Consider the following 72,089-nt stretch of genomic DNA (forward strand, 5'->3'; position numbering starts at 1 on the left):
TAATGAGCATACTTCAGAAAATTGTGTTTTCTTCAAGTGTACACTTAACTCTAAAACTAAAGACTGGGTTTATTCTGAGTTCATACTGATACTACTGAATCATCAAGTTGTCCTGAACACGCTGTGCAGAGGTTCTCCATGGGAGGGCTCCAAGCATGCTAAGCAACAATCCCTACGACCCTGTCATTAGACGATAGTGGCTGGGGAGGCGTCTGGAAAGTGTTAATGATGGGTCTACTGGGATGACCATCCTCCCCCACCCCCAGCATAATTTATTTCATATTAAAGGGGCCATCACAATATCTGGCTAATAAAACAAAGAGTTCAGATAGAGAATCATCTATGACTAATCATTTTCTTCCTTCATTAATTTTTGCTGGTGTCTTTCAGAAGATGTGAGTTGCACAGAAATGAACAGATAAGAGAGCTTTTGCCTACCTCTGTCACTTTCATTGGCTGCTCTTTTGGGACACTTGTATTTCTGTCCTCAGTTCCTTAAAGGCACCAAGCTCCTCCCAGCTCCCAGCCTTTAGACTCACGCATGGTTCCCTATGCCCACAGTTAATATCCCCAGTTTTTCTCTTGGGTTTCCTTGTGATTTATACTTATGATCATAGCAATGCTTTTCCTTAGCATTGCTTGCAGTGACTGATTTGTCTACCTCCTCATTTAACGTGTCTTTTCTACTAAACTAGAAGCAACCTGAGAGTAGAGATTTTGTTTTTGCACCATTGTATCCTTATCACGATTCACATTGTTTGGCCCCTAGTCGTGCAGTAACTATTCGTTGGGAAGTAGAGGGAACTCCTGAGGAACTGCTCATGCTCATGTCCTTTACAAGGGCTAGTGAAGAAAGCCTTATGCCTGTGGAGGCAATTAATGTGTTAAATATTTTTTAAGGCAAAAGTAGAATCTTTTGTAATAATAAACTGAGAATTGTCCAGGTGTGATTATGAAGAAATGAAATCCTAAATGAAATCCTAAATCCTTAATGAGAACATACTTATGACTTAGTGAATATTTGTCTTGGATAAAGTATTTATGAGCTATGATTTGCAAGGATTCGTGCACCAGTCTCAGGAGCAGGACTCTTGGCTTCCCCCTACATATATACTTTAGAATAGTAATAGTACTATGGGTAGCTAGTTTTAAACCACTTTTATAGGTCACTCAGAAATTGCATCTTGTAGAAAGTCATGATCTTTCAGAGTACTCTTAAATGTTTGGTTATCCACTGCTGTAGTTTGGAGTGTTCAGCATCATTTTAACATTCCTACAGTGTGTTAGCTGTTACCTCTGTTCATCCTGTTGACCACGGAAGTATTGCTGAATAGATTTCTGATATTTCAATAATAATAAGTGAAAAACAGAGTACTTTCATTTAACACTTTAATTTTTATTTATTTTTTACTTTCCAAGAGCTTAAGCTTATCACCCCAAAAGCTGCAGTACACTGGGATATAGGAGTAAAAAGCAACATCCAGGTAAGGTGTCACCATACAGTCTTCTCTTCACCAAGTAAATACTAAATTGCGGCTCAAACTATACTTAGAAGTACAGTTGGTCAAAAAATGTAATTTTTGAGAAAGTAGGTTCAAATTCTTCATCTAGGGATAGCCTGGAAATATGCTATGGATGGAACCTTTTATCAAGTTATGAGAATTAAGTGCCCAGGAGGAAATGTATTATTACTTCCTAAAAATGTCTGAATGAAAGCTATTGCTTTGAGTAATGCATTCTCCGCAGCTAATTGTTTAGATATTAGAAACTAGCTCTAGTAACAGACTTGTACTTACACATCTTTGTTTTACTCTCCTTTCTAAGGAAGACAAACTGGGAAAGAAATAAGATATTCCACCCCCCGAAGGCCAATAATCCTTAAAAAAAAATCCATTCTGCAAAAACTATTGTTATGGTTCCTGTGAACTTATGACAAGGAATATATCCAGGGACATGGCTTCAAAACATGGCTTCAAAATCTAAGCTATGTTCCACTGTTTGCAGTTACCTTGGATTTTAACTAGATGTACAAGTTGACTTCTGACCATGGGGAATCCTCTCATGCATGGATTTATGGGTTGTTGAGGCCATGGCAGATAACCAGTTCCACAGAAGCAACTTCATGTTCTTCTGAGGAAGATCCATAGCACTGTGGAACAAGGAATATAAATGAGCGATGCCACAAGAGACTGCGAATGGGGTTATCAAAATACAACCCTCAAAAATGAACTGTGAAGGTGGAGAATCTACAAGGAAAAATATTTTTCAATGGTTTCACTATTACGTTAAGAGCACTGATACACATTCACTAGCCATGGCCTGTGCTTCTTAAGCATGTAACAGTCAAAATATCTGTGGATTCCAAGCTCATTAAGTAGACAGATGAATAAATTTGTTACCAAAAAAATAAATAAATAAATAAATTCAGCATTGCCAGAATTAAAAAAAGAAAAAAAAAACCTCAAGTGTCTAGAGGGGAAAACACCAAATGAAACTCTTCAAACTGCAGTAATAAAATATTTGGCCTTTAATCATTTCCAATTAAATTATATTTGAAAGCTCCCCCTCCCCCACCCGTAGTCATGAAGAAACACACCAATTTTTAAACATTTTATAATGGCCAAAGAAGGGGTTTACATAGGTATGTTTATTAATGGAACTCACTTTTTAATTGGTTTTTTTTTTTAGTAAGTTGCTAATCTATTTTAGCCTCAAATCAGTTCCATCCCATTCTCAATCCCTTTCCTGAGGTCTAACAGTTAATGTCCTCTACCATGAGGAGAGCTTCCTGTGGCACTTTGGGAATTATCTGTTTGGGGCTTAAATAAGTACAGTTGATAAAGTTCTCTCTCTCCTCCTCAGCCCCCACTAAGAATGATAAAGGCATTTCCAGAGGTAAATGATTCTCTTCCTCTCTCTGCTCCTCTTCCTCCGCCCCCTCCTCTTCCTCTTCTGTATCCTCCTCTTCCCCTCCGTCCTCCTCCCCCTCCTCCACACAGTCAGCCTCTTCAACCTCCTCTTCATCTTCGGCCTCTGCCTCCTCATCCTCCTCCTCGCTCTCCTCCTCCTCCTTCCCGTCACACTCCTCGTCACACTCCTCCTCGTCACACTCCTCCTCCTCCTTCTTCTCGTCGTCGTCGTCCTCCTCCTCCCCGAGCTGTGCGGCTGGAGACTGGTCTTCCTCGTCGGGGTCGGGACCGAAGACCCAAGAGGGATTCTGCACGAAGCTGTACAGAGTTTCCGGCGGCTCCGCGTCTTCCGCGCCGCCGCTGGGGGGCGCGTCGTCCCCGGGGCAGCCCTCGGGGGAGGCCGCGCCGCGCGCCTGGGCCTGCTGCGCCCGCAGCGCCTCCTGCTGGCGCTCCAGCTTCTCTTGCTGCCGCATGTCCTCGTAGATCTGGTTCATGATGAACTGGGTGGTGTTCCGCGGCGCCCGCATGCCGGGGGCCCGCCACCCGTACAGGTTGACTGGCCGTAGCAGCGTGCTCAGATCCACGGGCGGGCTCCTCGGGAAGGAGCGGCGAGGGTGGCGGCGCAGGCCGCGGCCCCTGCGGCCCCAGCGCTTCTTCCTGCAGGGGGGCCTCGCCCAGCCGGGGTTCCAGGGCCCGCGCCAGCAGGAGCAGCAGCAGAGGCAGAGCGGGTGCAGACCAAACACCCGGATCACTTGCACTCGGCCAGGAGGCTTCCAGAATCCCGCTGGAGGTGGGCGCCAGGGCCCTCCCCAGCGCCCCCAGTTAGAGCACACGGCCCAATAGGGCCGTCGGGGTGGTTGGAACCAAGGGCCCGGACCGTGCTGTTGCTTCGGCTGTTTCCTGGGGGGCTCGTACTCAGACTTGGGACCATAGCGGTGGCGCCGCTTGTATATCGGAGCGCCCCTGCGCCTTCGGTGGCAGGTAGACCAGGTACGTAACGGGGCGGAGGACGCCCAGCCGCCGCCCAGGTTGAGAGGGTCCTCCCTTTTGTCGAGGGTCTGGGTCATCGTTCAGGGAGCTCCCAGAGGTCTAAATGGAAGCGTCCTAGAAGCTGTCGTCGGTTGGCCAGATCCGAAGCTCTGCAGAGCCTCGTCAGTCTGCGCAGCCCCACGTGCCTGCTGCCGGGATGGCGCCTTTCTCTCCAGGAGGAGCCCTCTTCTCCCTCTTCTCCCTCTTCTCCGCTTGCTCGATCGCTCTTCCTTCGTAATCTCTTGTCCTTCGCACCCAAGTTGTCTCGCCCAGGTGGGCTGGGCGGGACTGGGGCTGGGTAAGGATGGTGGGGGAGGAAGGTGTTGGTGGGCGACGCACGGTGCGACCCGCTCCCGGGTCCCACACACACCCGCCTCGGCGGAGGCGCGGGCTGGGAACCGGGGAGGCAGGGGTTGCGCGTTACCTTGCTGCTCCCTCCCAACCCAGGTGCTTCACCGTCGCCGTCCTGGCGGGACTGAGGTGGCGCGGGCAGCGGCAGCCTTTAAATACCGGCCGGAGCCCCCGCGTGCCCACCGCGTCCTTGGTTGCCCAGGGCGATAGCCAATTGGGGCCGAGGTCGTTCTCCCTGTGCGAGGAGGGGGTTCCGGGTGGAACGAGGTGCCCCGTGAATGTTCGCAGGGGGCTTGTGACGCAGTTTTTGAAAGAGGGAAAGCGGACCCTAGGCTGGGGTTGTGCTTCCCAACTCAGACAACGTTTGGGGCAGTTAATTTGAAACCTTTGTACCACCTGGAGGTGCGGGGATAAAGATGATGGACCTTTAGCTGAACCCCTTGGAAGGGGGGGAGAACTTGTATATTGGAAAACGTATATCCTACACCTTTGGAGGTCGAGGGGATAGAGGAAGAGGCCCTAGAGTCAGAAAACTGGGTTCCACTCCTTACCTTATGGCCTGTGCACACTCTTCAAACTCCTGGGGGTTGTAGTACATCATACGTGAAACACGACCACGAACATTTATTGCGTGTCCTTGCAGCAAGCATGGGCTCATGGCACGTAATCCTAACACCTATAGGCTCTGTGAGGTAGGCATTGTTACCACGCCTCACAGATGAGGAAATTGAGAGGTTAATATACCCAAGGTCGTGGGGACAAGGAACTTTGGGACTAGTATTTAAACCTAAGCCTCTTTGGCCCCCGAACCAAATTCTTCACCACGTGGCTGCACTATACTGCCCATCTACCTTAAGTAGGACTCTTGTGATGAGTACACGAAATCCTTTGGGAAAACACTTTGCTAACTGTAACATAGCGTGCAAATGTCCACTGATTAAATAAGTAGTACCAGGATGTATACAGTGGGCTTATTCTTGAGAATACAAATATGCCAATTATGTCTTTTGGTGGGTCGCTTTGTCTATCAGACAACACATACACTGGGAGTCTTTATAACATTACAGTTAAGAATATGGGCTTTGATTTAAATTAGCATGAACCTCCTCTGAGTGATACTGTAATGCTGGATATATGTCATTAGGCATTCATCCAAATCCGTAAAATGTACAACATCAAGCCTGAATCCCAATGTGAGCTGTAGACTTTGGGTGATGATGATATGTCAATGTAGGTTCATCTGTTGAAAGGAAAGTACCATTCTGGGGGGGCGGATGTTGGTAATGGGGGAAGCTCTGCGTGAGTGGGGAGAAGGACTACATGGAAAATCTCTCTATATGGGAAACCTACTCCATTTTAGTGTAAATCTAAAACTGCTCAAAAAAAATTGAAATCTGTTAATGAAAATGTGCTTCAACTTCAATTCAGCAATGATGAACCTCTGTAAATCTCAGGTTCCTAACCCACATCAAGAGTACAGTTACAATGCCTATTCCATAGAGTTACGTTAAAGGTTAAGTAAGGTACTTCATTAAAGCAGCCAGTGCGGGTACCCCACGAGCGCACAGTAGGTGTTAGCTATCATCATTGTCATACTTAAATACTTCAGGACTTTAAAAGAAGTTGGTACAGTGTATGTAAAGGTAACCAACCCTGTGCGTGATGCCAAAATCAGCATCCCTGCCCTTGTCCCCTTTTCTTGTCCCACTTATTAGAAACATCAAGGACGAGCTACCAGGCTCGATCCTAGAGAAAACCATCCCAGAGTATATCCTTTTATTGCTTTCCTGTGGTGAGTGGAATTGTGGAAAATGGAACATTGCCCACTGGGAAGCCGAGTCTATGCAGGCCTCCTGTACATGACAGAGAAGTAAATGTGGGAAAGCCCCGAAGCCTGCAAAGGTCATTTATGCCTTCCTGGTTGAAAATTGAGAACAGGGTGGGGGATCTTGGATCAGGACTCCAACCGTTGCCATGGGACCTGTAGACTCCACAGGCTTCATTCAATTTTGTTTGCTCTGTGGTTTGCTGGAGACAAGCCTGCTTAACTCAAAGTGCAGAACACTGACACTTTTAGCCCCCAGTGTCCCTTTCTGGATGTAGAATCACACATTTGGCGGTTACTCTCCCCTTACTCTGCTTAATTCAAATTGGAATGCTGATACTGCAGATTTATTTTTCTGAGGACATATGTGTTATACATACTGGGTTTTAATTGGGAACGTTAGAAATTGACCATGTTGCTGTAGTGGAATTCTCATCAATTTCTTCTTTGTTTTAAAGGGATTAACTCACAGATAATTAAAGACATTGTTTTGTACAATTTTTTTCCATGGTGACATACATTTCATATTAATTCTCCTTATTAAAGAACGTTAACAAGGTATTGTTCTTGCTCCATCCTTACTCTTCTTAAGAGAAGCAGAAAATTATGATTTATGATTTTTAGTTTTTTTTTTTTTCCGGTAGATTGACATTGTAATTCAAATTGGTCATGTACTGGCAAATCACCCAAGAAAATTACCACCATAGCATGTTAAACATAACTTTCAGAAATGCAATTAAGGAATTTTTAAAGACCTCTTTTAATTGGCCCATATTCTTTAAACACTGCAAAATGAAGTGTTTTAGTATGTAGTATTAGTTTTCTACTGCTGTGTAACAAATTCTCGCAAACTTACTTAAAATAACATGCATTTATTAGAGTTTTCAGGTGTTAGGGGGTCCAGGAATAGCTTAGTCAGGTCTTCTGCTCAGGGTCTCACCAGGCTAAGGTCAAGGCACCTGGCTGGCTTGGGTTCTCATCTGGGGTGCTCCATTTGGGAAAATGTTATGGGCTGAATTTATTTCCTTGTGGCTATATAAGTGAGGGCCCTGCCTTTTAGCTGTCTGTTGGCTGGGGGAATGCCTTTAGATTTGGAGGCCACCCACAGGTCCTGGGGGTCAACAGCCATTCTTAGAGACTGTTCTCACTTCCTTGCCATGGGCTTTCTCAGTAGGGCTGCTCATTCCATCAAGTCAGCAAAGCAGATCTCCTTAGTGCTTCGTAGCACAATGAAAATACACACACACACACACACACACACACACACACACACATGTGCGTATGTATCATAGTATGGGCTTGACATGGACATTTGTGACATCCACCATCTTTGTCCTATTCTACTGGTTAGAAGCAAGACCCAGGTCTTAGCAGCATTCAAGGGGAGAAGGTTACACAAAGACATGAATACCAAGAAGTAGGAAGTTCACTGGGGGATTACCTTAGAGTCTGTTCACCACACAGACCAACTTGAGTTCAATATGTCCTTCATAGTAACTAGTTATGACTTTATTTGGGAGATTTTAATGGCATGCAGCATTTTGAAATTCCATTAAATGCTGTATGACAGCATAGGTTATGCTATGCTTTATGTTACATAGGACATTAAACTGTTAAGTTGAAAACACACTACTATCTTGGTGTTATTTTTTTGTGCATTTGTGTGAATTGAAAAGGATGAATTCTAACACTTGATGGCAGTAGTAACTCATTCAAGATTCAGTCAGCAAGAGCACCCTATACAAAACAAACTATGAGAAGATAGGTACTTCATTTTTATATTTATCAAGAATGGCATATTTAAACTATTCCAGATTGCCAATGTTAATTACCCTTTATTCTGGTGCAGTGTAATTGGGTATATGTATTAGATTTAGCGTTTTTCAATTGGCTTTTGGAAAGCAAGGCTCAGCTAATTAAACTTATAAATAAAATTTTTTAGAGAGAAGTTGGATATACCTGAGAAATTGGTCAGATAAATAAAATTCAACAAATATTTTTTTAGATCCATCTTTGTAACCAGCTAAGTTCTATGGGATATGAAAAAATAAATAAACGGAATGCATTTTATACACTCTCAAAAACTTGCCTTTTGCAACTCTGAAGATAACCATGTACAGTCACTTGAAACCAAAAAGGTAGGCGCCATCTGTTGGTCATAGAAGCTAAATACAAGGTATTAAACCTTCCCAGCTTTTCAAAAAGTGAGATGAAATTAACTCATTTCTTTCTCTTGATAATCTGGGAAGTTGTGGGGTTAGTTGGAAAATTGGTGAGGCGTGTTGTGCATCAGGGAGTAACATTGTGACACTTCTCCATTAATGAATTCTCATGTCACTTAAGTAAATTATGAAGAGAAATCTAACCCTGTAAAGAGGTAACCACAAAGACAGTTTCTGCAGATTTAAGGAGGATGGGAATGTTGCACCCATAATAGTACTATGTGTAGGTATTATTCACTATCACCCTTTGAAAATATTATTAACCTTTTAATTACTCAGGATTTTCAGAGAATTAATCTAACATATTGTAGTCATGACGTTTGAAAAACGTGTCGTTAGTAATGATTAATTAGGAATTGTTAGCATGGAAATGTAATAAACATAAGTAATTTTAAAGTACACTATATTATGGGCAACAGAATGAAGTGCTTCCCCCCCCCCCGTGAAAAATGACCTGTAATATTTGAGAAAAATAAACATGTGTAACAATTGAATAAAGAAAAAAAAGTTACTAAAAAGTACAGCATTTAATCAGGGATCAGTTTTAGAATTAGAGCTTTCAATTAAGAATGTGAGGTGTTGGAAATGGCCCCGGAAATAGGATGCATTTAGAAGGAATACTAAAATGTTGTCATCACATTTTCAGGGCTATGGTAGCACTTTGTCCTTCTAGAAATCATGGTGAATTAAATCTGCAGAGAAGCCTTGTGAGTAGGAAGCCATAACGCCTGGGAACATGTCAGTTGGCCCTATATGTTCGCATAATAATGCCCTTTTTCCTCCCGTTATTTTAATTCACTTCACTTTTTGCTACAACCCCTCAATTTTGTAATAACAGTGTTCAGGGAAGGCTGTGAGGGCAGAGTGGTTTCCAGGCTATTGGCGGGGAGATCTAAGATCATCAGTGAGGTTCCTGTGGGTAAGGCCTCATTATGACTTTTTCATGAGCCCCTTCCTCCATAAAAAAATAAAAATAAAAATTCTATTTTATGACTTGTTGCAATAAGGGTAAATATAAACCAGGCTAGGTTCATTACTCCATATTTATTTTCATTATCATCATTATTATCATTATCTTGCTTTCTTTTATGTTAAAAGAAATGAAAACATTTTCATAGGTCTCTAAAATCATTATCGGCCCTTGGCACCTGTGGAATGCTAAGCTGAAAACCCAGTTGAATCACATGGGACTTTTGACCTTCGTAAACTGAGAGATAATAAGCTGCTGATTTTGTGCCAATTTTTTAAAGGCAACAATAGAAAACTCAGCAGTTGCAATGTTAGAATTCTACTTTTAGTCTGATTCAGGATACTGTATTTATGAGGGAGTATATCTAACAAGTCAAAATGAAAATTCCATATTTATCACTGGTTTATAATGATGGGTTGATGGTTATTCTTTTTTAAGTTTTATTAACTTTGAGAAACCAAAAAGGTAGGCGCCATCTGTTGGTCATAGAATATCCTACACCTTTGGAGGTATAGGATATTATGATTAATTATGATTAAATGATTAAATGAGTGCATGGTTAGTTTTCCCCATAGGTCTCAAGAAAATTAATAGATATTTTTCATTATGACAAACATATCAGTATTTGTATTTTAAACTGAAACAAGGAAATGAGTATGCATCTACTGTGGAGAAACATGAGAACAATTCTCTTCAATCACTGCACTACAGAAATTCGGGATTTAGCTCTAGTATCTACAAATAATGGCATCTGACAGATGATATGGAGTAATGAGAAAAACTCAGATAATATAGATGAAGAAATATATTTGCCTGAAAGAGATAGTTGAAAATAAAAATATATATTGTATGTTTTTAAAAATTAGAGGTGTGCAATTACCAATTGTCCCTTTTTTTACTTTAATAGATTAATTCAGAAATAGATTATGCAATGATGAAAAAGTTTGATACTAAACCATTTTAGTGATGTTGTAGAGAATCATGCACTCTCCCACCCTGTTGGTGAAAGTGTGAATGGGTATAACATCTTTGAAGGCCAATCTAGTAATATTTATTAAAATTTAAAATAATATGCTCTTTGACCCAGAATTCCACTTCTATGAATTTATCCATAGATGTACTCTCTCATGTACGCAAAGCTATTTATGTTTACACAAGGATAATCTTTGCAGTTTTAGTGTAAATAAAAAAAAATAAAATGCTCATTCGTGTAATGGGCTGATATGTGCTTTTCAGAATCAGTAGCACTGTATGTGCTGATATGGAAAAATCATCAAGAAATATTTTTAAGTGAAAGAAGCAAGATTTAGAAGAGTGATTATCTCTTGTATTTAAAAATCCATGTTGGTGATGTGTATGTGTGTAATACTTGCACATGTATATTTGTATAAAAAAGGGAAATTGTTTGGGGCACCCGGGTGGCTCAGTCAGTTAAGCGTCCGACTCTGGGTTTCTGGCTCAGGTCATGATCTCAGGGTCATGATCTCAGGGTCGTGGGATGGAGCCCTACACTGAGCCCCACGTTGAGCCCCGCTGAGCCCCGTAGGTTGGGTTGCATGCTCAGCACAGAGTCTGCTCCAGATTCTTTCCCCTCCTTCTCCCTCCTCCCCCTGCTTCTCTGCCTGCTCACACTCTTCCTTTCAACAGAAAACTTCCCATTTTCTTGCTCTCTCTCTAAAATAAATAAATCTTTAAAAAAAGGGAAATGGCTTATGTACAAGTTTTTGTTTCTCATGGAAACTTTCACAAAAGCATGCAAGAAACCATTGCCTAGTTATTTCTCGGGAGTAGAACTTGAGGTTTGCAGCTGGAAGGAATATCACCTTTCATTGTATGTTCCTTTGTCTTTTTTCAGTTTGTAACCATGTCCCTGTATGATGACCATACATTTTAGAAAGATCAACTTTCCTTAGCAGGCATTCCTTAGCTTCTTCCCTAGTGTGGTGATAATATCATCGTCTCTTTTCCATTTTCTAAATTTTGTTCTGTTCACAGGCACAGAAATATACCAATAGAATGATTTCATAGTTATCTAGTTGTGTTCGAGGGATGAGACAAGTGTAGGGTCCTCCTACAGCACCTCCATCTTATGAGATATACCAATAAATTGCCATTTAGGCAAGGGTCTAAAATGAGTTGTCAGATCTTTAAGGTGATAAAATATTATTCAAAAACTGAAGCTATGTGTTATATTGTTGGATATGATTATTTGCATGTTGTGATTATAATGAATATTTTCCCACAAGGCCATTGTAAATTTCAAATTCTTTTATTCTCTCCTTCATTCTCATTAATAAATTTGGAAACAGAAACATGCCTTAGTAAAAAAAAAAAAAAAGGAATAGAAAAGTTTAATTAAAAACACCTAACGTGTTCATTCTGTATTTTTCTTTATTAGACTTAACTTGAAATTATATGGGATATAAATCCTTAAAACTTGCAAGTTACATGTGATTTACAAGAGTACCTATGAAATACTTGTTATCATTTAGTTTTGCTCTTACTGTACACCATTTGGTTTTATTCCTGACTCACTTGGTGTTTGCTTAACTTGCTAAATTGTCATCATATCTTAAAACTTATAGTTGTATATCATTTTTTAGAACACAATTTGAAAGTATCATGCTGAGTTTCTGTTTTTGAAGAGAGGAGTAAGAATTGTTCCGTTATAGTGGGCGTCATAATGCTAACCATTATCTCAAATTAGACAAGACTTCCAATAGGCAAACGAGGTAGGCACATGTACGCTTGAGGAGTTTTGCTGAGATTGATAGGGTTTCCATCCAATCGAATGTCCTCTAGCGCCTTACGAATATAAGTCAAATTTTTAACATTGCAGAAAGTATCTTCATGCATCTCCAAAATGTTGTTATTCTAAAAGACATGAACAATAAATGATAAGGCAAAATATAACATATGCTTATTATTGATTAATAACACAGTCCATTTTGCTTCACCCCCATTTTAATTCTTTTGTTCCTTCTCTTATCCAAAGATGCATGTTACGGGATCATTATGCCTTGGGCACTTTCTAGGCTGTGGGGATTAAATCACTGAAGCACAAAGTAGATACAGGCTTGCCCTAAAGCAGCTCGCACTTCAGTAGTAGAAATGTAAGATATGGAGGTGAGAAAACAAATGTAAAGAAAAAGCTATTTCTAAAACTGATGGGTACTGCAAAGGAAGAGCGGTAACTGTGGAAAGTTATCTTAAAGAGAGAGCAGTGGAGCTGAGAATGGAATAACAACACACAGGCATGGAAAGAGCCAAGGTAAGAACATTGCAGGGAGAGAGAAGACCACGTTCAGTCTGAGTAATTACCTTGGAATGTTCAAAAATGGGAAAAGAGTCAACATGGCTGAAGTAGAGTGAGGGAGAAAGTGAGCAACTATCAGGAAGATAAGCAGGGCCCAGAAATACATATTTAAAAACAACTTTATTGAGTATATTTCACATACCATAAAATTCCTTCGTTTTAAGTATATGGTTCAGTGGTTTTTAAGATAGTCACAGAGTTGTACAACCATCACCATAGTTTAATTATTTTTTAATTTTTTTAATTAATATTTTTCACCATAATTTAATTTTAGAACATGTTAAACCCTGTAGATATTAGCAATTACTCCCACCTACCTCCATTTTCCCCTATCTTTAGCCCATGGTGACTTCTAATTTACTTCTGTTTTTATGGATTTTCCTATATTAGATATTTTATGTAAATGGAATCATAGATCATCTTCTGTGGCTGGGTTCTTTTACTTAGAATTGCATTTTCAAGGTTTATATATTTTGTACCATGTATCAGTACTTCTTTTTGTTTTATTGTCTGATAATATTCCATTGTGTGGATATATACCACATTTTTATCCTTTCATCAGTTAATAGAAATTTGGATTTTTTTTCTACTTTTGACTCTTATGAATAATGCTTCTATGAACATTTGCAAACAAGTTTTGTGTTGACATATGTTTTCAAATCTCCTGGGTATATACCTGCGAGTTGAATTGTGGGTTTATAGTAACTCTATGTTTAATATTTCAAGGAAGTGTCAAACTTTTCCAAAGTAGCTGCACCATTTTCGATTCCTGCCAGCAATATATGTGTTCCAATTTTCTCTGCATCCTAACCAACACTTGTAATTATCTGTCTATTTTATTTTAGCCAGCCAAGTGGATGTGAAGTGGTATCTCATTGTGGTTTAATTCATGGCTAGTGTATTGAATACAATTGATATTTTATATTGATTTTATGACCTGCCACATTGCTGAACTCATTTATTCGTTCAAATAGTTTAGTGGATTACTTGTGACTTTCTATATAAAAGATCTGTAGATCAATTTGGGGAGTATTTCCATCTCATTATTAAATCTTCCAAACCATGAATATGGACTATCTTTCCTTTATTTAGATCTGTTTCTCGCCAGATAAAATTATATATGTTTAAGGAGTACAGAATAATGTTATGATATATGTTTACATTGTGAAATGATTACCACAATCAAGCTAATTAACATTTCCATCACCTCCCACAGTTACCTTTTTTGTGTTTCTGGTAAGAACACTTAAGATCTACTCTCAACAAATTTCAAGTACACAATAAGATATTCTTAACTATGGTCTCCATGCTGTATTACATTTTATCTCCAGAACTTATTCATTCTGAATAACTAAAACTTTATATTCTTTGACTAACATGTTCCCATATCCCCCAGTCCCCAAGTCCTGGCATCATTCTACTCTCTGCTTCTTTGAGTTTGACTTTTTAGATTCCACATATAAGTGAGATCTTACAATATGTGTCCATCTGTGTCTGGCTTATTTCACTTAGCATAATATTCTCACCCATGTTGTTGCAAATAGCAGAATTTTCTCTTTTTTTAAAATTTTTTTTTCTTTTTTAAAGAATGAATAATATCCCATTGTATACATGAGATGCCACTTCACTGAATAGCTATTATCGAAAAGACCAAAGATAACAAGGTTGACAAGGTTGTGGAAAAAAAGGGAACCCTTGTGTACTATTGGTGGGAATGTAAGGGATATAGTCATTATAGGAAATGGTAAGGTAAATTCACCCTTGATAGACACATAGATTGCTTCCATATCTTGGCAATTGTGAATAATGCTGCAGTGAACATGACAGTGCAGATGTCTCTTTGAGATACCGATTTCATTTCCCTTGGATATATACTCAGAAGTGGGATTGCTCGATCATATGGTGGTTCTGTTGAACGTTTTGAAGAACCTCCATACCATTTCCTATAATGACTGTACCCCTTAACATTCCCACCAATAGCACGCAAGGGTTCCCTTTTTTTCCACAACCTTGTCAACCTTGTTATCTTTGATCTTTTTGATAATAGCTATTCAGTGAGGTGACATTTCATTGTGGTTTTGATTTGCATTTCCCTTATGATGAATGATGTTGAGCATCCTTTCATATACCTGTTGGCTATTTGTATGCTTTCTTTTAAGAAATGTCTACTTAGGTCCTTTGCCAATATTTTAATTGATTTTTTTATTGAGTTATTTGAGTTCTGTACATATTTCTGATATTAACCCCTTATCAAATGTATGGTTTGTAGATATCTTCTCCCATTTATAGGTTATCTCTTCTCTCTGTTGACTGTTTCTTTTGCTGTGCAGAAAGCTTTCAAAAATGTTGTAGCATTCAGTCTACAAATCTTGTACTTTTTTGATTAAAATTATTCTTAGGTGATTTATTATTTTGTGATTAGTATAAATAGAATTGTTTTCTTAATTTCATTTTCAGATTGTTCATTTCTAGTGTATACATATACAATTAATATTTGTATATCGATTTTGTTACCTACGGCATTGCTTAAATGATTTATTAGATTTCTTCTTTGACTCATTGCTTATTAGGGAAAGTGTTGTTTAATATCCTCATATTTGTGAATTTTCCAAATTTTCTTTGTTGTTGATTTCTATTTTAGTTCCATTGTAATCAGAAAAGTACTTTGCATGATTTCAGTTCTTTTCAATTTTTTGTGGCTAGTTTTGTGGCCTAGTATATGACCTATCCTGGAAAATGTTCATTGAACCCTTGAGAACCATGTATATTTTGCTGTTGTTGGGTGGAATGCTGTGTAGACGACTGTTAAGTCTAGTTAATTTTTAAGATGTTGTTAAGGTGTTCTTGAACTATTTCCTACTTGATCTTATGACTGGTTGTTCTATTATTGAAAATGGAGTATTGAAGATCCAACTTGTTGCTGAATTGTCTATTTTTCCTTTCAATTCTGATAGTTTATGCTTCACACATTTTTGAGACATATTGTTTATAATCATTATAATAATGTAATAATGATTAATAACAATAATATGAGTGTATAATTATATATGGTTAGGTGCATATATGTTTATAATCATTATATCTTTCTGATGGCTTGACCCTCTTCTCATTACAAAGGGTCCACAAGGAATAAAAGGTTTAGTGCCTAGGTGCTGTACTACTCCCTTTGATAGATAATAGGTACCTGCTGTTAATAATAACTGTGCCTTACATGTAAGTACTTATCATGTTCCAGTAACTACTATTCACTTCATAATCTAAAACTGTGGTGCAGGGAGGCTCAGATATTTTTTCCAATCTTTAGATAGTATTAGAAATAGAATTTCAGTCCAGAGAATCTGCTTTTGCCAGAGCCTTCATTCTTAATTACTATACTATATTTTGGCAAACATTTTGAAATGAATCAATATTGGGGATTTTTATATAAATATTAAAAATATAAATTGAAGACAATGTAAATTAAAAACAGCTATATACTGGATATTGGTGAGGTAGTCATGAGAAGGGAGATTTTTAAAGGGTGCACTTAATGCCTTTTAAATCTTAGAATAAGGAATATGAAGCCAATTACTTTTTTTTAAATGTCGTATTGTATACACAAGCCCACTGTGTTTGAATACAATATCAGAGACGCAGTTACTTTGTGGGGTCAATATTATCACAGACAATAGTAATAAAATTTAATTTAGAATTAGAAAACACATTGGAAACACATTTTCTTAATCCAGAGTGATGGAAGTCTGTCATCTCTCAGCAGATAGGAATGCCCTAGGATTGAATTTAATTCAATACATAAAACCTAAAATTAAAAGCTAAAATTGACATTTTTTTTCCCTCTCTTGAAAGCTAGAAATTAATTAGATTTTTCTTTCTCCCATTTTTGTTTTCCATTTCTAAGTCTTACACATTTCTTCAGCAGATGAAATTTTCGGTTTTTTTTTTTTCAAAAGTAATTTTGGGTGCCAGAAAGATGCATTATGATTTGACAAAGACTGAAAATCTTTAAAGACTAAGGTCAATCAGTAAATCAGTATAGACAGGCATGAATGTACAAAAACCTTGCACTCTGATCGAGAGAGTGAATGAGAGGAGAAAAAGAAGAAAAATGGTGACAGTGTGTCAACAGGTCATTTATAAACAGTTTTAGTGTCCTGACTTCCTCCTCTTTGCTTTTGTTTTCCATGGAGTTGTTGGGCATACTTTACTGGTGGAAGCCTACCTGAAGGTGAAGGGCCCGTAGATTTTCTGGGAGTGGCAGAGGGATGTGGTCCAAATTGTTATCGGTGAGGTAGAGGTGATGGAGATCATACATATCCTGTAAACATTCCAAATGTAGAGACTTAGTGGAAATTAGCAGCACCACAATTGTATTTTCCATTCCCTGTTCATGCAACTATTTGTAAAATAACACACGCCTGTCAAGGTCTCGTTTTGCAAAGATGAAGCAGATTGGTTCTCCAGGTCACTAGACAAGTCAAATGAGTTTTGGAAAAATTAACTGTAAGCGAATATTTCTTGATGAAAATGTAAAGTGCTTCTCAATCTCTACAAAGAACCTTGCTTTGCCCACTCTTAACTTTTTCTCTATAAGCAAGGCAGTGTCTTCACATAGAAGACATTCTGCATAGGATTTGGAGGATTTGGGTAAGGCAGAGGAAGAATGGCCTTCGTGTTACAGGGATGGAGAAAAAAGAATTTCTCTCCAACAAAATCCTGTTCTGTCTAGTACAAGTACCAGGAAAAGGGCAGCCTAGCAAGACCAAAAAAACCATTTAGACAATAACAGGCTTACTCTAGCCAACTACCATAGAACAAACTGTGACTCACCACCACCCATGCCAACAAAAGCTGAATGGGGAGACTGAACTTTGACCCTTGGCAGGCTACAATGAGGAGTCCTAGCTCCGTCGCCTACCAGGGTTATGGGAGAGCTGGTGGAGAAATAGGACTTCTGCCGTTGCTCAGTGCTAATTGGTCCACACAGCCCCCTGCACTCTCCCTGTGTCCCTTCAAACAGGATTTTAAATGTGTTTGTTTAACAGAGATTTAGAAAAACAGCTTGAATACAGTTAAGAGTGGGTAAGAAAGCTGGTTGGTGTGTGTTCTCATACTCTATGCTGTTACTCTAAGCAAGACCGTCTAGCCCCAAACTTGCTTTCTTCACTTAGAAAACAACATTTCTAAGATTAACCAAATCCATTCTTTTTACAAGGTAATTTAAAAGACTTCTACCTCAAGGCACCACCCACACCCTGCACAAGTTGTCATCCTTTAAGCCACATAGAATATTCGCCTTGAGTGGAGTTCTTGGAAAATGCAGTTTGTCTGGCTGACACCATTTCCAGGTGCTCCTTAGAGACTTGCACTCCAGGGAGCCCCTCACTCCTTATGCAAGCTCTGCTCTCTGTTCTTGATGTTCGACCAGCCTCAGAACTTACCAAAACGCAGTATTTCCCAAAAGCTTGATACATTAGTATTGTATAGTTTATTTTAGGAGGTAAAAATCTCATCAAATTGAATCTCCTTATGGAAATAAAAATGCTCGTCATTGACAGTAAATGGAGCGGAAGGATGAGAGTCTTCCATATCCAAACTTAAAACTCACTTTAAATGCTTCTTGTTTTATTCCTTTCCTTCCCAGCCTATTGTTGCTGATATCGATAAATGTCAAAGTATTTGGCAGTTCGGGGAGCTGCCTTATTTTATTGTCACGCAGGACAAGCTCCCGGAGGTGAGGTAGCTTTCTGAATGCATCCTCATCAATCTCAGATATTAGATTTGATGTCAGATCGATCCTTCTTAAATCATCTAGAAGGAAAAATGAAGGAAATAGTTAAATACTCTTGAATATGTTTTGCTCACATAAAAATATGAAGATAAATTTTCCCACGTAAAAGCAAATATAAATATGAAGTGAATTAGCAATAGGCAATTAATGAAATAATTATTTCTAACTACTCTATATAAAAATTTAATTGTTTCCACCTAACACTATACATATTTATGTACTTGTAAGAAAGCATAACTTTAACAAAGGTATTGACACATTATATTTAAAATAACTGGTCTTTTCCCTACATTCTTCATAAACTTTGTCTAGATTTTACTATTTAAAAGGTTTTCCTCAGTGATGACAGGTTGCTATATTTTCTAATAGTTATAGATACATTAGCATTAAAACACAAAGACATTAAAAATAAATTTTCAAATGATTAAAACACTTTATAAAGACAAGTACCAAAATTCTTCTAAGTTGGCAACCATTATAAAGTCAGAATATAGGCTTGTATGCATCAATCATAAAGCAATTGTGCTTTAATGGCAGCCTATTCAAACAACCCAAATCCCCGTAAATACATGACCATGACTTTTACTCAATGTCATGACATGATAATGAGTTCTAGTCTATAAAATACACATATTTATGATTCTATTTCTTGAAAATACAGTATTTGAAAATATCAACTATATAGTTTCATAATGAACTTTAACACTCAATCATTTTTTCACATAATTAAAGTAAACCTTCAAATATTTAAATAAGAAAAAATAGTTGATTTATGAGCCATATTTTCATATTCAAGTTTCATTTTATAGTGCAACAATTTTAGGAAAGTCTGTAAAGAAGACAAAGATATTAGTGCTGTCATCCATACTTAGGCTTGCAAAGTCATTTTTGTTGATCTTTTTAATTCTGTTGAAGCGGGAATAGAAATAAGCAGTGTTCTTGGGTAGCGCAGGAATAGCATCAAGGTCATGGTCATCACAGTATACGGTGGTACTTATACATGTACACAGAAGGCAGGTTGGAAAGTCTAAAAGGTAGAGGCAAATAATTATATGTAAGTAACAAATGCAATTTCTAAGAAATAATGTGATTAGATGTTTGTTAAATAAGTTTACGGTCTCATACAGGCCTTCCTGGTATATTTCATATTTTCTCATATAGTTTTCTGTAAATCAAAATTAAAGTCAAATGTACCAATTAAAGCAGCCACAATAATTAGTACATTCTTTGTACTGTCTTAAAATTTATTTTAAATTACCGAGTGGATACAGTGTGGTTGTTGCTTTTATACTTATTAGAAATTCTCTTTTCAAATGTAAATATTAAGACTGTGGTTTTTGTAAAGCTGCAGCATCACACATAATATTTTTATTAGGTCTTTGGTTCAATATTTAAACACACCACTGAAACAATCTGCTTCAAGAAAAAGATAGGGTAATAATCATTAATATGAATTCACTCAATATGTAATTACTGAATCCTTTCTAGGTAAATGGCACTGTGCTAGCTGGTGAAACAGCGAGGAGCACAAAGAGACACAATTCTATTTTATGATCTTCTATGTAAGATAAATGTGCATTGCACAAATAAAATGATGACTGTGCAAAATGTCATGATATGTATGAGCATAAAATAGGGGAATTCGACTCAGTCTGACAGTCATGGTTCTCTGAGAGGGTGATAACTGAGTTGAGATCTGCAAGAACAGAAGGAGTTGACCATGCGGGGGGGAGTGAAGAGTACACAGGCAGAGGAAGCGGCATGTGCCAAGGCCCTTCACTTTGGAGGGACTGAAAGATGGTCCACGCGACTATAGCACAGAGAGCACTGAAATGTGTGGGACATACCATACAGAAGCCTTATCGGCTGTATTATTGCAGGTTTTGTTCCTTATCCTAAGGATGGGCAGAGTATTGCATGATCAGATTTGCGTATAAAGAAATCATTTCGCTTGAAGGTGTGGTAGAAGACTGAGGGAGGGCAAGTGGACAGAGTGGAGATAAGTTGTTATCTAGATAAAAGATGATGGTTGCTTGGCTGGGGTCATGGTGACATGTTGAAGAAAAGGCAACAGATCCAAAAGGTATTTGTGAGGCTGGATTATATCTCAACATACTGGTCTGTCTCTCTCTATTGCATGCACGCGCACATATACGTACACCTCCTTCACGCTCTGTTTAGTGGTCCTGTAGGACAGTAAGCTTCTAAGGAAGACAGAAAAGCAATGACCAGAAGGAAAGGAAGAAAAGAGAATGGGGAAATGTTATGGAGGCCAGATGGAGAGAGAGAGAGTTTGACGGAAAAGGGAATAGAAAACATTCTAAGGCTGCTGAGATGTCAGGTAAGTTAAGGACTGAAAATATCTCTTGGATTAGTCCTTGTGGTGGTTATAGGCTACTTCAGTAAGAGCTGTGGAGTGATGGGGCTGGAAGCCAGATTAACAGCCAATTGAGGAGGGAGTTGGGGTACAGAGATAGTTACAGCAAATATAGACAATGCTATTGAGATGTTTGTGAAGGAGGAGAGAGAGATGGTGATAGGTATAAGCAGATATATATGTGGTGTGTAAATGGACTGAGGCAGGAGAAATTTGAAGAAAAAGATCCAAAGTAGGAGAAGTGGAATATCAAAAGGATCCTGAGAGGGCAGTAGGAAATGGGACCGGAAGCATAGCGGGAAGGATCACATCCTCCATGTGAGAGGACAGTTTGTTGTAATGGGGGGAGGGGGATAAGGCACACGCATGTCAATGTAGGTAAAGATTACATCTGAAAACAGAAAGACTGAAAAGCTGCTGACCAGAAGATTGCATTTTCTCTGTGGAGTAGGAGGCTCAGCTCTCTGATGAGCTTGAGGAGTCAAGGGAGGAGGAGAAGAAGGTTGGTAAGGTGTGAGATGAGCAGAGGATGTGAAAGAGCCGTGAAGGAAACTAGATGGAAGTGATGGAAGGACTTTCTTGCGATTGCTCAGTGTTCAGTTCATCCCAATTTCGCTGGGACTTTCCCGGGTTTAGCCTTGAAAATCCCCCATGGTAGGACCCCTCACTCTCAGGCAAACCAGGACACCTGGTTGCCTGAGTTGAAGGATCCATTTGTAGTTTGTGATCAAGAAACAGTAACGCACCTACTAAGGTCTTCTTGCTATCATTAAGTAGGAAAGTTATTTACAATAATAGCTTCAGAAATGAAAACTATATTATGACTGGAAATCTAGGAAAGACAATTTAAGGGGAAGCTATAAAATACTTAACACTTGCCAATTTTTCAAATCATTATAAATTAATATTGGCCACTTATAAAATTTTTAAAAAGTAAGGCATTTGAGTCTTCTATATATTCATGGCTTTGCTAATTTAGCAATAATGCTTAGAGTAATTTATATATATATATATATATTCACAAGAGTTATAATTTAATTCTCTTTTTTCCACTCATAACCCAAGTCTACTTTATATGGCTTCAGGATGTTGTTTTTAGAAATTTGTATTAATAGTAAAAAAAAATATGATATTTTGATAACTAATGCTCTAAATATTTCTTTCCAAGCTATTTAACTTTGATGAATATATAAGATTTAAATTTAGGGGCGTCTGAGTGGCTCAGTTAAGCATCTGCTTTTGGCTCAGGTTCCTGGAATTGAGCCCCACATCTGGCTCCCTGCTCCGTAGGGAGTCTGCTTCTCCCTCTCCCCCTGCTCATGCTCTCTCTCTCTCTTGCTTGCTCACTCTCTCTCTCTCAAGTGAATAAAGAAAATCTTTAAAAAAAAAGATTTAAATTTAAAAGTTTAGAATTTCTGGCGATGCTTTGTGGAAATGAAAATGTTAATTAAAGTTTTAACTTCATTACTCACCCTCAGACTACTTTGGAGATAGCTTTTTTTTCCTAAAGTCATAGATTTTTTATATGGTTTCAAAGCTGACATTCTTGAGCTATAATTTTGACTAAAGCTTTTGAAAAGATTGGGCATTATGTTTTTCTGTTGTGCCTTGGCTTGGCTAATAGACCTGAGTACAGGTAATGATGCCAGATTAGTCCACTTTTGACGGATCTGAAATTACTTAAAAGTTAATAATGTTCTAGATATATTTACTTTCCCTACTGGAAACTTTCTTCTGGGCACTTACATTTGCTTCTATTGTATGTGCATCTCCTTGGTTTTATTTGGAGAATGTTCTACTCCATAGAATGTTAACTATGTGGAAAGAATCCCTGATGTATCTATTGAGACACTGGCTTAGGGTTTAGTGGTCTCTATTTGCATTTCAGCACTGCTATGTACCACCTCCACGATCTTGGACAACCTTTACACTATGTTGGGGTTTTAGTTTTCCTATTTGTAAAGTGGAAATAACAATACCTAGTACGTAGTATCATTTTGACTCTTCAAAGAGTTCATATATGTAAAACACCTTAGTGGTTGGCATATACACAGCGTTTTACAGCAGACAACTCTTTACATAACCTATTGGTGAACAGTTAAAAACTGGTAGATGCAGAGTAGATTGATGGTTACCAGGGGCTGGGTGGGGAGTGATGGGGAGTTGCTGGTCAACAGCTATAAAGTTTCAGTTATGCAAAACGATTAAGTTCTGATCTGCTGTACAACATAATGCCTAGAGTTAACAAAACTGTATTGTACACCGAAACATTTGTTGAGAGTAAAAAAATAAACTTTTATCAATAATAGAGTCATGAGAATAACTAACATTTATTATGTTTACTATGGGTCAGGCACTAAATTCATTCATTTAATCCTTACAACAATTCTGTGAAGTAAGATCTATTATTTATTATCCCATATTTTAGACGAGGAAACTAAGGCAAAAAATATTGAATGCCTTGCTCCAGATTGTGTATCCAGCAAGTCCCAAAGCTGGCATTTTGTTCTCTCAGTATGTTCTGTACAGAGTTTTGTCGTATTATCTGGAACATATTATTGCCTCTACATTTGTTTGCATGTCTGTTTCCCTGTACTAGATAAAAAAAGTCCATGAGAACAGTAGTCATTTTAAGGATAAGTTTTGTATCTCCAGAGCTTAGAGTACAGAGACACTTCAACTCTGTACTCATAAACCTTTGCAATGGGAATTCTACTCATTTTTCTACACCCCCTCGCTATGCCATTCTCTGTGTGGGAAAGCCTTCTGGTGTGAGTCCATCTGAGTACCCCCAAGGATGACACTGACAAATTTTAAGAAGAAATATAGACAGATCATAGAATCATATTTAGCATCAGGAACTCTTTCTCATTAACTAAAAGGCTCTGGTTTAGATCACCATCCGGCTGTACAAGATGGAGTCCAGCGTTATGGAATGCCTTCCACTCGGCTGCTCCCGAGGACTGAATGAGAAGAAGTCTATGTTCCAATAAGTACACAGACAAGAAGCAGAACAGGCTCGCTTTAAACCCCGTGTGAAAAACTAACAGCTATGTGATCTCTGACAAGTTCCTACCATTTTTGAGCTAGTTTCCTCAGTAAGAAAGACCTAAGACCTTTACACGGAGGTTGTAGTAGTCGAATGAGAGAACGTGAGGTGGGCATTGTGACCCACAGATAGTCTGTGCCCAGTCAGTGTAAAATATTACCACTCTTGCTGTCATCAAAATCAGCCATCATTACCTTACCACCCTGAACTGCTGTGGCCGGCTCTCACAGACATAGATTCTCATCTTGCTAACAGCGTAGTGGATTCTTTGTTCTAGAAATGCATTCCACCACAGAGGTTTGGAGTAATGATGCTAGATAAATATTTTTGTCCCAAATCTTTGGTTATTTGATAATTTCCATCATGCCAAAGCTGAATATTAAAACTGCTTTATATTTGAATACAAAATACATGTATATCTCCTGCTTCAAAGATCCTATGACAAAACTCTCTCTGTGGGTCATGTGGGTTGCCTGTGGCATTGAGGTAGGACCAAGTGGACTTAATTCAAATCAGCCTTGATGGACCTGACCTTCGTTGGTGTGTGGGCCCAGAACCCCTGTGAATTCAGGCCCCTGTGGAGAAGAGCCATCGATCAGTCTGGGGGTGGACTCCTCCTCCTCCTCTTCTTCAGCTTCCTCTGGCGGTGGAGGTGGGGTAAGGAGCTCTCTGTTGCCAGAAGGCATCACTGTGGCTATTTCAATCTGAAAAAGAAACAGAATTTCATCAGGCAACCTTCTTAATCACCCATCCTATGAGGCAGGGACACAAATTTTAAAAGTATCAATTTTGGCCACAAGAGGTCGCTGGTGTTCTGAAGTGCAACACTGCAGGGCCCGCTTGCCTGGCTGAGCACATGGGGTTCGTTACTGTTATTGTTGCTTTTAATTAATTTTGCTTCTCAAATCTTAGTGATAATTTCCAATGCCCATGGTTTTTTGGTTTTTTTTTTTTTTGGTCATCTTGCTTTTTCAAACATTCTTACATGTTTATTCATTTTTTTAAAAACCTCATTTATTGTTTTGTAAATACATAGTTTGCAAGAATGCATTATTGTTGTGGAAGATTCAAATTAACCCAGCAGTGTGCAGAATAAAGTCCCAAAGGCCCTTTACCCTGAAGCTCTGATTCCATTCCCTTTGAAGATAACAACCATTAAGAAATTAAGGTGTATGTTCCTTTGAGTCCTTTTAATCCTTGGTTTCCTAGATTCAAATATTCTGGGTTGGTTGGTTTGTGTGTGTTTTTTGTTTTTGTGGGTTTTGTTTTTGTTTTTTACAATTTACACTTCTTCCAATTGTTTTACTGTAAAGCATCCTTTCTACCAAAAGAAAAATATATATGGAGATACGAAAACTATATGATTTGATTATGATGTGCCATTTCTCATATACTTTCAATATTATTTTGAGTAACAAGTATTACCAACAATATTTGGGCTTGTTAAATTGACCTTTTTGAAAGCTTTGACAGTAGAGGGAACTTATTAAAATTGAAAAAAATGCTCAAATATTTTTTCAGGGATTGTATCTTAGATTATATTTGGTTTTCTCTTCTTGCATATTTTAGGTAATGAGTAACTGCTCTTAAGAACACTGTTTGCATTTAGAATAACTCCTTCCTCTCAAATCCCTTCCCATGCCTCAATGTCTATTCCTCTGTATTATTTAATAAATGCCTACCTCCCTGACAACCTTGTCACCTTAGGCAGGAAATCTGCTCAAGACAGTTTGTTGGCAACATGCAGCGCCAACTTTTGGGGGCATACTTTCTTCATGACATCCCCAGAAATCCCAGATTCTCCTTTTACCACCCTGATAGGGCTGCTTGATCCTTCCCACACTTCATTTGCATTTATTAAACAGGCAAAAAACCCCACACAAATTACCTTCTAATTTATTTAATGTCAAAATGACATGCACAGTATTAATTTTATGTGTAAAATAAATACATAACTAGGCCAGATATTTTCTGAGTATTTTAGAGAGATGTTTTAGATAATCACAATATTTTAAGATATGTTTATTATTTAATATCATTTTTAAATAAATTTGAATACATTGCTTCACAAATGAAAATTATCCTTTTAAAGGATAAACTCTTTTGTCAGTTCACACTTTTGAATTGTGTCTCTATGTTTCTGTAGAGTCTCCCCATTTCCGCCCTTCCTACACTGTATTTTAATGACTCCATCAGTTTTCTGCCTATCCAAGCCCACTAGATGGTACACTCTATGTTACATGTTTTATATTTGTACCTCAAGGTTGTAGCATAATAGGTGATCAACAAATACTTATTAAATCAATTTTAAAACTACTTGTCCAAAATATATCTAATTCACAGCTTTATATTTAATTTCAGAGATTTTACTGATAAGAATTACTCATAAGAATCACTTAAAGCATGAAATCAAACCAAAAGCAACTCATACTGTATTTGGTGAATTAGGAAGCCATACATGAAGATTTTGTAAAACTTGGTCAGAAATCTCCACTTGAGAAGATTGGGCACACTTCCTTAAACAGGGAGACATACGGTTTCCATCTGCAGGATCAGAATTAAGCAGATTTAGAAGGAATAGACCTGCAGAGACCAAAAGGAGGCTCCAGGAAGAGCGGAAATGGAGACAGATGTTTCATGGAATGGAGGCAGCCTAAAGGGAGAAACACATTCCAGACACGTCGCCTTGAATCTTTAGCTTTGCAGGAAAAATGTTTGCACATACTTTCTACAGATAATTGTTTTTCCACTGATCTGACGTGAAGCTGTAAGATCTCACTTGTCATCCAATATAACGAGACAAAAACAGCTTTTGTGTTTATCAGAACCTGTTTTGTTCATGCTTACTTGCTAATAAAATGTGAATGTTGAATAGTTTTGAAGACGAAGGGAAAGGAATGCTTTTTCAGCTCAGCAAAATCCCAGAACTATAAACTCAAAGTGCTGTTCCTGGTAAGCTGTTTGCGTTGCAAACGCATTTATTCTCACTATTGGATAGAAATGGTTTAGGCTTCTGTCTTTTTTTTTTCCTTCTTCTAACAATTTCCATACTGTGATATGAAGTTGTGAGGCAATCCATACAAAGAGAGGAAGGCAGGGAAGCATGAGCACCTGGCTCTCCATGTGGCTGACTTTTATGCTTATGCTACAGAAACCTAAATTTGGGGATAAACACAAATGGCCAGAAAACAACTGGCAACCCTCAAATGCAAATATAACCGAGGCTCTGATATAAATATTCATTCTTCCTGAATTTTCCTCCGTTATTTTTCCTTTTACCTCCTTGTTTTACTCTGACCTGTTCCCCACTAAAATGTTTAAACCACTTTATTATATTTACCTGAATTTTGCAAACAGTAAATACAAAGGATCACTCCTGCCCATGGCTTTGGACTTAGGCATCCCTGTGCTTGCATATCTTCTCGACATGGGACCAGCAGGGCACATCTCTGAGTTGCCTGCTTTGTAGTAAGTTGTCAATTTCTATCCCCTTCCTACTGGGCTTTAGAGCTATAGATAGTTTATGTCATGGTGGACTGTATTTAGGAGTACATTCCATGCCTGTGAAAGAGTATGTCTGCATCAGAGATGACAAATGCATAGCCCAAAGACAGTGACCTGGGTAGAGGGAAGTGTCAGCAGATGTCAGGTTGGAGCGATAATAGTGCCAAGAAGAGTCATCAGGCCTACCTCAGCCTCTGCACCCCACACAGCCTTCAGTCCTTGTAAGTAACCTAGCACCCCAGTACAATCTCAGGGAAAAAGGGGTTGACATGACCCTCAGGTGTCTTAGATAAAGTTTTTGCTCCCTGGAGACATCAGGACACTCAGTAGAAAATGATTCAGTTACCTTTCTTGCACCAGATGATGTGACTGAGACTTTTACCATCAATATTTATATCATTTAAGAATACTGCAAAAGATTTGAGACTTCCATTCTCCAATAATCAGAAGAGTTATCCACGGAAAAGTCTTTCTATAAAAGTACACAGCACCATTTTAAGTGGTAACATTTGGTTATAAATAATTTTAATCAAATCCATTTGTCTTTTAGCAAAAAACACATCTAAATGACCCGTAGGACCATATTGCTACCATTGGGTCTACTTAATATGTTTGTCTTAATTTCAGAGTAAAAGTATGAAAAAATAGTGCGTTTGGAAACAACGGTCATACTTCTTGACTGCTTCCCTTTGCCAGGGAACCCTGTCAGTACTGACTTCTTCTTGAACATGCTCCTTATACCTGTTCAGGATGGTCACAAGGCATTTTCTGCTCCTAAGCATGTGTTTTGACTAATAAAACGTAATGTGTGTTTTTTTTCTAATATTTTGATATCTTTTGATCTCAGCACTTAATCTGCAGCTAAATTTCCAATAAGGAACTTAACAAAAATGTCACGTATGCAATAACAGAAAGAAAGCTATGAAAGAGTTCAGGATACTCAGATTTGATACCTACCTTCATGAATGAATGTAAAGATCACTGAATGAAAGAGTGAAATTGTAAATGATGGAAGGTTTGCTAGTCTTTATAATTATCTAATCAGCCAGAATGAATGCGCCAAGCCTCACACTTAAATTATGATCATTATGTCCACTTTACTTGTCAGTATTATTTTCAAACATCTATCAATACATTTTTTTTTTTCCTGTGTCCACCACCATCACCATAATCTAAGTCCTACCCTGTCTTGCTGGGAATACAACAATAGTTTACTTACAGGAAGTTGGCACCTCCTCCATTATATATTCACTCTGTAATGAGAATAAGCTCTTAAAAAGGCAAAGCTAATCATGTCAACCTCTTTAAAATCCTTAAATGGATTTTCATTCTTTTTAAAAAATATTTTAGTTATTTATTTGACAGAGAGAGAGCGCAAGCACAAGCAGGGGGAGCGGCAGAGGGAGAGGGAGAAGCCGGCTCCCCACAGAATAGGGAGCCCAATGTGGGGTTCGATCCCAGGACCCTGGGATCATGACTTGAGCTGAAGGCAGATGCTTAACCAACTGAGCCACCCAAGCACCCCTGGATTTTTATTCTTAATAGCCACCAGAACAGTGTCCTTGCAGAAACACAGAAACATATTAGTTAAGAGGAAGGATTCTGAGGAGGTGAGCTTGACTCTAGCCTACCTCTGAGACCTTGGGTGAGTTACTTTATCTCCTGAGCCTCAGTTTCTCGATCTGTAAAATCCTGGTATATCTAGTAAATGGTACAGCTGTGTTAGGATGAAAATGTCAAAACATATAGTAAGTGCCATGGAAATTTACTATTATTATTTGCTATTTATATTTTTGCTATTTTTATTTTATGTTTGCTATCATTATTAAAATAAATCCAAAACACTTTGACTTACAAGGTCTTGCATGGCTTGGCCCTTCTAGTGTCTCCTTCCTCCATATCATATCAATGGGCTCTTCTGCTGCACTGGCCATCTTTAATTTCTTATGCTCCTTGTTCTATAAGACATTTACATGTACGAGTTGTTCTGCTTGGAATTCCCTCCATTCCTCATCTTTTTTCCCCCAATCTTATTTTATTTTATTTTTTAACAGCTTTATTGACAATACAGTAAATCCATGAAGAAAAAGAAAGTAAAAGCATGTATACACTGAGATTCTTGTTGACTCATTGATATTCACTTAAAGATGAGGATATAATTGTCCCTATTAGCATACAAAAAATAATGCAGATTTTAGTATAAATATTAATAGGGTCTGGGATAGAGTCACAGTGAGGCCTCCATCCCAAGAAATTGAAGTGACTTCAGATTGTTCTCATGATATAAAACTGACCTTAAAAATGCACAGGAAAAAACCATTCCTCCCAAGTGTTTGGGAACAGCTTCCTGACTCTTGACTTACTAGTGATAATAGTACAGCTAAAGAAAGAAAAAATAAAATGAAGAGGGTGGCAGCCTAAAAAAAATCAAGTTCAGGAAAGAATGGTTTATTATTGTGGCCAGCATTGTTTGAAGGAGAGAAATATTAAATTTGTTGAATATACACAGAAGTCACTAAAGAGATCATCTCTGGTATCAAAAGAAGTTTTATTGGATCTCATCAGGGACTAGATGAAAATAACTAGCATGAATTGAATATTCACTATGTGAGAAACTGTTATGATCTTTCCATTGATTCACATGTTATTATCAGAATAACTCTTTGTAGAAGGTGCAGTAATTGTACACATTTAATAGATTTGTAAACTGAGACCCGGGATAGGAGGATCAAATAAATTGTCACAGGTTACATGATTTCTAAGTAGTAAGGCCAGGATTTGAATCTAATTAGTGCTGCCATAAGACTGCTTAATTTACCTAATTTTTATTCTGTACTCAGCCAAATAAATTTCTGCTGAATAATCTAGCTTCTTAGGTACTGCGTTCTGAGAAAGAGGGGTTCCAGTTCATGGAAGAGAGCCTCATCATCACGGGGAAAAGCCTTCACATTATAAATTCATAAATGGACTTTCTTGTACAAATTTTAAGCCTCATATAATTTTTGCTTGGCATCCTTCATCAACCTACAATCTGATTTGATCATCACTGATTATGTTAGTCAGTTGCTGATCCTGAAGGCTGAAGACCATACCAAGGCCATGTTACCCTGTGGGAGCACTTGACAGTCTTTCAGTCTTCCCCTGATATTGACAAATATGAAAAATATCACATAACATTGATGTAGATGGGTTGTAAAATTCAAGTAGCATTTATTATAATTCTCACTTTCATGAGAAATAAGTATTATGTCAGAATGAAACTTTAGTCTGGTTAAACATGATGGCTAAGACAATTCCATGTATTCACCACAGTTTCATTTTCCTCCTGGGCATTCAGCTCCGGTACATTTTCCACTTTCTTTGGCTCTGGCTTAGGTCATGTGGCTAGTTTTAGCCAACTGAATGGGAAAGGAAGTAATGCAGCACATCTGGTCCAAATTAGTGAGGAGCAAGGATCCTTTCTCAATCTGTCAACAGAAGATACCAGAGTGACCTTGAAGGTGAAGATGGTGAAGGTCTAGCATGAAAGAAGTTTGAATCCCTGAATAACTACTTGAAGGACTGTAAACCTATTGACCTGCATTGGACAGTCACGTCAGCAAGTTATAAATTTTTATTGTGCAAAGCCGTTGGGATTTTGGAATTGTTTGTTACAGCTGCTAATGTAACTTGCCCTATATAAATCTTTTCAATTTTTGTTTTCTTATCCATTTCTTATTCATACTGAGGGAACAATTTTTAATGCTTTTATGGGTTGATTTACCTAGCACATATCACTGACATTAGAACAAAAATAATAAATGCTTGTTTTTTTGTCACTCTATCCTCTCTGATTTCTTTTTTACAAACAACTGTTCTTTGGTCTTGCTTATTTGGTGGAGTACTTACTGAAATAATTCACATTTGAGTGAATTCACCATTATTTCAATTTATTTATTTTTAAAGCTGAGTATTTTATAAACTGGATTAAATCAGAGTTAACAAATCTATATAAATCAGAGTTAATAAATCTATATAATGAGTAAATGTCTGTAAGTCCAATATCAAAATTAGTTAATGGCTTTCTATTTACTTCCAAAGTCATAAAATCATAATATTTGATATTGACTTGCTAGGATGTATTTATGAAAACATGTGAATTCTTTCATGTTTTTAAAAATCTATCCTAATAGATGGTGATTCATCATAAATTCATAACTCTAAATGGTAATGCTTCTTTGTATTTAATGTAATGTTTAAGTGTGTGTCTCTTCTGGGACCACAGTATTTTGTTGTTCACATGTTTATTTTCTCATTTCCTTTCCTTTTTGTCAGAAAATGTGGCAATATTCCACTTTTAGTTGCCAGAAAAAAATTCTACTTCAGTTTTATCCCAGTTTATTGAGGTCTCCATTCACCATCATTCTGTTAGGCTCCAGAAACTTAATAGATTTTCAATATCCTGGTTCTCACAAAATGTATCATCTAGTTCTAATTGAATGTCTCCAAATAATATTGGTAGAGAATTTGGCAAAGGCTTTAGAAATATTATCTAATAACAAAGCCAGTTCACATTCCTTTTCCCCTTACTGCCTTTGCTCCCCAAGTAAGGATACCAGAAAGACAATTTAGTGAAGGCTGAAATCAGTAATCTCATGAGGATAGGGTTAGGGGGAGAGTCAATCACAATAATTGAAAACAAGAAGTTGGACTGAAAATCAAGAGATTTGGAACCTTATAATAGTTTTTTTTTTTTATGATGGAGTAATTTAGTTTTTTTTTTTAAGTTGAAACTTAAAAAGTTGAAATCTTTCCTATCCTAACACAAAGCAAATTGTTCCTTCTAATACAGACTTTATTGATTCACAAAGCATAATAAACCATGCCTTTTAATATGTAGAACTTCTTTGCATAAAATTGCTATTCACTCATGGTGATGATGATGATGATGTATATATTATCAGAGGGTAATAATAGACATTTTGAATAGGAAAATATGTGCATTTATAGAGGATGTCCCAGGGAGGACCAGCTAATAGCCAATTGCCTTTGAAAGAGATAATTAGTATGTTAATTTGTTTCTACTGTCCAATTTCAATGGTAAAGCCTTACAAAATTTTACAAATTTAGAAACTTTTATCTTTTAGGGGCAGAATTACTTTAAAGAAATCCAAAAACTGTACTAAACCAGAAAGCTAACCTGAATCCTCCTACTGCCACCAATATATTATCTGTAGTCTCCGCAGTATCACTTGGGAAGCTAATTATGATCAAAAGATTGTTGATAACCATAGAACCAGGACAAAGGACTCTAGGTAGGTCAGCTCTTTAATAGCTGAGGCAAAGGAAGAGCTGTTTTTCAAGGGATCAGAATCTTTAAATTTGTTGACAACCATAAGTTTTTGCTGTTATTACTAAGATTGAATGACCCTGCCAATAGAAGGCTGCTGAATAGTAGTTAATTGGCCTTGAAAATCCTTGATTTTATGATCTTCCTTTTTTCTCTCAGTACCAAAATGTACCAATTCCCTTCAACTTCTTTTATGTCTTTATATATGTTATCGATTCAATAGAGTTTTAGTGGAAGGATTTTTATCTTAAATGTCCTGAATTTGATTTCTTTCATATTTATCATATTTAATCAAAGTTTTGATATCATGACTCCAAAGAGAACACACTTCTGAGAAAATTCGATCCAACCTCAATATCTTTTATATATTTTTCTTTGTTCTTCTTCTCATATATGTTAAGTAATCAAGTTATAATATATATTTGCAACCATGCCCTCTACTTTAAAGCCCACATTGAATGTGAGCAGAGTCTGGCATGATGTCACTGTGATTATCCTTTAGAGTTCCTCTATCTGTATCTTATATTGTCCGCATTGACATCCAAAGCCAGTGATTGTACAACCTGTTGGGTGACAACATTACCAAGCAATAATCCTTGCACTATTTCCATGCCTGTGGGTATGGATGTTAACAAACACAGGGCAAGTCTGTTTATTCCTGGCAGACTCAAGACAAGGTTAACCAGAACTTGTCCTAGGAGTATTAAAATGATGAATTTGTGGAATTGGGGAAGATCCAGTGAAAGGCATATTAAAAGAGAGTTAGGTAGGAAAATAACAGGTCAATTTCAATCTTAGTTTAGGAGAACATGTCCAGGACAAGATTACTCAACTCGAAAATATGAAGAGTTCCAAAAATTTTTTGAACAATGTTACTTCTGGAAGATTTATAATTTACTAATCTTTTTTTAAAAAAAATTTAAGATTTTGTTTATTTATTTATTTTAGAGAGTGGGAGGGGCAGAAAGAGAGGGAGAGAGAGAATCCCAAGCAGACTCCATGCTGAGTGCAGAGGTTCAGTCCCAGGACCCTGAGATCATGACCTGAGCTGAAATTAAGAGTTGGATGCTTAATAGACTGAGCCACCCAGGTGCACTTAATTTACTAATTTTTTAAAAAGATTTATTTATTTATCTGAGAGAGAGTGAGTGTGAGTGGGGAGAGGGGCAGAGAGGGAGAATCTCAAGCAGACTCGCTGCTGAGCAAGGAGCCAACTTGGGCTTGATCTCATGACCCACGAGATCGTGACCTGAGCCAAAATCACGAGTCAGCCACTTAGCCAACTGAGCTACCCAGCTGCCCCCCCCCTTTTTTTTAAATCTGTCCCTATGTTAGATGCCACAAGACAAAATCTACAGGACTATGTTAGAAAAGCAAAAGTCTGGACCAGAAAGAAATGAGAAGGCATACATCTAGCACACAGTCCTAGGGCAGTATGGTGACCAAATTAAATGCAGATTAAAATAATTCAGAAAAAAAATAGCAACTGACACTAAAAGAAGAGCTGAGCGAAGTCAAACACCTAATCTGGGCCCATCCCGAGAGATTCTGATTTCAATAGTCTGAGGTGTGGCTGAGACATTAGGATTTCTAAAAACTCTAGCGGTGATTCAAATATGTGGCCAAAGTTGAGAACCACCATGCTAGAGAGGAAATGTACTCCACTGAATAGGATGTAGAAGACAGAAATGCTAATTAAGTCCTGGAACTTTAAAAGGTTAGTAAAGTCTTGATGAGAATGTGGTAGAAAGATTGTTTTACACTAGGCTCCCAGGGGCCAGAGTCTTTACAAACATTCATGACAGCTTCAGTTCAAGAATCTGCTGAGGTTGATGCTCCAGTTGGAAAAAAAAAAAAACGGGGAAAAGGGGAAAGCTCTCTGGGAGGTAAATTTCTTGGATTCCAGAGCAGGAAGCCAAGGAGAAGCCATGACATAGCTTTCAGGCTGAAGAATCCCACCGGCTGAAAATTCTTGCTTACAAGATCATCTGTCACCTGAGTGAATACACAAGGCAGCATCAGGTGCCAGAAACCCAGGGTTTAGCTGGAAAATAGACATTCAAAGGCTTTGAGTTGAGGAGGAAACTTCTGATTGACCTGGTGACTGGGCTGGCTGCCATCATATGTTTTTGAAAACATTCTGGAAATCAGGACTATCTCAAATGCTACACTGAGAAAAGAGCCATTATATTAGAGGATGTTTCCTAGTTCAGTGCTACTCAAACAACGGGTCCATCAGAATGGGAGGAGTTAAATCCCTGATCACTGACCCTCTAAAGCTTCTGATTCATTAGGTCTGGGGTGGGACCTGAGAATTTGCATTCCTGACCAGCTCCCAGATGGTGCTGATATTGTTTGTTCAGGAACTACATTTTGAGAATAGCTACTCTAAGAACAGTACAACAGTGCCATAATTTAACTCCTGATGGAAGATTCCTCCAAGTGTTTGAGCTCAAAATCTGCAAACTAGGGACAATAGACATAAGCTGACCAACATCTGGATGAGGCTAAACCAGGATTTTTTTTTCCATCTCCTAATTTTTCTTAGGTACCACCAAGTCTCTTCCTGAGTGTCTGCCCACAATATGTGCTGGTTTTAAGGAATATACTTTTGCTCAGAATAATTATTTTGGAGACTCAGGATTAACTTGTTCTTTAGGATCAGTTGCGGGGTGCCTGGGTGGCTCAGTCGTTAAGCGTCTGCCTTCGGCTCAGGTCATTGTCCCAGGGTCCTGGGATCGAGCCCCGCATCGGGCTCCCTGCTCCGCGGGAAGCCTGCTTCTCCCTCTCCCACTCCCCCTGCTTGTGTTCCCTCTCTGGCTGTGTCTCTCTCTGTCAAATAAATAAATAAAATCTTAAAAAAAAATAGGGTCAGTTTTGTGATAATACTGTGTGTGCACTTAACGCTCCATTCTTTTTATTTATTATTTATTATTTTTATTTTTATTTTTTAAAGATTTTATTTATTTATTTGACAGTGAGAGAGACAGCAAGAGAGGGAATACAAGTAGGGGGAATGGGAGAGGGAGAAGCAGGCTTCCCGCCGAGCAGGGAGTCCAATGCGGGGCTCGATCCCAGGATCCTGGGATCATGACCTGAGCCGAAGGCAGACACTTAACAAGTGAGCCACCCAGGCACCCCAATGCTCCATTCTTTTTAATATTAAGGTCATGGGACACTTGGTAATGAACTAATAACAAAGGATATGCCTCTGAAGGAACTACACGTGTACCTGGAAGAATCCACTCATATTGCCATTACTGAGAGTCCAGTTTGACCCAGGCAAGAGAAAGCAAAAGGAATTAGGAAAAGGAAGTTTTGGACTGTCTATTCTTTGGATTTTTAAATCAAAGTCAAGCAATTCTGATTTTGTACTGTAATCTCTTTGGATTTAAACAAGTTCAGACTTTAATGTGCAGGAGAGGTTAATCTGTAGTCTTTTATTTTTCCTCAAAAACTTCATAGAAGTAGGGGAAATATATACATATTTGTGTTTTCTTTATGTTTCTGGAGTTGTTTTTTTCAGAGTATATTTACTTAGCGCTTAATTTCATTTCAGAGTCTTTCCTAAGCTCTATTATTAATGTGGCTTGATATAATTTGAGGTAGAACATAGAACTAGGGGTAAAATGTCAATCTCAGGTACAGGAAGGCCTTTGAGATAAATTCATAGATGCTCTCGGATCTATTTTAGAGCTTCTGAGATTAAAATCTACATTCTGTCAGAGGACACCTGAGAGGTGGTTGGCATAGAGATATGGCTCATAAAGGCGGGAGCATGATTGTCCTAAAAATGGGGCATTTTCTGTTGAAGGGAAGAGCTATATTGAACTTAATAGTTAAGCTTAATGGCTTAAAGGCTGCCATCCTGGGGGGAGGGTGCATCCTCTGTTGGTCCCTTTACTCACTCTTCCTGAGGAAGAATGACTAGGCTAATTGTTGGGTGGGAGAAGATACTAGGCCTGAGTGGTTCACCCTCCCTTTTGGGGAAAATTTCCTCCCTGTCAAGAAATATAATTTTGTCCCTCCAAGCAGTAAAATTTACTGGATCAGGCACTCATCTGAGGACTGTGGTTAACCACCATTGCCTAAGACTGATGGCATATCTACTTCTGGAATTTTATATTAGGATGCTCATAATCACTTCATACCTAAGTTGTATATTTCAACCCAGGCCTTTATCAGTAGTAATGGAGATATTTTGAACCCTATTTGTCTCATTTCTGTTACTCAACTTGGTCTGAAGTTAGGCAGTGAGTTAGGAGGAGTTTTTATGGGGTCCCTTAAAATCTAACACCTATTGCCCAGAAAAAATTCAGTATTATATGTATCTATATGTGTTATAATACAAAATAATATGCATTTTTATATATGTACCTGACTCCTGGCTTCATATTATGTTTGCAACTCTTGTTTTTTTCTTTGCTTCACTTTCTTTATATTTTCCATGCCATAATGTAAAATAATACATAATTAATAATATATAATACAAGATGTGATATTATGGAGAGCATAACACAATATACACTGTATTATATAGTTTTAGAAATTATTTTATGAGATGATACTGCTGTATACAGATTCTATTTTATCTATATCTACATTTATATTTATTGTATATATATCTATATATCTATTGCTATACACATTATAGCTTTTATTCATGTAAGTAGCCTTAAATACTGTGGTGAATAAACACACAAGTAAAATAACATGTCTCAGATTTGCTGTCAGGTCTGCAACTGAGGACAGATTTGGGGACATAATTTCTCCGCATATATATTTTGTGACAGAATTCATAGAAGCCTTATGTGTCACTAGATAACTACAGATCTTATATATATATAAAATCTGTTTTCACTTCCTCTATTGTGTTGAAGTTGTATATTTTTAAGATGAGTAGACTGGGAGGTACTGAGGGACAGAGAAGAGCTGGTATGATCTACCTGCCACAATTCTTGGCTCTCAGCAAAAGATTGGAAGGCAGATATAAAGTGAACTCATGCCAGGTGCAGTTAGCCTTAATTACAGCTGAAATCCCATCCCTCTCATGAAGGCTTCCCTGACCACCGTGCGGTACATCAGCTTCAGTGGCTATTGATTGAATGAGTCATTTGATGATAAAGCTACTCACATTTATGAAACATTTACCATGTGCCAAGCTCTAAGTTAAGCAGTTAACAAGTGTATCTTACCTCATCCTCATAAGGTAGCTTATAACCAGGAGGCTGAAGCTCAGAAGGGTTGTCTTATTTTCCAAGGCTGTATAGTTGGTGTTCAGACCTGGGACTCAAACACAGGGAGTAGGAATCCAGGACCCAGTCACTCAACACTGTGACAAACTACTTCTTAAGGATGAAACAGGTGTATACATGAGAAACACCCACTGCCAGTGGTTTCTTTGATTATTCTTTGTAGTGTGTGGTTTAATAGTTTAAATGCCCAGGCAAAGTCAGGATGGGAAACAAATGTCCTCACCGATATATTCACTTGGATTAGGATGCTCACTCTGTCGGTCAGTTCCTAACCAGTAAGGCCAGGCCTTCAGCAGATAATATTTAAATTATAGGTCTGCTTCTCATTAAAAAAAAAGGAAATCCAGAATGTTATTTGGATTTTCACTCTAACACAGACTAAGGTGTTTGTTAAACAGAATGGAATTTTAAATTTATCTTTTTCCAAAATTGTCCCACACAGTTGATAATAAATCTTGAAGCTCTTCTTTATCGTTACCATTATGTCAACAGTTGGCTTCGAAAGATGTTAAAAGGCTCTGAGATATCAACCTGGTTACTAAAGATGTATTCTTAAGGGTTTCATAGACTGGCACGTGGATATCTTAAGTGCAATGGAATTCTTCTCTAAACATGAGCCTAGTGCTCCAATTGATTTAAGTGATCCATATTAATTATCTCAAAGAATGTGACCATGAAGACTGCCAATGAAAGCTGTATCTTATTTTCTATTTTATCTTGAAAATGGATGAGGAAGAAATGTGTTTGGTGCAGATTGCTCAAGCTCCACATTTTTCACAAAGTAGCTTTCAGTTCAGAAGGATTGTCTTACCTCTCTCTCCCTTAAATACTTTGACAGCTAAGACAGATGCTTAGATATTGTGTTAATTATAATCACTTGAAAATTCTTGTTTTTCTGATTCCTAACAATCAAATTACTTAATTTCAGAGGAAAGAAAGCTTAATATTGGACACAGCTAAAAGAAGGAAAGTTTAAAGAGAAGAAGAAGGAAAATAATGGAAGCTTTTAATGCCAAAGTCTCTCTGGTTTGGCATTAAAACAATCTGGTTTAAATATTACTCTGAAACTTAACTAGCTGAATAACCTTGGGCAAAATTCTGATCCTCAGTTGCTTTTAATAATAATAATAATAATAATAATAATAAATAATAATAATAGAATAATTTATCATTTCAAGGGACAGTTATGAGATTTAACTTATGTTTGTGGTCTCATAAATAAGGTCTAACACAAATACAAACAAGTCACTGACAAAGATAATCAGGGTTCTTTTGTTTCCTGAGGGGCTTATATAATTGTATATGTTTGTTGCTACATTTTTTAAAACTTTCCAATAGTTTTAAAATAACATTCAAATAGTTTAACACTGTTTTTAAAAGAAGCATATGGTAAGTCAATCAGACAACCATATTAAAAGCTCATCAGCAAAATTCTTCCCTCCCTTCTTCCAGAGTGTCTTTGGTGAAGAGAGAGAGTGAAGAGGAAGATTAGCTTTTATTTGTTGCCAAATTCTGAAAAGAACATTTAATTCAGGTTGAGTTTAAGTTACTTCTAACAATAAAAAGTGTTTTATATGCAAACCGTAAGTTTGAAACTTTATTTTTTTTAATTTTCTTTAAAGATTTTATTTATTTATTTGATAGAGAGACACAGTGAGGGGGGAACACAAGCTAGGGGTGGTGGGGTGGGAGAGGGAGAAGCAGGCTTCCAGCTGAGCAGGGAGCCTGATGCGGGGCTTGATCCCAGGACCCTGGGATCATGACCCCAAAGGCAGACGCTTAACGACTGAGCCACCCAGGTGCCCCAAGTTTGAAACTTTAAAATGTATTATATAAACTGGCCAAAGTGAGACATCGTTTCAAATATAAGGATAAAAGTATTCCATGCCTTCATCACCAGAGGAAGTAAATAGTAAAAATATTACTAATTTAATTACTTTTTGTCCAGAAAACACAGAGATGGTTTTTGAAATAAGCTAACTGTTAGCATTACCAAAGTTCTATACCAATTTATCATATTTAGATAACCTAATTAAAAATACTTTTTATATATCATTATGTATAGTGGACATTCATTCTGTAGGTAGCCCAAAATTAATTTGATTCTACTTAAGCAATTTCTGTGTTACAGGACATCAACATTTATTCTAAAATTATTTTCATGGCACCATATTACCATGATGGCAACTGAAAAGAAACCATTGTTCAACTGTTACTGGATACAACTGCCTTCACTGAGTTTTTGGTCCATTTCTACAACTCCACTAAATTTAATTTTCATTCCTTTGATGAATCTTACAGGTTCTGCATCTCTAAAAGCTATTTTTTTAAGCTTAATGAATTTGTTTAAATGGCAGTTTTCCTTATAAAGATGATTTTAAACAATTTAGCTACTTGTTCTCTTAATGAAAGAGAAAAAAAATGGGCTAATTTTAAGATCAATGGAGAGTATTAACAAGGAAAGCATCTCTCATTCAAAAAATTTCCTATTGGTCAATTATCACTGATATCCCTTTATTAGTCGTTATTGTTATTTATTTATGAAAGTATATGAGGCAGTTCTAAAAGCATGTGTGGCAGTCTTCAATCTATATGAGGACATTAGGATGATAAGAAAGTAAAGGTGAGGAAAGTAATATAAAATGAAGAGGGGCGCCTGGGTGGCTCAGTAACTTAAGCATCCTACTCTTGGTTTTGGCTCAGGTCATGATCTCATGAGTCCTGAGACAGAACCCCACCTTGGGCTCCTCGCTCAGTGGGGTGTCTTCTTGAAGATTCTCCCCCTCCACCCCTTCCCCTACTCATTCTCTCTCTCTCTCTCAAATAAATACATCTAAATAAATAAATAAGTAAAATGAGAAAAGAATAAAGCAAAAACTTAAGCCCCAGATTTTGAGCAAAATGACAAGCACAATTAGTTACAAGATGTAGAGCCCCCCAAAATAAGCAACTTCTTTAAAATTTACAATCCATTTGGACACTGAGGCCTGAGAGAAATTCCTACTCCATATCCTCCTGAAGAGCATTGTATGCTATCATTGTAAATGCCCTTCATACTTTCCCACATTAAATACAATCAAGTCTCCACGGGGCTCTGTACTACAACATTCATAGTGTCTACTGAAGATTAAGTAAAAGTAATTATATAAGGCTAAAGGAAGGTAGTATAGGGCAGGATCGGTCTGATTGGATGGAGCCGAGGAGAACTTACTGCAGGAATGGTAGTTCATATCCTCCATAAATATTAATACAGCCACTGAGTACTTTTCTGGGTAAAAGAAATAACTCATGATCAGGGCCAGTGTTTATCTTAGACCTAAGAGACATGAAAAATCAATCACCCCAAAACTATATTATGAAAATAGAAACACCAAATACTTACCTTAGTCAAAAACAGACTGAATTTAAATCAATCAGACAATATCAAATTTTGAACTTGTTCTGATGAAATCTTTAAGGCAAATAGCAAAATGTTTCCCTGCATTCCAAGCCACCAAATATGTATGATTTTTATATATCTATAGCTATATAAAGATTAGATAGATAGCTGGCTAGCCCATACCATAGATATAATACGTTGGAGAATGCCTATCTACAATTATTCTTTGAAGTAGTTAGACTTAAGCCATTCTTTCTTACAGTAAATAGGTAAGTCAACAGTCTATAAAGGTTACTTCTAGTTTACATTATTCACCCATAGAACAATGCTTTCTTTCTCTTTTAGCAAAGTGGGAGCACCAGCGTTCAGTTCAACTAAAACAAATATCAAGTTAAAAGGACAATTTGGAAAATGGTAGGAAACAGAGGGAGGATAATATAATTTTTTATTAACCTTCTGGAAGTTATTTTCTGATATGAGAAGATAATATCACTATAATTATATGTCATTAATAACTATAATCTTAGTTAAGTTACTTACCTGCTCTTTATCTCAATATTCTCATCTATTCAATGAAAATAACAATAGCACTTCCTAGTTTTGTTGTCAGAAATGAGATAATGCCTGTGATAGGCCTAGAATAATACGCAGCACAAAATCGCTCAATCGAGCTTAGCTAATATTCATCAGAAAGCAAAAAGTTCATATTTTGGTCTTAAGGCTTATATCCAATTCCTACTAATACCATTAAAGTAAAATAAAAGCTAAGTAAAAACCTGCAACAATTTTATATTATACCAGCAAATTTATCCATTATCCACTAGGTAACATAGAGCATCATGATGGAATTGTTGGGCCTCCTAACAGAATCCAGCAGATCCTGGATATTCTAAATCATCAGAAATCACGTAAGTCAGCAGTCAGGAGTACTGTTACTGCATAAGATTTTCAAAACCAGAAATTCTTTCATGACCCTTTCTAATCACTAGGGAGGTAATGAATATACTACCACCAGTAGAAATCAACAAAGCTCTATTGAGATTCTAACTCCGGGATTCAGGGCATGATTGGGCTCATTGCTAGATAAATCACTGGATTCATAAATGCAAGTTTTGCAGCAGTATAATTCAAATTTGGGTTTCAGGAAAAAATTTACATTATTACATATTGTTATTAGTTTTCTATGGCTGCATGACAAATTACCATACATTTATCAGCTTAAAACTATACTCATTTTTTAACTGACAGTTTCTGTGGGTCCAGGGATGACCTGACTGGGTTCTCTGCTCAGGGTCTCACAAGGCCAAAATCAAGGTTAATGGCTAGGGCTGTGATCTCACGTGGGGCTCTGAGTTCCTGGCATCTACAGTGCTGTGGTTTCTATATGCTCACTGGCTGTCACCTTCTCTCAAAATTTAGAAACTTCCTGCATTCCTTGCTACGTGGACCCATCCATTTTTAAAGCCAGCAACAGAGAGTTTCCCTTGCCTTGAATTTCTCTCATGCTTCAAAATTTGTCCCTGACCTCAAGACACTGTTTTAAAGTGAGCACAAGTGTAAGTCAAGCCAACCAAAATAACTTCCCTTTTTAAATTTCAGTTGTGCCATATAAAATAACCTAATTATAGGAGTGATATCCCAATATATCCATGATATTAAGAATTATAGAGGGCATGGACAGACCAGTGGATGGGTCAGTTAGGGGACATCTTAGAATTCTGCTTACTTCATAGTCAGAGACCTTAAGGATTAATCATTCAAAGTCTAGAGGGTCTACTATATTGGCTAGGATGCCAAGTCTTACAGTTTAGAGGAAAGAAACTGGCATATATTTCAGAAGCATTGTTCAGTTATTCTATAAACTTGCAATTTTAAAATATAATTTTTTATAGTAATTATAATATAAAATATTGCCTTTTCTATAGATGACAAATAAATTCTAAGCTAAGATAGACAGAACCATACTCTTGGCATTGAGGACAAAATCTAAAGAACCTGATCCCACCATTCTCCATGTGCTTTGTTTACTATGAATTTTTTCATCAACTGTCCCCTAGATGGATATGTTACCAGCGTTCATACAAAAAGTATCACAGAGGATCAAGAACATATAGAACAATTGCTCTTAATTTATAAAGATGAGACAAATAAGGTTATCAGGAGTTGCCAGAATCTGAATTTCCAAGACTAAATTCAAGAAACTCATATCATGAGTAACTGTATTCTAGAATCCACTCACATGACTAGATCTATTGGCTTTATTTCACATCTTTCTATAAGGAATTGTATATTCTTTGTCTGTAAACAAAGAATAATATTAACATTAATGTTTTGTTATGATCTAAGCTGAAGTTCTGAATTTTGTTCCTCATGTCATTTTATGTATTATGTCACATTGTTTTTGTATTTTTTTGTTTCATAGGTGGTGGGTGAGTGGGTTGGCTGATTGATTTTTGCTACTGGACCAACTTGGTAAAGTTAAAAAAATATGCATAGTTTGTTTTCAAATGTATTATGTTTTCATGATAGCACAGGTATATGTATATGTATATATGTATATCATGTATCTATAAACTGGTTTTCTGATGATGACTTCATCACAAAAGATTATTAAATCAGGGAGGACTTACCTATTTCAATCAGCAACAAGAGATTATTTAGTAGCTCTCTGGATCCCGCAGTTGTTAAGGATGCTAAGTTTGGCTAAGCCAGTGCGAAAATTAGGGATGCTTGAACGAGGTAAGAGGATACCATGCCACATTTTTGGTACCTTGTAAGAAGTTGCTCTTTCAGAATAAGCAAATACTGAGGAAGGGTTGTATACTAAATCATCTTTCTATAGATTCAATTTATTAGCTTAAATTTCTTGATGTCAGAAAGAACTTCAGAATCTCATGAGAATGTGCAGTAAAAAGGGGTTCTGACAGCAAGGAATGGCTTTAAAGAAGTCTACAGATAAAGCTCCTCTCCTTCACAATATTATCTAGGGCAGCCTTGAGCCCTCCCTAAAGTCTACTCCTCAGGCCTACTAAAAACAGAGGACTTACTTTTGGTACCCGCCAAACCTGTGAGTTTGATCCTTGATCCTATAAAATATTTTTTGGAGGCATGACAAGTAAATTTAAACTACAATATTTAGTTTGGTAGATAACTGCACAGACATATGCAGTCTTTTTTTTTCTTAAAATATTTATGCAAGATGGGAAAAGGAGCAGGGCAGATGAGTTAATCACTGAAAAGTTTTCTCCTTCTACTCTTCACTGATGCATTAGATTGGAGATGCAGAGATCACATACAACAAGACTGGTGTTAATGACCATAAACTCCACAGAAAATACCCTTAACATAATAGAAGACATACAGCCAAATGAATCAAACAGTGAATAAGGCCTTGGAAAATAGAGTTACAACTTTGCAGAAGAACAGTGGTCTTCTGATAACCCTAAAACTTTACTAAAAAGAAGGAAAGAGAAAAAGGGAGAAAGAAAAGGAGTGGGGCCTGGGGTGAGGGGAGACTGAAGCCAAAAGAGAGGGAGATGGAAAGGAAAATGGAGTTGGGGAGAAGATGTGAAAAGTATTGTGCAAATTTGATTCTTGAATTTCATCAGGCAACATAAACAATGATGAGAACGTTTATCCTCTTAATAAAGATATAGCTAAGTTCCATTTAAATATATGCTTTTGTCTGAATATTTTATTTCCCTAGTTATCAAAAGTAATTATTCTAAGAAGATTTGCACTTGAAAGACTGCCCAAAATATGTTATGATCCCGTATAGGTGATGTAATTTCTCTTTTGGTTGATTTCTTCTTAATTAGTTTTTGTCAATGTTGTACTTTAATTACACGCCAACATTTCAAGGTCTGTTTGTTTTCTGATTCAGAAAAATTAGTCTGTATCCTTTAGTTATGTAAAAAGTCTAACATTTAATTAGAAACATGTCATATCAGATTTATGTAATGGGCTGTAACCTTGCCAATGTCTACATTACTGCTGAGAGATAATCAGTCATTTCAGAAAGCACATCCACTCTTGGAATACAGTGGAGCTCCAAATCATTGTCTGTTCTTTGCATTCTTTTTATTTTCTTCCAGTTTATGTTAATCTCACATCTTTTTTCTTTGCCCCAAACTTCCCCAACTTCCTCATCATTGCATGTGTATTATTTCCACTCTTCCTTACTGACTGCTTTTTCCTTTAATCTTCTCTTGTCTTAACTTGATAGAAACTATTTTCGTTGTTGTGGCTTTAATTTTGTGAGAAGATATAAAGGAAATGAAGTGAACTGTGAGAAAGCAAAAGCGTGTCCTAATGTTAACCTCCAACGGATTGAATACATTCTGAGGGAAGGGTCATATGAAATTACTAAGATAGAACATCTCTATTTATACATAAACAAAAATCTATTTGAAAGGAACGCATCTCAGTAATTCCCCATACTCATGCTCTTAAAAGTCTCAAGAGTGAGGAATCAGTTACCTCAGCTTGACCAATAGGTATGTTTTCATAGTTGTATAAATTATCCAGGTCCTCCAAAGTGGCATCGTATGTTTCTGAGTCGTAGTTGATGGGTTCCAGAGTTGGAGCAGTCCCAGCAGCATTGAAGATGACAAGTCCCAGAACGAGTCTTGCCAACATTTTCATTTTTCAAGCTTTCCTAATCAAAAAAGGCCAAAATGTATAAATATTTAATTGATGATAACTTATGAATATTTTTCACTAAATAGGAATGATAAATAAATGTCAATGCTGTGGAACTCAAGCCGGTAGCTTTCTTTACACGGATCATTTATAAACATAACACAGGAAATTGTATGGATTCGGAAGACTCGTGATACCGATGCTCAAATTAATCACAAACCCATCCATGTTTTTACGTAGATAGTGTAATTGCGGTGAAAATAAGTTTACTTCATATAGAAACACAGAGAAAATAGGATGTGGAAATATTGTCATGCACTTATTCACAAAAGCTTGTGCATTAGAGTTTTACCTTTTACTAAGCATTAAGTTTCTTTCTTCAACTGGGAGTAGGAAGGAGGAGGAGGAGAACTATTTTACTGTTACTCCGTTTTTCAGATGAGGAAACCAAAACAGGGTTGGCTAGTGACCTAACTAGGACTCATAACTGTTTCTTGCACATTCAAGCCTATGGCTTTTTCCAGTCAAAATAATGAAGGTTTTTTGTTTTGTTTTTTTTTTTCCCCTTTTACTTCCTTCTTGCCTCTGGGTATCATTAATGCATACATAATTTAATATACATACACATTAATATTTCATGCGATACTTTTCAAAACTTATTCTTAACTGAATAGAACAGAAAAGAAAATTATTTCTCCTTTAGTCCTCAGTGTTTTCTTTCAATTCTTAATAGCCATCTAAGCTTTAAACTCAGAATCAAGAATCCATGTCTAAAAGATACTATTTGGCAAGATTTCCTTCAAGGAGGATTTCCACACACATAAGATTAAAAACTCTTTTGTTTTGTAATTCTTTGTTAAGCACAATTCTTATTTTCCATGATAACATCCTGCTTTTTGGGAGGATTCAATCAAAATCTTATAATTTTAATTATATTTATAATATATGTATGTTATATATGTATAAATATGTATATATGTATAATATATGTATAACATTTATAATTTTAATTATTTTAGTTCTGTATGTGCTCCTTTGAATACATTTTAGTTTAAGAAAACAAACTCTCATGTTTAATTTTAAACATTTAAGTTGGGCCTATCAAAAATGTTACCTGGTGGTCCTTTACTGAGGAAGCAAAGCATTTGTAAAACTTTTTATCAAGCATGTCTAATTTTAAAGGTTTTGTATTTTGGTTACACTTCTTAGGTTACTTCAAGAACAGAACCTCTGGTGTTTGTACCTATGCACACACGTAAAAGGGAATTCATGATAAATATTACTTTTAAACTTGAATGCACTGGCAGACAAAATAACCTTCAGTTACTTGAAAGAAAGTCTTTATTAAGCAGGTTTAGGCAGAGGGATATGAAATCCCTCTGAGAAAAAGAAGCAGTACAAGGAGTTCCTTTTTATTCCCTCCTATGCTTTCTTCGAATCATTTTTTTTATTCACACTGGATAAGCCAAGGCTCTATTTTACCCGCCTTTGCAGGGCTCTTTGCAGGATTGGGGATTTGGAACCGCTGTACACAGTCACCAACAAAGTCCTACTCAATCAACCGGTGTGATTTACAAATCTTCCAGGAACCATTCTTCCCTTTTCAAGTGGGAGGCATTCACAGGGGCCACCACTAACCTCGAAAAAATATTTTCCTTCTACATTTCTGGCAACTTTCATTGTTCAAAGTGATTATGCACTTGCTGATTATTTTTCTCACTTTATACTCTGTATTTGATTATAAGTGTCTACATTCTCAGAGTTTACTTGCATTGTGCATATCCTCTAGAGCTATCAGCAGTAAGAAAGTCTGTGCAAAGCCTGGAACTATGAAGAACACCTCTCTATGTTTAGCTTTAAAAGGATGTTTCTTCCTTCAAGTGACTATACTAGTATTTAATGTAGTGCCTTTGTTGAGACTTTGAATTTGTTGTGTACTTCACACCATGTCATGATATTTTGAGAATTATGCTTATATAAAGCTTTAAAATATAGACATTAAAAAGACATTCCAAATGCCTAATTCCCATAGGATCATCAGTATGTTTTTAAACACCTGAAATCTCCCCTTTTTCTTCTGTTGTGTAATATTTCAATCAATACTAATCAATAGTGCCTAGCTATCCTGGCAAGGAACATGGTCTATGTCAGGGCACTTGCTTTAAGAATATATTGGAAACTACTATAATTTTATTGGCATCTATCCTGACTATTAAGAGCAACTATTTTACTGGATGCTATTAATTCTTGGGCTAATTCAAAATTTTGGATTTTCCAAGAATAACATAAATATAAAATAGCGAACTTCAACCCAATCCATTGCATCCAAGTTCACCAAGAGATATTAAAACAAATTGAATTATTTTTTAAAAGGTTATTATAGGACGAAAAAAAGTCTCTGACCCAAGAAGAAAGCAAGTGTAAAAACTTACCTTTGGCTCCTACTTGGTGAAATGGCACGGAGTGACTGAGGACGCAGAGCTGGTAATATTTGCCCCTGACCAATGGTTGTGAATTCTGATCTGTGGGAGGTGGAGTTTATAACACTCAATTTTCTGTTTGGAAAAGCCAACCTTGAGAAATGCCTCTCAGTCTTTAGAAACCCCAAATTACTTTATAGTCACTCAAAATAAGCAGTAGAATCCAAATGACATAGTGTATAGAGCTCTTGAAATTATGTTAAAGGAGTTCTCATTGCCAATGTGTCCTCTTAAACATTTTAAATGGAAAAAGTTGGTTTTACTATATTTCATCTACAACAAGTTATAGATGTCAGATGTTAAGAAAACCAGTTAAGAAATGTCTAATTTTAGTTAAGAAAATGGATATACTTCTTAGGTTACTTCACTGATAACCAAGCTCAGGTTAAGAAAAAGTTAATGTGTACAGTGATACTACAGATGAATATTTTAGAATTGTGTTAATAAGAAGTAATTTTCCTTGCATGTCTTGAATTGCTCTCGTCACTTTTCATTAATGTTAACAGAAATTCAATAAAGGTTGCAAAAGCCTTACCTGTTTTAATGTTGGGTAAGTAAAAAAAAAAAATCCATATTATTTCAATTGCTTGGAATGCTCTGAGAGCAATGAAACAATAAACCCTCTGCATGCCCATTTAAAAAAAAAAAAGAAGTCCTGAAACTGCACAAATATGATCTGAGTGTTTTGAAAAAAAAAAAAAAGAAAGGCTGCTTTTTTCTCCCTTTTATCTATGAGAGCCAAACAAATCAAATTACATAAAAACATTTTCCCCCAGAATACAAGATCTGTTGTAGGCTCCTGGTACCTGGCATGGTTTGTGAGACTCAGCTTTATTTCAGATTTGGAGAGAAAATACGTTTATATTAAACTTCCATTCTTCGCCTCCATTCACACTGCAAAAGTTCTAGAGGAAGATGAAACTTGTGTCATGCATTCTGGCTTCTGGCATGCTTTCCATAAATCCAGGAGCCTGGTTCTAACCTGTGCATCAGGAATCCTTTTTCCTTGACCAGAAGCGAATAGCCGTATTGAATTTTGAAAGTGTATTAGGGCACAATGATGGAGGAGAGAGTCTGTCTTGAGGACTCCCACACCTCCTTCCCTGACGTCCTCCCTCCCCACTCCGACCTTCTTTGCTTATGGATTCAGGGCGCTGTCAGTCATTATCCTCATCACCCACACCTGCTTCCACATGTCTACATGATTTGTGCTCAGTGTGCATTATTTTTCTTGGGACCAGTTTAATTTGTAATGGAAGCAATGATTCTGGGTGAAGTACAGAAGCTACCAAGACCTCTCCAACAGCAGAGAGACCATCCTTGGTGTAGGGACGCCTTCCCTGCCTCCTTGCAGTGTCATATGATATGGAGGCTACTTTCAGAAGCACTTCTGGAAAGAGGACTGAATCCGAGTTCCCACGCTGGCTCTGTCACAGCAATGCCCCCCCCCCCCCCCACTGTGTGTTCGAGGAGTTTATATGTGGTTAACTCTCTCAACACTTTCTCCATCAGAGGAGTTCTCCATTCACAGATGGGTGACACTTAAACATTAAGTTATCCAGTGTCACATGGGACCCAAATAAAGAGAAAACCAAATTGGGTCAAGTTCCCAGATTACTGAGCTCATCTGAGGGATGCAGGTGAAGGTAAAAGGCAGTCGTGTCTCTCAGTTTCTTAGATCCTAAGGCTGTTTACCTGTCACTAGGTGTTGGGCTCTTGTAGGTGCTTTAGGATAAAAATAGATGAATAGGATATCCATGAAAATACCTAATATTTCATCTGCCTCCATTATTTAATCTAATACTCTGCAGACATCTGACATCTAAGTAGTCCCTTCTTTTCTGAAAGGCTCTGGCTGAACCTGTAAGATTCTATTTCCAGAAATAACATTTTCACACTATCCTTTAGTGACCTATTGGTTTAAGTGACATTGTTCTTAGGCTTCAGAACATTGTCTACTAATGCAATTGTTTCACAACAATTTAATAACTAAATTCCTTATCCTAATATAGGATTGGAGGCAGAAATGATCCCTCCTGAAGCTTTTCTTTTTTTCCAAATAGATAAGCCTTTCACTTTTCCTTATAAAATACAGATAATTTTTAAGTCCTTTCTCTTGGTCTTATTTGGACTCTCTCCAATATTTCAAAATCTATGTTGAACTGTGGGAGCTCAAATTTGTAACAATCTCATGAGGACCTAATTTCTATTTAATAGTGAGAAGGATTAATTACCAGGTCCAGCCTTTCTTATCCTTGGTAAATATCTTTTAGCTTCATGATAATTTTCTTAATAGAGCCTGAGCTTGGTTATCAGAAACCCTCAGGGGATCAGTTATTAAGACGAGGTGCATTATATAGTAACTGAGGCTTTCTAGCTTTATCTCTTTAAGCCCCAAAACAGTTTACAAATCCTTTTGACTACAATTCTTAACAAAATTAATTAAACGTCATCCTGCTTGCATAAATGGAATTAATTTTAAATAGAATGGTCTTCTTTCAATGATGCTCTTTGTTCTGTAGAGTGGTGAACAGAGAGGAGCCCTCTGAGGACCGCACACGGCTGTCCTTGTCCTCAGCCCCAAAAGGCCACATCAGTAAGAGCGACAAGAGGGTGTAGATATCCCACCCCACTGATTATAAGGCATAAAACCATTCCCTGAAATGATTAGCTACCTTCCTCTGAAGAATCCCCATGTTGCCTTAGAGACTTTGTACTCATCAGTAGGAATCCTGGAGTTTTGGACCATAAACCCTCCTCTGATCTGATCACCTCCTCCAGAATCTTTCAAGGCTAACCTGCCATCTGCAAACTCTCCTTTGCCCTCAGTTTCATTTTGGAAAATGTCCCTTTGCTTCTTTTATCTTAAAAGAATCTGGCTGGGGGCGCCTGGGTGGCTCAGATGGTTAAGCATCTGCCTTCGGCTCGGGTCATGAGTCAGGGTCCTGGGATCGAGCCCCACGTCCGGCTCCTGGCTCAGTGGGGAGCCTGCTTCTCCCTCTGCCTCTCCCTCTGCTCTCTCTCTCTCTGTATCTCTGTGTCTCGAATGAATAAATAAAATCTTAAAAAAAAAAAAAAAGAATCTGGCTGTCTCCCGAAAAAGTTTTCTGCTGCTGTGGCGGGTTTGATTTTTTTTGTTTTATCCTTCACTCATATAACTCAAAGATGGAGCAATTTTTCTGGTTTTACACTATTTCTTCCAAATGATTTGTCCTCTTTACTCTTTCAAAAATTTTGCCCATTCTGAAACTCATGGCATTTGGCTTCACTACCAGTCACCTCTCCCTGTCATCAACTGCTTGATCTAGCCAAACCTCTTGTTGTCAACTTTAGCTCGAGGCTCACTCTTACCCTCTACTCAGACCCTGTCATTATTTCCAGGGATGCCAACCTCCGTGTGCATGATCCATCTATCGTGGTGGCGTGATGGCTCCTTTAGCTTCACATGTGCAGTCAAGTTACCACGTTCCTACCCAGCTACTCACCATCACTGTCATGCCTTCTAGCTCGTCATCACCAAATAGTACGTAACCCTACAAATGGGGCACTATTATCATTTCTCTTTTTGCTTTCTTGCCATAGCCTCCACCACTTTTCCACAGTTCATTACATCTCTTATCTTTACATCTCTCCTTTCCTTTAGATTTGAAGCACCATTATCATATTTATACCTTCTCAAGCACTTTCTGCTTTCTTCTTTTTTTCTTTCTTTTTCCATCATACTTACCTGGAAAAACCTCAACTTTAGTTGAATACTACTCTCAACTTTCTTCTCTCCTGCATCTGAGGAGCTGTATATTACTAGTGAAAATCACACACAACAATGATTGGTATCACTTTAAATTCTTTAAATTGATCTTCAACCCTGGCCAACAGATCTACTATTCTAACATGTCTATTTTATAACATTTCTTCTCTCAAACTTCCCGTATTCCTTTTCTATTCACAGAAAGTCATTAGAGTGATGGTAGAAGTCATCAGAAAAATACTCTATAACTTTTGCCATCCAATCTACTTGCACGTATATGCATCCTGTGTTTTCTCCTTCTGTGACAGAACAAGACGTTAAAAGTAAATTCCCCAAATGTTGCCCAGGATCTTATTCTCTTTCCTCTTTTTAAGATCTGTGCTTCTCTAATTATCTCCTCCCTCCCAGCATCTCCCTTTCTGCTAGGTCAGTTCTACATACAGACACGTATACTCTGGGCAAAACTCAGGCAGGAATTCCCTCTAACACGAGTGAACTGAATGAAGGTAAAAAATGGTGGCTATAGAAGGGAGGGGGGTGGGGGAACAGGGTAACCAGGAGATGGGTATTAAGGAGGACACGTTTTGTTTTTTTGTTTTGTTTTGTTTTGTTTTGTTTTGTTTTTAAGGAGGACACGTTTTGTGATGAGCATTGGGTGTTATATACAACTAATACATCGTTGAACACTACATCAAAAACTGGTGATGTACTGTATGTTGGCTAACTGAACATAATAAAAAAGTAAATAAATGCAAAAAAAATATGGTGGCTACAGCAGTGTCTTTGAGAATACATGTGTAAGTCTAAAGACATTCAGAGTCAAATTATTTTAAAACACTGCGGAGTCCCAAAACTGTGTCTGCAGACTTGATTCACTCTACATCTGAAATTATGCCTCAACTTTATAAAATATATTTTCATCTTACTACTGTCCTATTTTTATGACCCTTTTTATAGAAAAAAAATTCCCAAACAAATGGTGTTCATTGCCTGTTTCCCCTTGCTCTGTTCCTATTCACTCTCCATTCCCCTGCAGTTTGGGCTCCGTATAGGTAATTTTCTGGCTTTGTCTTAACTGCTGTCCTAGCAGCCAACTTTGGTTTCACTGTGGTTTTCCTCTTACCCCACTGGCAATGCCTTGTCTGTTCCTTTGTCAGCCACCTCTTTAAATTTTGGAGTGCCTCTGGTTTTAGTCCAATGATTCATCTTTTCTCTATTTATCCTTTTCCCTTTTTTTTTTTTTTTTTAGATTTTATTTATTTATTTGAGAGAGAGAGGATGAGAGATAGAGAGCACGAGAGGGAAGAGGGTCAGAGGGAGAAGCAGACTCCCTGCTCAGCAGGGAGCCCGATGTGGGACTCGATCCCGGGACTCCAGGATCATGACCTGAGCCGAAGGCAGTTGCTTAACCAACTGAGCCACCCAGGCGCCCTATCCTTTTCCCTTGAGTGCCCTCCACTATTTCCATGCTACAATTACAACAAAACAAGAATAATGTCAATACTAACTAACATTTTGAATGCTCACAATGCACCTGGCATTGCTTATTATCCTCACTTACTGAGGTCGGGGGAGGTTAAGTGACTTCAACCAGTAAGAGGCAGAGCCCAAATCAAAGCTGAAGCAGTCTGGCAGCCAAGTCCAAGCTCTTAGCCACAACACTGAACCACCACCTTCTGTTTACATCCTCCAGCTTTACATCTCCCGTCCTCACCGTTCACTCTGAGCTGCAGATTCTTATATGCTATGGATTACCTTGGACTTGACATTTTCATTTGGATCCGTTATTGGGCCATCACATTGTGCTCTGGACCCACTTTGTTCTTTTGCTCTTGGTGTTTAATTAAATGATATCACGTCCCTCTCAGTTGGCTCCAGTCCAGAGCCTTAACATTATTGTAGATTTCTTCCATTTCCCTACTTGCCCTCCATCTAATCTATCAGAAGTTGGTTCTACTTCCTGTGTATCTCATTCCACCATCCTCTCTCATCTGGACGATCAAAAAAGCCCGTTACCAGGTCTCCTTGCTTCCCCTTTTGTGCTTCTACCATTTGGTCTCCAAACCCCGGCCAGGGGTCATCTAAAATGTAAATATGTAAAACTCCATATTTTTTCATTGAAACATTCAGTGGCTTCATATTTCTCTTTGAATAAAATTAAAACTCTTACACCATGTCCCCCAAAGCTCCCCATCAACTACAACCTACGGGCTTCTCAAGCTTAGATCAAGCACCACTCCCTCCGTCACTGGCTGCAGGCCTACTAATGGCCTTTCTGTTCTTGAATCACGCCTGGTTGTGCCGTCCTCAAAGCGTTGCACTTAGTGTTGTCACCCTTTATGTTAGAATGGTTGGCTAGCTTTTTAAACTGTTCATATTTTGCATAAATACCACCTCAAAGGAGCTTTCCTGCTTAACCCCCTCCCCATCAGAATGGACCGTCTTCCTTTCCATCACACTCTAATGCCTATGCTACAATTGTGGGTTTTTTTCATAGCACTTGGCACAACCCGTTATTATATTTTTCTGTTTTATATAGATAGATAGATAGATAGATAGATAGATAGATAGATAGATAGATAGATGATAGATAGATAGATAGATCTCCCCCAGGTGAATATAAGCACCATGATGCATAAAATTTACTGGTCATATTCACAATTGTATCCTTAGTGTCTAAAACAGTCATTGGCTCACAATTCATGCTCAGTGTTATTTGAATGAATCAATTAATGATTGACTGCATAAATCAAATGCATAGCAATTCAAAGTAATAAATAATTACTTAATAAACTATTATGAGGGTGCCTGGGTGGCTCAGTCTGTTAAGGGTCTGCCTTCGGCTTAGGTCATGATCCCAGAGTTCCAGGCTAGAGCTCCACATTGGGCTCCCTGCTCAGCAGGGAGTCTGCTTCTCCCTCTGCCCCTCATTCCACTCATGCCCGTGCTCTCTCTCTCTCTCAGATAAATAAATAAAATCTTTAAAAAAATAAATAAAAAAATAAACTACTATGATTTGCTTGGGCTATTCTAAAATATATAGGATTAGTTGCGTTTATGATAAATGGTTTTGGCTATTCTAATTTTTTTTTTTTTTTTTTGAATTGCATCTCTCTGTTTGGCTAACTAGCCAAGCTGTCTCTTAACACTTTCTAAGCCACTGCCCATGGGCTTTGTGGAGCAACTTTTGCATTTACTTTCTGCTAAGACTTTCTTGTGTCACATACAAAGATATATGGTACAGAATTTTGATGAGAATTTGAGAGTTTCATACCAGTTAGGACTCCTTCAAAATAGAAGTATAGAAAAACCCAAATCAAACTGACTTAGGAAACGGGATTTATTGACCCAAGTAACTGAAAAGTACAAGTTTCTCTCTTTTCGGAGAAGTTCTGTTTGTTGCCATCCTTCTCAGTGTGTCCAAACAAAGGAGGTGACTATGTCTGGTCCATATCTTACATCTTTCTGGGTTAAAATCCAGGTGGAAAGAGGGGAGTTCTTTGTTCTAGTAACCTAAGAAAATGTTACCTTTTGTGCTATTGATTCTGATCAAATTGCCTGCACATAATTAGTTATAATTATTAATTAATGACTTTTTAAAAACGATTTTATTTATTCATTTGAGAGAGAGACAGAGAGACAGAGAGAGCACAAGCAGAGGGAGAGGGAGAAGCAGACTCTCTGCTGAGCTGGGAGCCCGATGCGGGGCTGGATCCCAGGACCTGGGGATCATGACCTGAGCCAAAGGGAGACGCCCAACCAATTGAGCCACCCAAGAGCCCCAATTAATTAATCACTTTAAAAAATGGAGTTGAGGGAATTTAGTGTCTGTTCAGCTGAGTCCTCACCTCATTCAAGGCTCTGCTCAAATGTCACCTCTTCAGTCCCTGCTTTTCTGACCACTCCATCTAAAAGAGAACCAACTTCTTTATAACCCTTATATCTATTTGACATTCCTGCAGAGATTGTTACCTTCTTTATTTTCTTCACCAGAATGTGATCTTCACAAAAACATGATACATCTGTTTTGTTTATGGCTGCATTTCTAGTCCATAAGCATATAGAAAGCCGTCACTAAATATTTGTTGAATAAATTAAAGAACTAACTTAGATCTCTGGCCGAATGCTTTATCCCTGAGCCTGCAGTGAACTGGGTAAGGAGTGGTTTCCAGCAAGGACTAGTAAAAGAAGAGCAAATGAATCATGAGTGGTGAAAGTCTTTGAACTTTAGTGCAGGACTTTCTGAAACCTATTTTGTATGAGCTGAGGGGTTTTCCTAAATTTATTATTTTTATCTGTCTTCTCAAAGAATTGACATAACGTGTCAACAAGTCATTGACAAAAAAGATGTTATAGTAGTACCATTAAATCTCTGATTCATGTATAGCTTATGGAATACTATGTTTTTGTATAATGTTCACATTACTCATGCTTAATCAATAATAATTATAATAATATTTATAGACACTGTTAATGCTTTTTAATCATAATTTGGACTCTGAATTATTACATTGTATTTGCCTTTTTTATGTTGCATCTTTTTAAAAAGCTTATCATTTTGGCATTAATTATACATTTTTGTCATTATAAAAATTCAAGTACTAAATACATGTTGAGAAAAAGGGAAAATAACTATCCAAATGCTCACCACCCAAAATGTTATCTCTGTGTATCTACAGATAACAATGCTTTTAGCTCTGTTTCCAGATTTTTTTTTCCCCAAAAACATTTCATATGTGCCAAATTCCCTGAGACCTTGCATGTTTAAAAAATGTCTGTGAACTTTTTAGTCTGAGGACAAATTGTTTGGTAGGATATTCTTAGGTCACATTTTTCTTAGGACACTGAGACATTGCTTCATTGTATTCTGGCTCTAAAGGTTTGCAGTGGAAAAGTCTGAAGCCAGACCAATTATTTTCCACTGTTTAGGTCATTTTCTTTTTTCCTCTGGAGACTGATAAGATGTTTTCTACACCTTGAGCCTTGGTAACATCATCAAATGATGGCTTGACAATTATGCTTCTGTATCAGTCTTTCCAAGAGAAGAATGCGTTTTCACTTGCAGATTAGTTACTATTCTTAATTTCAGCACAAATCTCTTCTAGCTTGCCTTTGAATTTTGATTTCCATTTAATTCATTGTAATCCTTTTTCCTAAAATAACAATTACATCATATTGAAACTCATTTTGTTTTTTTTCTATCACCATCTCTTTTCACCCTAGTCAATGTTATTATTTTTCTATTTCCTGTATATGTCCTTAAACTGGCCACTCTTCTATTGTTTTTAGTAAATATTTTGAAGTATGCCCAAAGGAATATTAACAAAGGCCTGTTCTCCATGGGAAGCTACTCTACCAGAGGCCCCTCTGGCTTGACAGAAGGACAATCAGTCAGCTCTAGCTCCTGCTAGCCTCTTTGTCCCACATAAAGAGAAAGAGAAAAAAAGCACTAAGGCATAATTCCCAGGGACTAAAGTCTACTAAAAATCTCTGAGATTTAACTATAGAAATACAAAATGCGTACCCCCCCCCCATATCTTATTGGCACATTAACAGGGCTTCGACATAAAAACAACAGGTTAGAACTGAGAAACTTCAAGACACAGACTCTACTTAAGAAAGAGTTCTTAGGGGAAACCCAAAGGCAACAGGGGCTGGGGAAAACATCCAATGAGGAAACTAGAGAAAACTAAAGCTTCTGGCACCTACAGCCATGGAAAACACTGAACACAACCCAACTCTTGACCAGATTAACAGAAAACCTCACAATAAAAGCCTAATTACTAATCAGTGCCTATTACCCCATACATCATGCCCAACTTTCAACCAAAAATTACAAGGTATGCTAAAAGACAAGAAAAACACAGTCTGAAGAGACAAAGCAAGTATCAGAACATGACTCAGATATGACATAGATTTTGAAATGATCAGATGGAGAATCTCAAATAAATATAGTTAATATGTTAAGGACTCAATTGGAAGAAGTAGACAATGTGCATGGACAATGGATAATGTAGTGTAGGGACAAGAAAAATGAATGATAGCAATGCTGAAAAGGATGGGAGGAAGGAGCTGGGAGCACTATGTTTATAGCAGTTTCATTCATACTCTCCAAAAACTGGAGGCATTCAAAATATCCTTCAAAGGTGAGTGGATAAACTGTGGTACACCCATGCAATGGAATATTATTGAAATATTTTTTTTTTAAAAAAATGAGTTATCAAGCCATAACAAGACTTGGATTAAAATTGAATATGCTAAATGAAAGAAGCCAATCTTTAAAGTCGACATATTGTATGACTCCAACCATATGACATTCTGGGAAAGGCAAAACTACAAAAACAGTAAAAAGGTCAGTGGTTGCCAGGTGTTTAGAGGGCATGTGTAGGGGTGAGTAGGTGAAGCACAGGGGGTTTTTTGGGCAGGGAAACTATTCTGTATACTATAGTGATTGATACATGACATTATGCATTTGTCAAAACCCATAGAACTGTACAGCACCAATAGTGAACCTTAATGTCAACTTTGGACTTTAGTTAATAACAAGTGTATTGATATTGGTTCATTAATTATAATGAATGTCCCATACTAATGTAAGATATTATAATAAAGGAGTACAAGGTTGATAATCTGGGAATCTCTGCTCCATCTGTTCAATTTTCCTGTAAGTCTAAAACTGTTCTTCAAAAATTCAGTCTTTTAAACAAAATCCAGCCTTTTCATTTCACATACACAAAAAAAGATTAATATATTAATTTCCTCACTAATTTCCCTTATTTTTGGAGTACCTACTACAGACATACCTCATACATATTGCAGGGTTGGCTCCAGACCACTGCAATAAAGCACGGCAAACTAATTTTTTTTGTTTCCCAACGCATGTGAAAGTTATGTTTCCACTGTACTGTAGTCTACCAAGTGTGCAATAGCATTAGGTTTAAAAAACAATGTGCATACCTTAATCAAAAAAACACTTCACTGCTAAAAACTGCTAACCATCATCTGAGCTTTCAGTGACTAGTCATTGCTGATCACAGATCACCATAACAAATACAATAATGAACAAGTTTGAAATATTGTGAGAATTAGCAAAATGTGACACAGAGACAGTAAGTGAGAAAATATGCTGCTGGAAAAAAACGGTGCCAATAGAGTTACTCAATGCAGGGTGGCCACAGACCTTTAATTTGAGGGGAAAAAAAACAAACAGTATCTGTGAAGCTCAATAAAGCAAAGGGCAATAAAATGAGGTGTGCCTGTGGATCCCAGGCACTGTACTTGGGGCATACACATTTATGGAATTCTCCTGGTGTAGTGAGAACCTAAATGAAAAATACAGTATCATACTGGATTAAGGATAGACCACGTTTTAAAATGAGGTAAATATTACTATGGCTACAACCCCCTCTACTACTACTGCCTCTGGTTACGGATGGGTCCCTGCATTCATCTGCAGGGAAAACCCACACACTGTGCACATTATATTATATATATGTGTGTGTGTGTGTGTGTATAAAACAGTGTGTGTTTATATATTTTATATACATATATAAAATATATAATTATATATATATATATTTGAGAAATTTTGTCTCCTTCAGCAAATATTTTCTTCTAAAGAAAAACATTTGAAATCAAAAGAGGCTTTTATCAGAGCTGAGAACCGAGGCACACAGTATGTTTATGGTGTTCCTACGACAGAATATTGCCTCACTTCTAACTTTATGTCTACATAAATATATAAATGCCAGCAGTCTTAACACTTTGCTCCCTCGTTTTCTGACTCTGATGTTTGTTGGCTCTGTTACAGTTAACATCCAGTGTTCTTTTGGCTGAAGTTACTTTATGTTGTCTAACTTGGTTAAATCACTCGTCCCGAGCTGAATAAGTTAATTCATGTGCTTGTTTACAAGATGATGCGTTTTTCGCCTTGGACTTTACAGCTGGTGTAGGTGAATCGGCTTTTTGCTCCAACCTTGATTCTCATCCCAAAACATCATCCAACTTTCACTCTTTCTATGCCTCAAACATTCATTTGACTCTGATGTTTGCAGCTTGAGATAGCATTCAATGCAGCTTTTATAAGTTGCCACTGTTTTTCTCTCATCGGTTCCCCCATCGGTTTCTTATTGTTGTTTAATTTTAGACTTCAGTTTTTTTCATATATCTTTGCCGAAGCCATTAGTAAAATGATAGATGATAAAAGGAAAAATATACACCTAAGAAAGAGTTAAAATGGAATTTTAATAAGTTTATTAATAATTGGTGAAATGTTTATAAAAGCAACTATGTGGTATATTGGGTAATACGGATCCCAAACATAAAGATTTAATTCTATTTAGCCTTTTTTTAAATTATTTTTTAAAGTTTTTATTTAAATTCCAGGTAGTTAACATACAGGGTAATATTAGTTTCAGAAGCACAATATAGTGATTCAACACTTCCATACAGCACTCTGTGCTCATCACACCTGTACTCCAAATCCCCGACACCTATTTCACCCATCCCCCCACCTTCCTCCCCTCTGGTAACCAACAGTTTGTTCTCTAGAGTTAAGAGTCTGTTTCTTGCTTTGCCGCTCTCTTTTTTCCCCCCTTTGCTCATTTGTTTTGTTTCTTAAATTCTACGTAAGAGTGAGATCATATGGTGTTTGTCTTTCTCTGACTGACTTTTTCACTTAGCATTATACTCTCTAGCTCCATCCATGTCATTGCAAATGGCAAGATTTCGTTCTTTTTGATGGCTGAATAATCTTCCATTGCATATATATACCACATCTTCTTTATCCACTCATCAGTCGATGGACACTTGAGCTGTTTCCATAATTTGGCTCTTGTAGATAATGCTTCTACAAACATGGGGGTGCACGTATGCCTTTGAATTAGTGTTTTTGTATTTTGGGGATAAATACCCAGTAGTGAGATTGCTGATCATAGGGTAGTTCTATTTTTAGCTTTTTGAGCAACCTCCACACGGTTTTCCACAGTGACTGCACCAGTTGCATTCCCACAAACAGTGCAAGAGGGTTTCTTTTTCTCCACATCCTCCCAACACCTGCTGTTTCTTGTGTTATTGATTTTAGCCATTGAACATGTGATATCACATTGTAGTTTTGATTAGTAGTCTTTTTATTATTATTTAAAATACTAAATAAATGCCTCAAGAAATCAGAAATGCTTCTCTTTTGCAAGAGAAAATATAGACAACCTGTTAAATACAACTAGGGAACTTTTCAATTTAAAGGACTATAGAATTTATCTTTCTACCTAAGGAAATGGTCTGAGTTTCTTCAAAATTGTCTAAATGTGTCATTTTATACTGTTGTTATTTTTAAAAATCTTCTGATAACATCATTGATAGCTACAAGAAAGCAATGATCCTTTCTTATGCTTGGAATTAAATAAAAGATCATTAATGTAGCTGAAATATGTTTTCTGTTGTGGCTTAGTGCCTTTCCAACCTTACCTTGTCCCGCCATGGTCCTTGCTCACCAAAGATTCAGTCACATTAGTCTTTCAGTTCTTCCACTGTACCAAGTTCTTTCCATTTCAAGTCCTTCACCCCTGTTGTTTCCTTTCGTCTCATATGTACTTTCCTCGCCCTCTCAAAACACCACCACCAGTCACTTATGGCTCAGAGAGGCCTTCCTGATTCCTCCAAGCTAGAATTCTTATTGTTGTTGTTGTTTTTTTTCCCCAAAGCCTCTTGCTTTATTTTTCCACATTTTTTCTCATTGAATATTTTGTGTTTATTTATTATCAAATTTAATTTCCACAAAGCTAAATTTCAGAAGGGCAAAAATCACACTTTATTTTCCTATCTTTGGATGTCCACTGTCTAGCTCTTTCTCCAGAACAAAGGAAGGCTCCAGTCAATATATAAGTAAAGAAAATATAGTCTCAAAATTTATATTGTATGGCTGTCAACGTCTAGTGCGTTGGGGTCCCTGGGTAAGGGTCGCGAAATCACCGGGACACAGGGGATGCAGAGCAAAGGCAGCACTTGCAACTGCATACTGCCGTTTATTTCTTGACATCTTTTATGCTCTTTACAATCAAAATATATTGTTACTGATTAACAATGTAAGCATTAAGATATCCCGATACTTCTTTACGCAAGAGAGGACAAAATCAAATTCGGTTGCACCGGAATAATTACATATCTTAAGTAAATCTCATTCTCTGATCAGTTCTTATGCAAAGGTACCTTATGACCCATTCCCCGAAACTACATAAAATCAAACCCTATGCAGGAATGCTGAGATCAGACAACACCCCGCATATACATTTGAAGCAGGATGTTATCTGATCATCACATCCCCGCACACGAAGCCACTCTCCTCGGTGGGCGTCACAAGGAACAATGTGCCCAAGATTACTCAAAACATCATGAGCCATTTCTCAGCTGACCGGATGCCTGAGGCATAGGCACACAACAAGGCGAGGGAGACTTTTCCCCCTCTCAGGCCTGGGCGTTCCCGACCTTACCCTGCGTGCGCCACAGCACACAAACAATTCCGGCCACAGAGGGCTCACATGCCTATGTTGGCCTCAATTCCTTCTTTTTTCTTTTGTTTAGAAAGAAACGCCCACCAAAGGGTGGCAATAGACTTCCGGGAAGGTCGAACAAAACATACATACATGCACAGAAAACAGCATATAACAAAAATTAATGAAATTCCGATTCCTCCAGCGGTATGCCCTAAGCTCTGAATAATTCCCTTCGGGTCTAGTCCTTCAAATTGCTTCAAAAACGACTGAGCCAATGTAGCAGCATCCTCATTCTCAAAGGGTTTTCCAAATATCTCCTGAATATTAGTATGCAAATTATTAATCATATCTGTCACCGATGAATTGCCCTCTAAATATTTCTGGATAATACTCCAATCATGTTGAGATTCATTATATCTTAAATTAGTAATACAAAAGGATGTGGAATTCCAATCACAACGCAACCAAATTTGTCTTTCAATTGTTAAAACCTTCTTCCCTAACCAACTAACAGTTTGTCTAAGAACATCTATCTGCGTTTGCAAACGAGTATCAATCATAGTTTGGGAAAGCCAAAGATCCCGTGAATCACGGTGCCAATTTTCTACAAAATGTTTAGTTTGCAAAGATGTATGTAACGCAATTCCAGAAACAGTGGCTAATGTGGTTACCGTAATTAAACTTAGAATGACCGCTACAACAATACCAATCAATCGTTTAGTTCGTTTTAAAACTTTCCTGAAAAATTCCAATACCAGAGCATCCACTGGATTTTGAGCCCATAGACGTTCTAAATTTACCGGAAGCCAAATATGAGAGCGTTGTTGCAAAATCATAAGAGAATATCCTGGTTTAAATTCTATAGAACTATTAATACAAGAATACAATCGACATTTAATACAGCTAATTCCATCATTAAAACTAAAATTTCCTATCAAAATTAGATATGGTAAAGGTACACATGCGGTTACATTAATTTCTTTAAAAATGGTGAAATTATAAGCCGACGCAGTCTTTGCTGTGCCGGAAAAGGTTCCATTATAAAGTCTGACAGTCTTAAGCGCAGCTGCAACTTTCCATAAGTGTGTTTGAATATGATCTGGAAATTTTTGATGTGATATGCGAGGGTCTGCGATGCCGCCATCTCCCCAAGCCATCAATCGATGATTTACTACAGATTCATTCCATCGGTTCCGTGGGGGCATCCTATAAGACAAGGATAAATTACAGCGCAAGACATCCCACTCTGAACAATTTTGTAAAAATTGACCATATGGTCCCCACATAAGCAGATCCTTATAATATTTTGCAAACCTACCAACACATTCCTGCCATTTAAATGGCTTATAGGCCATTCCAATATAAGTAAAATCAGGACAAGCAGGGAACGAGGGAAATTCATCAAAGGTGACATTTCCCCAGGTCATATTAAGAGACCATGCCTCAAGCCTCTGTAATTGAGTGCGAGAGGAATTAACCATTGGTCCAGGTAAAATCCAATTCTGCCAATTCATATTTACACATGGCGAGGGACCCAAGCAAATATATGGACCATCCCCTCTATGCAGGAAATTAAAAAAGGTACCGTCATCCTGATTAAGATAAGTCAGATTCTTCCAAGGAGGCGAAAGTATCATCGGGGAGGTATAAATGGGAATATTTGCACTTCCCCAAGGTGCAGGTTCCATCATAGGTGGGTTAGGTATATAAGCCCAATAACTTACATTAGTCGCCTCAATAGGAGGGGATGACATAGTAAGCAAAGCGCACATGGCCAAGAACAAATGCTCAGGTGTACAAGGCTTCCTTGTTTGCTTCAAGATTTTCTGTCCCTCCCCAGCAAGCTTTTTAATATGCCCCCAAGTGGGTAAAGCAAGAGGCGGAGGCCGCCAATGATGACGCCTATCCAAATGTAAGTGAGCCATAGCTTGCAGGAGAGATTCATCAGCTTGTAACAACGATTCATGCACTCTCGGGGCCTTCATGCGTCGCCTGACAGCCGTCCGAATTGGTTCGTGACCGGATCCACCTTGCCGGGAGCCAGGAACAGGTTTGTCCATCTTCTGTGGAAACATAAGCATAACCTTTCCCTCTATAAAGCAACACTCCTGGCTGCCATTCTGCATCCGCAGCGGGCTTAAACCATATATGTTCATTCAAGGGAAGAGGAGCCGTCTCTCCCTCTATGAACTGTTTTTCTGCTCTCGAGAGAATATCTCCCTGCGGAAGATTCAAGAAATTCAATGTAAACAATACTTGTGACAAAATGGAACGTGCATTAGATTGAGTAAATGATAATATATGATCTGTTTTCCTCCTTTTTAATTTTTTAATTTGCAATTTTAAAGTATTGTGTGCACGCTCCACAATGGCCTGTCCTTGGGGATTATATTCAATGCCTGTTTTATGCATTATACCATATTGCAAACAGAAGGCTTGAAATTTTTTACTTTTATATGCTGGCCCATTATCTGTCTTGATACTGGAAGGTAAACCCATCACAGCAAACGTTTCTAATAAATGAGTAATAACATGTTGTGTAGTTTCACCCATTTGTGCTGTGGCCCATATAAATTGAGAATAAGTATCTATTACAACATGTACATAAGATAAGCGACCAAATTGTGCCACATGAGTAACATCCATTTGCCAAAGTTCGTTGGCATAAGTTCCTCGAGGATTAACCCCAGCTTTTACAGCACGTAAGTGTAAAGGTCTGCAAATAGGACACTGTTTTATAATTTGTTTTGCTTGACGATAAGGAATTTTATATTGAACATGTAATCTACCAGCATTGGTATGCAATAAATTATGTTCCTCGTCTGCAGATGCAAATGACACCAAAGCGTCTACTTGAGCATTGCCATAAGCCAAGGAACCAGGAAGATTAGTATGAGAGCGAATATGAGTTACATAAATACGAGTATTACGATTTCTTAACAAAGTTTGTAAGAGTAAAAATAAACTAAGTAGGTTGGACTTATTAGAACATACCACGGCAGTATATACATTTTTAACGACCCCAACAGCATATGCTGAATCAGCAAGAATATTCACAGCCGAGGGAAAATCTTTTAATACTTGGGCGATGGCAAATAATTCATTTTGTTGGACTGAATTAAAATCTGTATTTTGAACCCAATACCTTTTAGTTGTCCAATATGCACTTTTAGTTTTTGACCCATCTGTAAACACAGTGGGTGCATTAACCAAAGGTTGTTCACTAATTATATCCTGAATAATAAATTCTTGTTTACGAAAACAATCCCATAATTTTCCTTTAGGAAAATGGTAATTAATTTGTCCCACATACCCTGCAAGGGCAATCTGTAATTCCTCTATATTCCGTAACAAAAATGAAAATTGATCTTTAGAAAGAGGAATAATTATATCCATAATATCACATCCGGTCATAATTATAGCTCTATCTCGAGCCTGTTCTATCAAATATGCAATCTGAATACCATAAGGAGTGATATTTTTTGAAAAATGATGTCTAGTATAAATCCATTCAGCAGGCAACTCTTTTTGTCCAATAATAGCTGTGGGATATTGCCATGTATTTAAAATATACATTGTCAAGGGTAAAGAAGGATCAATGCGAGTAAGAAAAGCGGATTTAATTTTTTCTTCCACAAATTGTAATTCCTTTTCTGCTTCCGCAGTAAGCTGTCGGGGACTATGAATATCAGAATTTCCTTGTAATGTATCAAATAAATTATGTAATTGATAAGTAGGGATACCTAAAGATGGCCGTAACCAATTAATATCTCCTAATAATTTTTGAAAATCATTCAAAGTCTTCAAATTATCCCTTCGTATAGCTATTTTTTGTGGTCTAACAGTATTTCTTTCTATCACATATCCTAAATAATTTATAATACTTCCTTTTTGAATTTTTTCTGGAGCAATTACCAATCCAAAAGGAATAAAATACTCTGGCAATAATTTTAAGATTTCTTCTAACTCATTTTGATGGGGGCTAGCAAACAAAATATCATCCATATAATGAGCTATATACACCTGAGGCCACTTTTGACGCACGGGACGCAAGGCAGCGTCAACATAAAGTTGACACATCGTAGGGGAATTCATCATGCCTTGAGGCAAAACCTTCCATTGAAACCTTTGGTGAGGTCCCTGCCTATTTATAGAAGGAAGTGAAAAGGCAAAACGCTTCCTATCATCTTTATGTACAGGGATAGTGAAAAAACAATCCTGTAGATCAATTACCATTGTATGCCAATCCCTCGGCAAGGCAGCCGGTGAAGGTACCCCAGGCTGGAGAGCCCCCATGGGGAACATGGAGTTATTAACTCCACGTAAATCTGTAAGTAAACGCCATTTACCTGAAGTTTTCTTTATGACAAAAATTGGAGAGTTCCACGGAGAAGTGGAATGTTCAATATGTTGTTTTTGTAATTGCTCTCTTACCAATTGGTGTGCAGCCGCCAATTTTTCCTTAGTTAATGGCCATTGTTCAATCCACAAGGGATCTTCGGATTTCCATAATATTTTAATAGGTTCCATCTATAATCAAAATTCCAGGTGAGCTCCCCACTGTTCTAAAACATCACGGCCTAAAATATTTAAAGGAACATCTAAAATATATGGTTTTAACACGGCCAGTTGCCCATCCTGGGAGGTAAATGTTACAAATTGAGTGGCTAAGCCAATACTTCGGACAGGTGCCTTGCCAACTCCTTTTATCTGACAAGGAATCTCATTATAGGGGATATTTTCAGGCCAATCAACAGTTTTGATAATAGTGATATCTGACCCTGTATCCAACAAGACAGTAATATCTTTCGTATTCAATTTAACTGTCATCAAGGGCTGCATACGAGTTATTTGTGTAGCCCAAAAAACACATTTTTGATCCGTACTGCCAAACCCTCCATGCCTGACAGCGGTAGTCTGACCTATGGGGAGATAGGGTAATAACAATAACTGGGCAATTCGTTCTCCTGCTTCAAAGGACACATCAACTAGGGAAGACATAAGAACTTGAATTTCTCCTCTGTAATCAGCATCAATTATACCTAAGTGAACAGTCACTCCTTTTGATGTCAAACAAGAGCGACCTGTTAATAGAGCAAAAGTGCCAATTGGTAAGGGTCCATAAATTCCAGTAGGAATTTTCTGAGGTCTATCCCCTCCTTTTAAAGTAAATGGCCTTATGGCTGGTATGTCCACTGCGGCACTGTGTTGGGTAGCTGGGCTAAGGGAGAATATGGTTGGTTTCCCCTGTTCATTTGTCCTGGGCCCGGGGTAGGGCCCGAAATCGAGTTTCCCTGCGGCTTTTCTGCAAAACTTGTATTTAATTTAGTGCGACATTCTCGAGCCCAATGTTTTCCCTTCTTACATCGTGGACAAATTCCAGGTCCGCGCCCTTTGTCAGGTTTCTTTTCTTTACAGTTCCTTTTCAAATGCCCTAATTGACCGCAACCAAAACATTTCATGTTCTCGAGTTGCTTAGATTGCAAGGAATGCCAGGTAGTGGCCATTGTTTCAGCAAACAGCTGCATCTTTCTACTCTCTGATGTAACATCCTTACAGGCCTTCATGAAAGCATTAATATCTCCTGTATCTTTAATAGGCAATATAATTCTCTTACAATCCTCATTAGCATTTTCATATGCCAGCAGTTTTAACAGCTGCTGTCTAGCTTCTTCCCCTATGACAGTTCTCTCCAAGGTTAATTTTAATCGTGATAAGAACTCGACATAAGGCTCGTTAGTCTTTTGAATAACCTTAGTCCAAGATCCATAATGTTCTCCTTTTGGGTGAATACGATCCCAAGCTTCTAAACTAATTTCCCGTAATTGATCATGGATTTCTTCAGGGGTAATAACTTGAGCAGCAATATCAGAATATTGACCTATTCCCGCCAACATTTGATAAGTTATAGCCTGGACCCGAGGATTGTTACTTAAAGCGTTCTGACGAGCCTGATCCATACAGAGCTCGGAGAACCACATCTGCCATTGCAGATATTCAGGCTCCTTTAAGAGAGCTCTACAAAGGACTCTCCAATCTTCTGGAGCAAAATTATTATAATGTCGAGCTATACCTAGAAGTAGCTCTTTGACATAATGTGATTGCGGTCCATATAGAGTCACTGCCTTTTTCAAGCGACCAATATCATCTATTGAAATACCTTCATAATATGGTGCTTGTGCTACTCCCTGGACCGGGGGAGGCCTAATAACCGGAAAGGCAAAGATAGGTCTGTCATCCTCACTTTCATCGTCATTATCCTTTAACGCATCAAGCTCAGCTAAAGCAGCAGAAAGAAAAGGATTTTTGGGAGAAAAGGCTAGCGCGGGCGGCAAAGGCGGAGCGGAAGGCCTTTTCTTAGATTCCCCCGCCATGGTCATGACCCGCTGAAAAACCTTCCATAAGTGCTCGGTCTCGGGATCCGACGTTACTTTCAGTTTCGATTCATCGCTATCGCACTCATTAGGTTCGCGAGGCAGTGCAAGCTTAAAGGCATCCTTTTCTATTGCCTTTTTCTCATCTGTATCAAGGGGAAGGTCCTGTATCGAAGGAGCCACTTCCTTCTGAAAATTCTCAACCGTGCGATCATCCTCCATTGCTCTTAACACTGTAAATATAATCGACCAGATGGACCAAAATCGTACAGGAATCTTTTCCCCCTGCCTCATGGCCTTTTCTACATTATGGCGGACCCGCCGCCAATTATCCACCTCCAGGGAGCCCTCCTCGGGAAACCAAGGATTCCAGTCTCGAACCACTTTCAAACACATCTCAATATCAGTAGAAGCGACAGTAATGCCATAGACAGCAAGTGAATGCTTCAGCATTCGAACATAAGGAGTAGAGGTTTCTTGTCCCATGACCCTGTATTGTATTAAATTACTCACCCTTCCTGAACGTCCTTCAGGGTCCCTGTTCGGGCGCCAATTGTCAACGTCTAGTGCGTTGGGGTCCCTGGGTAAGGGTCGCGAAATCACCGGGACACAGGGGATGCAGAGCAAAGGCAGCACTTGCAACTGCATACTGCCGTTTATTTCTTGACATCTTTTATGCTCTTTACAATCAAAATATATTGTTACTGATTAACAATGTAAGCATTAAGATATCCCGATACTTCTTTACGCAAGAGAGGACAAAATCAAATTCGGTTGCACCGGAATAATTACATATCTTAAGTAAATCTCATTCTCTGATCAGTTCTTATGCAAAGGTACCTTATGACCCATTCCCCGAAACTACATAAAATCAAACCCTATGCAGGAATGCTGAGATCAGACAACACCCCGCATATACATTTGAAGCAGGATGTTATCTGATCATCACATCCCCGCACACGAAGCCACTCTCCTCGGTGGGCGTCACAAGGAACAATGTGCCCAAGATTACTCAAAACATCATGAGCCATTTCTCAGCTGACCGGATGCCTGAGGCATAGGCACACAACAAGGCGAGGGAGACTTTTCCCCCTCTCAGGCCTGGGCGTTCCCGACCTTACCCTGCGTGCGCCACAGCACACAAACAATTCCGGCCACAGAGGGCTCACATGCCTATGTTGGCCTCATATGGCCATTCAGTTTCATTGGGTCAAATTAGTCTAGAAATACGTTAAATCCAAGGAAAGCACAGGAAGTCCACGTGGATGATTGTTTCGTCATATGACCAAAGTGTCTACTGGTGGAAACAGTAGTTGGTACTGGTGCTTTTTTGGTATGTCTTGTGTCAGCTCTGAAGCTGTTACCACATACTGCCCACTTGGCTATCTGATACGCTGTTCTTGCCGCTCAGTGGGTGACTGCTGTTGAGTTTTCCTAACTTTTCTCTTACTCAACATTTCCTAAGAACCTGCTCTTCCTTCCTCCAAGAAGTCTTTATTCAGTCCTCAGATGCCTGTCACTCATAGGCATTAGGGAATGCAAATTAATAGACATGATAAACTTCAGAGCTGAAGAGGTTGACAGAAGGCAGCAGAGAGAATATGACATCCATTCTTCACTCTGTTTATGCGTGTCTATACACACACACACACACAAGACTAGATGGAAATACACCACGATATTAATAATGTTTTACAAGTGTTCAAATTATAGATAATACAGTATTTTCTTTCTTTTTTTTTTTAGGTAGGCGAGGTTTTTAAATTTTTGTTTATTTTTTTATTGAAGTGTAGTTGACATACAATATTATATTAGTTTCAGGTATACAATATAGTGATTCTACAATTATATACATTACAAAGTGATTACCCTTATAAATCTAGCTATCACCTGTCACCATATGAAGGTCAGTACTATTAACTATATTCCCCATGCTGTGCATTGCGTTCCTGTGACTTATTTATTTTATAACTTGAAGTTTGAACCTTTTTCCTTATTTTTTACACAACTTTCATTTTTCAGAATTATTATTTCTTAAGTTAAAAAGTGTTATCTCTTATCAACCCCCACCATCTCTGGGTAAAATATCTTCTGAACTATGCTAACTGGAAACACGAAAGCTCTTTAAATCAGTTTTTATAATTATAATTTATTATAGTATTCTTATCAAAATTAAACTAAAAACTCTAACAGTTATGAATTATTTTATCAACATTATTATGTTAATAGTAAATGTGATGTTTTTTGTTTGATTTACTCTTTTGTTTGATTTACTCTGTAATTATACTAGCAAGTGTTGTCAGATTTAGGAAATAAAAATATAGCAACATAGGGGCGCCTGGGTGGCTCAGTTGGCTAAGCATTTGTCGTCAGCTCAAGTCATGATCTCAGGGTCCTGGGATAGAGCCCCCAGTCGGGCTCCCTGCCCTGCAGGGAGTCTGCTTCTCCCTCTCCCTCTGTCCTTCCCCACCCCCACTTTTGCTCTCTTGCTCTCTCTCTCAAACAAATAAAATCTTAAAAAAAAATATAGCAACACAGTGAAATTTCAATTTCAAATGAATGACAATTTTTTTAAAGTACAAGTATGTCTCATGTAGGATGTATTTATATGAAAAAATCACTCATTTTTTGCCTAAAACTTGAATTAACTGCATGTCCTGTATTTTATAGTCAACCCTAATTAGTTTAGAATTTGAGCAGTAAAAAGAAAGATTGTATCTCTTCAAACTCCAACAAGTTATTGCAAAGATTCCTCATAGAACCTCAGAATCTCTAGAATGACAGGAAACTTAAAGGTCATGCAGGGAAGTAGAATGTGCAGTACTTAAATACCTTTCATGGCGTATTCAGATGGGGTTTCATTGAAGGCAACCGAATCTACCTCCCTCAAGAAGAATTTGGGAGCATGTTGTGTGATGTGGAGCCTTGGGGCAGTGGGAATGGGCCAAGGGAGGCTTATTTATCCTTTGAAATCTAAGGTGATATCCTTGAAGTTCCCTGAAATCTTAAAGGCATGTGTAGTTTCATAGCAGAGGTAGGATTTCTGAAAATAT

The 72,089-nt window shown here is 37.7% G+C and overlaps 2 protein-coding genes across 2 annotated transcripts; both read right to left on the reverse strand.

The window, feature by feature from the left end:
• Positions 1-2,752: 2,752 nt before the first annotated feature.
• Positions 2,753-11,432, reverse strand: CCER1 (coiled-coil glutamate rich protein 1). The gene has a single exon (XM_036111818.2). It carries the CDS (start codon positions 3,974-3,976, stop codon positions 2,753-2,755), a length of 1,224 nt encoding a protein of 407 aa, XP_035967711.1. The 5' UTR covers positions 3,977-11,432.
• A 198-nt stretch (positions 11,433-11,630) lies between these two features.
• EPYC (epiphycan) lies at positions 11,631-48,407 on the reverse strand. Its single transcript, XM_036111819.2, has 7 exons — positions 48,377-48,407; positions 45,783-45,960; positions 24,369-24,540; positions 19,279-19,437; positions 18,228-18,430; positions 16,842-16,937; positions 11,631-12,180 (listed from the first exon to the last, which is right to left on the reverse strand). The coding sequence occupies exons 2-7, from the start codon at positions 45,945-45,947 to the stop codon at positions 12,010-12,012; spliced, it is 966 nt and encodes a 321-aa protein (XP_035967712.1). The 5' UTR covers positions 45,948-45,960; positions 48,377-48,407; the 3' UTR covers positions 11,631-12,009.
• Between the last annotated feature and the right edge of the window lie 23,682 nt (positions 48,408-72,089).

Source organism: Halichoerus grypus, chromosome 6, assembly GCF_964656455.1.
Source record: "Halichoerus grypus chromosome 6, mHalGry1.hap1.1, whole genome shotgun sequence".
NCBI lineage: Eukaryota > Metazoa > Chordata > Mammalia > Carnivora > Phocidae > Halichoerus > Halichoerus grypus.

Bases quoted from the DNA above. Each gene is read 5' to 3' on its own strand.
- CCER1 (XM_036111818.2), bottom strand. From the start codon at position 3,976: ATGACCCAGACCCTCGACAAAAGGGAGGACCCTCTCAACCTGGGCGGC.
- EPYC (XM_036111819.2), bottom strand. From the start codon at position 45,947: ATGAAAATGTTGGCAAGACTCGTTCTGGGACTTGTCATCTTCAATGCT. The intron at 19,438-24,368 runs GTCAGGTCCATC...TCTACCTTTTAG, and splicing joins GGGCCCACACACCAACGAAG to ACTTTCCAACCTGCCTTCTG. The intron at 12,181-16,841 runs GTAGGCTTCCAC...CATGTCTTTTAG, and splicing joins TACGGGCCCTTCACCTTCAG to AATAACAACATTTTGGAGAT.